Below are 69,744 nucleotides of genomic sequence, written 5' to 3' on the forward strand. Positions count from 1 at the left end.
GTCAGGCACTGAGGTAGACCCTATGGATACATCAGAGATGAAAAAATATACAGGTTCCTCTTTTTCTCCAGGAGTGAATAGTTTAGAAGGGGAGAAATTTATTCCTCATATAAATGTTGTAATTATGACCATGACAAGTGCTCCACTGAAATGGCACATGGGCCCTGGCCGGTTTGGTTCAGCGGTTAGAGCGTCGGCCTGTGGTCCAGAGAGACCCAGGTTCAGTTCCCGCTAAGGGCATGTACCTCAGTTGCAGTTTGTCCCTGGCCCTGGTTGGATCGTGTGGGTGGCAGCCACTCGGTGTGTCCCTTTCACGTAGATGTTTCTCTTTCTCTCTCCCTCCCACTCTATCTGAACAAAAAACAAAAAATGTCCTTGGGTGAGGATAAAAAAAAGAAATGAAATGGCACATGGTACTTGAGCATGTAGTTGTGAGGCTTGGTCCTTTATGAGAAAATAATGATTAAGCTGAGATCTAAAGACTAAAGATGTGTTAAGTAAGAGATGAAAGGAGAGACAAGCGTCCCAGGTAGAAGGACCAGCATGTGCAAAGGCCCTGTGGGAATCAGAGGAAATACATGGGACAGGAAGTCCAATGTGGGTAAGACCACACAGCACACACTTTTTAAAATTGTAAAATAAAATAACACAAAATTCACCAATTGACCTATCTCAAAACATTTTAACTCAGTGGCATTTAGCAACTTCACAATGTTGTGCAACCAGTACCACTCTCTAGTTCCAGAACATTTTATCACCCCGAAAGAAACCCTGTACCCATTAAGCAGTCATTCCCCATTCCTCTCTTTTCCTAGCCCCTGGCAACCACCCTTCTCCTTTCTGTCCCTATGGAATTGCCTACTCTGGACATTTCATATAAATGAAATTACACAACTGTGACCTTTTGTGACTGGCTTGTTTCACACAGTATGATTTTGAGGTGTATCAATGTTATAGCATACATCAGTACTTCTTTTTTGTTGTTGTTATTTTTTTTTCTTATTGATTTTAGAGAAAGGAAGGGAGAGGAAGAGATTTGAAATAGAAACATAGATGAGAGAGAACATCGATTGGCCACTTCCTGCATGCCCCCCACTGGGGATGGGGCCCACAATCTGGGCATGTGTCTGACTGGGAATCAAATCAGTGACCTCTTGGTGCACTGGTCAATGCTCAACCACTGAGCCACACCGGCCGGGCCCAGTACTTCCTTTTTATGGCTGAATCATATTCCATTGTATGGACATACTGCATTTTGTTTATCCATTCATCAGTTGATGGGCCCTTGGGTTGTCTCCACCTTTTGTCTATTGTGAATAGTGCTGCTGTGAACATGTGTGTACAAGTTTTTGTTTGAAAACCTGATTTCCACTCTTTGGATATATACCTAGGAGTAGAATTGCAAGATTGTGTGGTAACTCTGTGTCTCACTTTTTGAGGAATGCACACACTTTTCATTGCACTCATTTGACACAACTTAAATTCAAGCTGCGGTGATAAGACGGGTAAAGATGACATCTGTGAGTAAACACTATTTTCTAAAATTTGCAATTTATTTTCATTTCCTTTCATTCAGGTTGTTTAAATTGGAGGAGACCAGATTGAGAAGGTCATCTAATAAACTGCCCACAGACGAGTAAACTGCCCACCCCGTCAGCCCGCCAGACCAGGGATCTCTGTCAGTTTTGTTCCCTGATGTGTCTGAAGGCCTAGAACAGTACTTGGCACATAGCTGGTGCTCAATAACTATTTGTTGCATGAATAGAAAAATACAATGAACTATTTCAAGTGCCCTAAAATCCCAAAAAAACAAACATTCAGTAGGTAGAACCAGAGAGAAAGGGCCACCATTGCAGAGAGAAGGAAGGTTAGAGAAGGCAAGGATTTCCCTGAGCCACAGGCCCTCAGCCCTTGGGGAGGCCTAGACTCATCGTTTTGAACACTTATCACGTGCAGGTCCTCTTACATTTGTTCACACGGAAGCTTGGAGAACCTGAGAGGCTTTGGATTCCACAGCCAGGCAGCCGAAGAGGTGGCACTGAGGTCTGCCCCCAGCCCTCTGGACATCCAGGTCTTGCTCCCTTGGTGGGCGTAGCAGACCCTCCAACCAAGGCCTGGGGGTGAAGTGAGCCCGAGGGATTCCCAGGGGCCCTCAGAAGTGCTGTGGAGAGTACTTGTTCTCCCTTCCCCCAGCAGAGACTGGAGGGAGGAGGGACGGATGTCAGCAGAGCGTGCAAATTAGAGGCTGATATTAAATTGCAGCAAAAATGAGCAGGGGATCAGGTGCCCCACCTGGACCCACCCCAGAGAATACCAAGGCCTGGGCTGGCTCTTGTGAGAAGCTGGCAGGCCCAGGCCCAGGCGGAATCATGGTCGGATGAGCAGGGGTCATGAGGCAGGTGGCTGGGCCCACAGGCAGGAAAACATCATTGGTTTGACTGAGCTTTGCTTCCTGGGCCCTTCATCCCTGACCTGGACATTCATATTCCACAGAGATCCCGTGGGTTCTGGGGCCAGAGCTGGCCAGATCGAGGGAATCAGAGCCAGGCTGAGACATTGTCCCAGGCCCTGCTTTCAGGGAGAGTGGGTGATAGGAACACACCCAAATACCCAGGATTCTGACTAAGTCAGGGTAGGCTTCCTGGAGGAGGGTGAAAGGTGTGGGCTGGGTTGGGATCCAGGAAGATCTGAGTTTGAATTATGGCTTAAGTACTTCTTAGCTGTTGAACCTTGGGCAAACAGCTCATTCTACAAACATTTTTATTGAGCATTTACTCCATGCCAATCACGCATTAAGTTTTAGGACTACAATGATGAATTCAATCAGTTCCTGTCCTCAGAGCTTAAACAAATCAGCCAGGTGAGCATGATCTGTGCTGTCATGGAGGTGAAGCAGGGTGCTGTGGCATAGAGGGCAGAGGAGGCAGTGGTTAGCTTAATATCCTTTAGCTTCCCTACCCTGATCCATGAAATGGGGTGGTTTTGTACCCACTTTCCCCACAGTTGAGATGACTGGTGGAGAAAAGGAGTGGGAGCCTAGCTCAACGCCTCACACATTGGGCAGGCAGGAAGAGGCATGAGGCTGACGAGGGTGGAGGCCGGGGAGGGTCAGGAGGACTCAAGTGTGGGAGAAAGGTGAGTGAGCATGGGGGCATGGGGACAGGAGGGGTTCTGCACAGAGTCTGAAAGGGTCCTGCAGGCCATCCAGTCTTAGAGGCCACTGATGCTGGAGGCAGGCACTGGGGAGTTAGGGCAGTTCACCTGCAGCTGTTCTGAGTAGGGAGTCAAACAGGTTTGGGTGACCTTTGCGAGCAATGGTGGTGGGGTGCTGTCCACAACCCTTCCAGTTTGTTACCACCCCTTCTCTGGTATGATCTTGGCCTGGCCTGGCCCTGGCATCCACAGCTCCCCTGTCTCCCAAAAGGTGGAGACAGCAGCTCTCCTGGTCAGCTGGCAAATATTTTCCTCTCTGCCCTCCAGCTCTGCTTCCAGGGTGTGTGGAAGCCCAGAGGGCCACCAAGTCGCCCTCAGCTCTTTGGGGCCTCCAGCCTGGACAACCTCCCCATGTGTTGGGGGAGGAAGCCAGGGACTGGAAGGTGCTCGGTTAAGAGAGGAGCAATACGCCCTCCTGCAACCTTCTCCTCCCAGCTGGTCTCCTCTCCTGCTAGACTCCACAATGGCTGCCAGTTGCCCTCCTGTAAGGAGGCTTTATTAACCTGCAGCCTGGGCTTCTCCATGCTGCAGAGCTATATAGGACCCCATTAGTCAGCTTGTCCAACCCTTTCCCTGTGCACAGGCTCCTGCCACAGCTTCTCTCGTGCTTGCACAGCCCTTTTTGGACTCCTCCAAGCAATTGGGGACTCACTACTCACAATGCAGGGTTATTAGAAAGGTGTCCCTGTGCCCACCCCCTTACTCACAATTCTTTTCAAATGAAGACAAACTTGTTCCTGACCCCTCCTTACCCACCAATGCACAAATGCACACTCCCTTTCTCTTCCCAAGCTCTGAGAATCAATTTATCTCCTGCATCAGGTACCTGAGCTATGATGCCATGTGGCTGAAATCTGGAGATTGCAGGGCAGGGTGCAGGTAGGCTTGGGGGGACAAGAGCTGGTGGTTTTGCTCAGTTATTCACTTGACAAACATTTATTGAGCACCTATAATGTGCCAGACCCTATACTAGGCGCTGGGGTGAGGGTGTAATGATGAGTAAACCAGATATGGTCCCTGCCCTCTCTTCACAGTCCAGCAGAGGAGCAAGACACTGAAGAAATCAACACCAGCCTCTGAAGGATACAAAAAGGCAAGGCACACCGTCGGTGATGGGCCTGGGCAAGCACGACGGTGAGGCTACAGGAAGCCCTCTCCAATAAGAAAGAAATTTAAAAAGAAATTGTTTAGTGTCTTAGTCCTTTAGGAGCCATAAGGAGAGAAAGCAATTTTTAAGCCAGGATTGAAAATGGTGTTTTTCAAACTGTGAGTGGCAACCCATTAATGAGTCACGAAATTGATTTAGTAGTGGTGACCTGAATAACTATTTTAGCGAAACAGAATAGAGGAATTTAAAACATCACATTTAGGAAATACTGATTTGTAAAATGTTCATTTTAGTTATATCTCTATCTCTATCTTTCTATCCAGATAATGTTATGAATTAAGATATTAAATGTATTTCCTCTTGTTCGTCTTGATCAGAAAGGTTTGAAAGTCACTGGCCTGGAGTTTGAGGAAGAATTGGTCATGAGAAAATGGTGGTGACACATAAACCAAGCTGAGGGGACAACACATATCAGGGCCCCAGGGAGGAGGGGGAGGAAGGGGGACATGGCAAGCCCAAGTCCTACCTCATCCTGTGGGCAGTGGGGAGCTATGGGAGGTTAGGTGAGCTCCCATCTTCTTCATCCCTGGGCCCGCTCCATGGGTAGGAGAGAGACTGTAAGAAGCTGTCTTTGTGTGCCCTGGAAGCCTGGACCTTCAACTTTCCCTGCCTCCTCCTGGTTCTTCACTGTCAGAACTGCCCGTCCTTTGAGCTGGGGTTTAGAAGGTGAAGTCAGCCAGTCACTGGGGGAAAAGCCTGAATTTCTGGATCGGACAGACCTGTATTCATAGCTTGTCTCTGCTAAACTTTATAACCTCACTGGGCCTCAGTTTCCTTCTCTGTAAAATGGAGCTAAGACAACTCATCCCCAAAAGTCCTTGTGAGGATTTAGTTTGAAGCCCAGATGTCCCCAGGCCTTCAGTCCTCTGGGTTTCTCCTCTGTTTTCACATAGAACAGAGTTGCCAGATTTAGCCATAAAAATACAGGACTCCCAGTTCAATTTCAATTTCAAATATCAGATAACCTTCAGTATAAGTATGTCCCACATTTGCTTGGAATTACTTATGCCAAACATTTTATTATTTACCGGAAATCTAAATTTACCTGGGTATCATGTATTTTATCTGGCCACATAGAAATCCAGTGGCTTGCACTCTGTCCCAGAACTGCGTGGATCTGATACCCTCCAGCACTTCTCGGGCTTCCTGAGGGCCTGAGCCCCCGCCTTCCACCTCGCCCAGCTGCCGCCCAGGTCTGCTCTCTTCGCTCTGTCCCACTTCACCTGACTGTGGATCTGCCCTGTCCCTCCTCCCTCCTTCCCCAATGGTCCAGCCTCCAAGTTGTGGTGCGTGACCCACATTTACAACCTTGTGGGGAGAATGGAGGGCATTTGCAGCGTGGCTCAGAGCAGGAAACACACCTCACATCAGCTGTCAGATAGCACGGGTCCTGAATTCTGTCACTGTGCCCCCACAGGTGGCACACTCACGGGCACAGCTTCCCACAGACACCTCTTTCTGCCTTCACTTTCCAGGGGCTCAGCTCCCTTCTTCAAGACCCCAGCAAACACCACCCAAATTTTTCTGTGGTTTTTAAATTATTATTCAGAGTCTGTTTTCTTCCTTCCTTCCTTCCTTCCTTCCTTTCTTTCTTTCTTTCTTTCTTTCTTTCTTTCTTTCTTTCTTTCTTTCTTTCTTTCTTTCTTTCTTGTTTTTGTTTGTTTTGCTTTCTTGTTAATCCTCTCCCAAGGATATAGATTGGAAGGGAGGGAGGAAGAGAGAGGAAAAAAAAAAAAAACCCAGCAAAGTGTGAGAGACACATTGATTGGCTACCTCCTGCACAGCCGGACCAGGGCTGGGGATTGAACCTGCTACCCAGGTACATGCCCTTGACTGGAATCAAACCCAACACCCTTCAGTCCGTGGGTTGACGCTCTAACCGCTGATCCAAACCGGCCAAGGCCCTTTAGTATTCTTTCTCACTTCTTTCCCATCTTGATTATTTCAAGAGGTGAGGTAGTGATTCGCTTTCATAATCCAAAGCCCTCTTGAAACCTGTCTCCTGAAGTTCTAATTGTGCCTCCCCACTTATAGCAGTGTGACCTCTGGAAAATTACTTCACCTCTCTCTGCCTCATTTTCCTCACCTCTAAAAAAAAGGGGATGTTTAGCTCATAGGACTGCTGTGAAGATTAAGAGATTTAATATGTAGAAATGTCTAGAGCAGTGCATGACAGAATGAGCTCTAAATGCGTGTTTAATATTATAACTGCTATATTTAATCAATTCTAAAATGTACTCATTTTTCTCATTTTAACGTCTCTTACAATCGGGTTGTCTTATAGCAGCTGGGAGTGGCTGTCACTACCTGTGCGTATTTAAACTTGGTCAGGTAAATTCCATGCCTTCTAATTCTTACATCCGTTTGGTTTAATTGCTATTTAAATGTCTTCAAGGAGGTTACATTGTGGTTAAGCAGTTAAACAGAGTTACTGTGTATACACAAAGACAGGAAAACAAAGGAGCACAGCAAGAATTTGTTATTAGTGGAGCAAATAGTTACCACTGAAGAACAATTCTGTATTTTCTTGCAAAACAACAGTCTAGAGTTTTGTGAAACCTAAGAAAGGAAGAGCTTCACAAGTAGATGAAACTGTGGTATGTTTTATTATGGAGAAAAGGGCAATGTGACTGCCGGTCCCATGCAGCAAGAAAACACATGCGATAAAGTTTACAGAAGGAGTGTCCCAGGCTTGGAAAGAAATTCTGGAAAGAGCAGTGAATAGTCTTGTAAGAAATGGCACACAGCTACACTCCTGATGGCACAGAGGGTGACACTGTGTGGGGACTCCGACTCAAAACGGATTTAGGGAAGTTGGACTCTGAATGTGAAGATAACTTAGGGTGGCATTCGACCCTTGAACTACATGAGGATTAGGGTTGCCAATGCCCTGTGCAGTTGAAAATCCACGTATAACTTTTCATCCCCCCAAAACTTAACTACAAATAGCCTACTATTGACCTTACTGATAACATAAACAGTCAAATAATACATGTTATGTATGTTACTTTGTATTTTATACTAACACTAAAGTAAACTAAAGAAAAGAAAATGTTATTGAGAAAATCATAAGGAAGAGAAAATACATTTATAGCATTTATTGAAAAAAACCCACATGTAAGTGGACCCGTGCAGTTCAAACCCGTGTTGTTCAAGGGTAGATTGTATTTTGGCCAATTTATTTTGCCTATAATTTCCTTTTTTACTTCCTATTTTGACTTAAAAACTGATATCTAAATAAATAAAAAAGACTTCTTTCAATAAAAACAAAATAAAAATTGGTTTTAAGAAAGCATTTTCAGGTCGTGTTCCTTTACTTGCTTTTTCAAATTATTTTTAATTGCTACAAAGTATTATCCTAACCATTTTTAAGTGCACTGTTCAATAGTATTAAGTACATTCACACTGTTACACAACCATTACTATCATCCATCTCTAAAAAAGCATTTTTTTCATATTCTAATTAGTAGTGCATCATACAACTGATGGCCCTTTGGACCTCATACAGATGTCACATAATGGTCATTGGAGACAAAATGTTGTCCTCTCATTGGGGGTGCTCCACTGCTTCCCATGAAGCAGGGCTCAAACCCTGTGGCTTTGACAGAAACACTTTCTTTCTCCCTGTCTCAAAGGTAAAGAGTAAGAACCCAGTCATGATTGGCACCCTTCCCTCCTCCCAGACTTGAGCCCAGACAAGGATGTGGGCAAATCACAGTTTTCTTTTCCCTTTGAGTCTCTTCCTGGAGCATTAGGAGTGGCTGAGATTGGAATGGGATGGCTGAGAGCAGAGAACCAGGGTGCCAAGTAAGAGCTGTGCCCTGGGAAAGAAGAGGGGGCCGGCAGGTGGAGGGAGGAGCTTTACCTGGAGTCACTGGAAAACTACTGGGTGCTGGACTGAGTGGGCAGGTGGATGTGAGGAGTGTGGAGTTCATGTCCACCCCAGGCCTCAGTCCATCTGGATTCATCTCAGCCTCTCTCTGCAGGAGGCAAGGGTGGGGGTAGAAGTATCTCCATTCAGGATATAGTTGAGCATCTACCTGCATGTCAGGCACTGTTCTAGGCACTGGACATATACCAGAGAACAAACCCCATGAGAATACCTGATGTTTTGGACCTTCCATGTTGTCTGGGTCATTTTTTCTTTTTTTTATCCTCACCTGAGGACACTTTTGCATTTTTTGTTCAGATAGAGTGGAAAGAAGAGAGAGAGAGAGAGAGAAACATCAACATGAAAGGGACACATCGAGTGGTTGTCACCCACACAACCCATCCAGGGCCGGGGACAAACTGCAACCAAGGTACGCGCCCTTACCGGGAACCAAACCCGGGCCTCTCTGGACCGCAAGCCGACGCTCTAACCGCTGAGCCTAACTGGCCAGGGTTGTCTGGGTCATTTTATTCTCTCTTCTTTTCCCTCTTCCTTTTCTTCCTCTACCTCCTCACTAGCAGGGTTCACTAGACCCAATATATATTTGAATGATGCATTCTCAATTGCAAAATATTACCCATTCATTATCTTGCTCCATCCTCAAAACAACTCTGTGGGGTGGGCATCATTACTCCCATTTTCTAAACAAGGAAACTGAGCCTTGGAGTATGACTTGGCAATGGAGGGTGTGGTAGAATGCTCTCCAGATCAGGTTCTCGTCCCAGCTCAATCACTAACTTGCTGGACCACCTTAGATGAGTCACTTGCCCTCCCTGGACCTCAATGTCCCCCTGAGTTACAGCACAAGGGGCTCCACTCTACCGTTTCCAATCCACCCAGATTTCCATTCCTGGGCCTGTGAGGTGCATGGGGACCTATTGGTCAGGAGGTAGAGCAGGGTCAAAGCTAGTCCTCCTGACCGCACTCAGAGCCTGACCTTGCCTTTGCAACCTCAGGAAAGGAAGTAGGACTGGGGGGATTAGGGAAGAGCAGGGTGTCGGGCCTGGGGACTCTCAGGCCTAAATGCCTCCTAGACCCTGGGCTGGAGCAGCATCAATGGCAGGAAGTGGCATTGCCCAATGCTGGGCTGAGTGGGCACTGAGGCTGGAGAGTCACTTTTCAAGCATTGCAGCCTTTATAAGCCTGCACAGCTCACTGCCTCATAGAAATGCCCCCCGCCAAGTCCTGTGTGGCCCTGAGCTCCAGGGGGGTGCCTAGAGTCTGCAACAGCTTCTGGAACTCTAACGTGAGTTTGGGAAGACTCAATTCTCCTCCTCGAAGTATAAATAATACTATTGATAATATCTGATATTAATCGATGGCTTACCATGGACCAGGCATTGCTTTGAGCACAGTATTATGCTATTTTATTTAATCCAAACCCCAATCCGATAAGGTAGTACCTCCTTTTTACAGAGATGGACAAGAAGGGTTCACAAAGATGGATGAGGATGATGCTGGAATGGAAACCCGCAACTGTCTCAGTCAACCGCAGGTTGACTCCATCACCCAGGGCCAGGGTCCCAATGCCACTGAAACCATCCCCTGCCTCTAGACTATGGGACTGCTATTTGGCTGGGGTTCTAGGGAGGAGGTGAAGCTTAATGACTTATGGGTGATTGACAGTAAGAACGCAAGCACAGAAGAGATACAAAAACCTTTGTGCCTCGAAAGGTTCGAGTCACACGCCCTGGCCGGTTTGGCTCAGCGGTTAGATCATCGACCTGCGGTACAGAGAGACCTGGGTTCGGTTCCCGCTAAGGGCACGTACCTCGGCTGCAGTTTGTCCCTGGCCCTGGTTGGTCGTGTGGGTGGCAGCCACTCGAGGTGTCCCTTCACATCGATGTTTCTCTCTCTCTCTCTCTCTCTCTTTCTTCCTCTCTCTCCCTCCCGCTCTATCTGAACAAAAAATGGAAAAATGTCCTCGGGTGAGGATGAAAAAAAAAAAACAACAACAACAAAAAAAAGAAAGGTTCGAGTCACAGCCAACCAGTTGTTTTCCATCCCCTTCAAGAAGAAATAATTGGCCCGGCTGGTGTGGCTCAATGGTTGAGCATCAACCCATGCACCAAGAGGTCGCCGGTTCAGTTCCAAGTCAGGACACATGCCCAGGTTGTGGGCCTGATCCCCAGTGGGGGGCATGCAGGAGGCGGCCAATCGATGTTCTCTCTCATGGATGTTTCTATCTCTCTCTCCCTCTCCCTTTATCTCTCTCTAAAAATCAATTAAAAAAATAATTAAAAAGAAAAAACCAAGAAGAAATAATTGGAGGTCAGACAGCAGGAAAAACTTCCCAGTCACTAGAAGGGGTAGTGTTGACATCCTCTTCCCTGGTCAGTTTTGGAAGAAGTGTTGCCCCTGCCTTGGCCAACAGTTTAAGTCAGGGAGAGGGGGTTTGGCAAATCTCCTACAGAATCTCCATTTACAGAGCCTATGGGGGCTGGGGGAGCCCCTGGGGCAACAGCCCTGGGGTAACTGAGGGGACAAACACGGAAAACCAGGGGACGTCAGTCCTTATCTGAAGCTCATTAATGGGGAACATTAGTCAGCTGTGAAGGCCAAGATGGGGTGATAGGCATGTGGTAGGCAGGGGTGGGGAGTGGGGGCAGGAGAAAGACATAGGGGAGAGGAGGTGTTGGTTTAAACTCCACCTCCACCCCACGTGTCCAGGATGGAGGGACCCTGTAAATGCCCATGGCCCAGCCTCCCCAGAGATCCTGAGAGAGAAAGAGAGAGAGAGGGAGGCAGCCACAAGCCTCCTGCCCTTGACACAGCTGGGCCAGCCCACAAAAGGCTCCACAGCATGTGGGAACTCCGGTCCATAGCCTTCTCCAGAGCGGTGTTTGCGGAGTTCCTGGCCACACTCATCTTTGTCTTCTTTGGCCTGGGCTCGGCCCTCAACTGGCCGACAGCGCCGCCCTCTGTGCTGCAGATCTCCATGGCCTTCGGCTTGGCTATCGGCACCCTGGTGCAGGCTCTGGGCCACGTCAGTGGGGCCCACATCAACCCAGCCGTGACCGTGGCCTGCCTGGTGGGCTGCCACGTCTCCTTTCTCCGAGCTGCCTTCTACGTGGCTGCCCAGCTGCTGGGAGCCGTGGCAGGAGCTGCTCTGCTCCATGAGATCACACCGACAGCTGTCCGAGGGAACCTGGCTATCAATGCAGTGAGTAGCCTGAACTTCATCTCTTCCGCAAGGGGCAGATGACATGGGAGGGAACAGATCTTGGTGGGTCCAGGGGGGAGAGAGACAGAGGGAGGGAGGCTGTGGGCGGTGGGAGGTGCGGAACCAGCTGCCATAGGAGAACCAGGGTAGAAGGAGCAGCAGTGCAGAGCTGAAGCCGGCAGGTCCCCATGGCTCCCCTGCTACCTTCTGCCCTGAGTCTCGTGGAGGAAGACGCCTGCATTTCAGTCAGGACTGGGCTAGAATTCGGCAGAGGACAGGGTCCTAAAGTAGACGTGTTTCCAAGCTGGGAGAGACCTCCGAGAGTGAGTCCCGAAGGTCTTCTCGAGGGAAGAACCCAAGTTTCCTTCAGCATGTACAGTGTGCAGGCCTCACAGCAGGGGCTCCTCACGAGTCTAGCGCTGACACTTCGCAACAGCCCTGCGAGGTGGGGATGGGTAAATCCTTTCCTAAGAATATGGAAACTGAGCCCTGGCCGGTTTGGCTCAGCGGTTAGAGCGTCTGCCTGCGGTCCGTAGAGACCAGGGTTCGGTTCCCGCTAAGGGCATGTACTTCGGTTGCAGTTTGTCCCCGGCCCTGGTTGGTCGTGCGGGTGGCAGCCACTCGATGTGTCCCTTTCACATCGATGTTTCCCTCTCTCTCTCTTCCTCTCTCCCCCTCCTACTCTGTACAAAAAATGGAAAAATGTCCTCGGATGAGGATTAAAAAAAAAAAGAATATGGAAACTGAGGCTCAGAGAGGGAAAGTGCCAGAACCATTCTTCAAACCCAGGCTTGACTGCAAAACCCATGATCTTTCGACCCGAGCCACCACCTAAGCCTTGTTTTGCAAACTGAGGCTCAGAGAAGGGAAGTACAGGCCAAAAGTTCTACAGTGTGTTAATACCAGAGAAAGAACCAGAACCCAGAGGAAAGCTAAAGGGGTGATGTCTCTCCAGACTCTGGAGCCCATGAGTTAACAGCTGATTTCATGAACAGTGGCTGATTGCGCACTTTGGGTACTTTGGGAACTGAAGGTGATGCCGCAGCCCCCCTCTATGCCCCACCCTCTCCTCTCTTGGTTCTGTGCAAAGCCTGGGCATCTGAGGGCATCGGTGAGGAGGAATGGTCTGTGCCCCCTCAGCAGAACCCTCACTCCACCTCCCACATCCCAAACCCAGACAGCAAGTGCCTCTTTCATGCCTCAGTTCCCTGCATTTCTTGGCCTGTTCTGTCTCTAGGCCACTAGGTAAGAGCTCTGATGTCTCTGAAGAGTCCTGCACAGTCCCTGTGGCCAGCCTGTCCCTGCATGGGTGGCCCTTTCTTATCCAAGGGTCAGAGGTATCCCAATTGGAGGACTTCTCTCTTCTTCCAAATGGAACATGTGATTAGCCTGGGGGCTCAGGGCTGAGAAAAGGGTAGACTGGCCATGGCAGGGCACAGACTGAGGCATGTGACATTTGACAAAGTTAGCTTAGCTGGCGGTATGGCAAGGTTCAGTTCGACTGAAAGAGGAACTTCCTGAGAAAGTCTCCGAATGTGCCTGGGGAATCTCCTCTAATAGCAAGGCAGTGGAACTGCTAAAGGGACATGGGGACTCTCAGTCCTGCTCCTCCTTCATTTCACAGTTGACTGGAGCCCTCGGAATGGAAGGGTCTGGGAAGTTTCTCCCATTATTGCTCAGCATTTACTATCTTGAGAAACTGAGAACCCTGGCTGGCTGGAAGGGGGCCACAGTGGGGCTGAATTACCCTGAAGCTAAAGAAAGTCAGATGACCTTAAGGTTGTCCTAGGTGTCCTCTGGGGTTCCTAAAAAGGCCAACCTGGCCACCAGGAAGTTACCATTGATGTGCACCTGCTCTGTGCCTGGCCAGATATCATCTCATTCTTGGTATAACACTGTAAAGTAAATTCTGTGATCTCTCTACTATGAGTGGTAAATTGAGGCTCAGTATTCAACTGATTCGAGTCACAAAACCAGTAAGTGTCAGCACCTGGACATAGACCCAGAGCCGTCTGACACCAAACTCGCCTCCACACTTTTTTAGAGTAGTCATTTACCAGCGGGAGTGGGGCTAGAGCTCTGCCCTTGTCATTTCCAGTCCTCACACAGTCCTCCAGAATTCTGTCATACTCATTTTACAGAAGGATAAACTGAGGTTGAAGTAAACAGGGGCTCATGGTAAGTCAGAGGCCTCCAAAGTGTCTGCCTTCAAAGCTCTTTTCACCTGTACCCCACTAGAGGCTCTGACACTGGATCACAGGGGATTGGCGTTAGACCCTAGAGAGACCCAATGGCTAGGACCCAGGGTTGTGGGTTCAGGGCCTGAAGAAGGAGCGTGAGAGGTGAGAACTATCAGCTCCACCCAGTTCAGTGCCCAGCCTCAGAGGGCAGGGTGTAGGGTACAGAATGACAAAACCCAGAGAGAAATCAAGTGCTGGGTGTGGTCCAGTTATGAAATTACCTCTCTGCTTGGCCCCAAGTTCTCTCATTATCCAAGGCAGGGTCTGCTGGGACCATGAGTATCCCACATGGGTATGGAGGCATCGCAATGTAGGGCTCCAGCACTCCCACCTCAACCTCCACAGGATGTGCAGGGAACAAATCCACAAGGCAAAACTGAGGCCTGAAACGCAGTGGGAAACAGGCAAAGTCAAGGGGAACAGGCAAAAATTAGAGGAAAGAGTCACATGCTAGACTTGTGGGGGAAGAGGGCACACTAGGACCATCCCCAGACCCAAGTCCCCGTCCCTGGGAGCCCTTAGACCACAAGAAGAAAGACATTGTCCTCTTGTCACACCAGTATCTTATGGCTTAGGGAGAGAGGAAGGACTTTCTGTTACTTGGCCTAAAGCTTTCTGCTGTATTCAAAACCTCTTCTCTTCTTGCTTTTCAAGAAACAGAAATTCTGCACTCGGCATCCTTTTCTGCTCACGTTGTAGGCACACAACTCTAGTCCCAAATCCAATGGGCTATGAAGTCTTTTTTCCTACCTCTGAGTGGGGAACCACAGGGGGTCTTGGGGTTCATCCCTCTACCTTTGGTCCAGGGCCCAGGAAGAAGGCATAAGTAAGGTGGCTGGTGAGCCCAAGCGCTCTGGCTCCTAGCCAGCCCAGAAGCCTCTCTTGACTGCAGGTGGGCAGGAAGATGCAGCCAGTGTGGGGAGTGTGTTCACTGTTTTCCCACCCACTTCCTCTGTCCCCAGCTAAACAACAACACGACCGCTGGCCAGGCCGTTACTGTGGAGCTTTTCCTGACCCTGCAGCTGGTGCTCTGCATCTTTGCCTCAACAGATGAGCGTCGTGGAGACAACCTGGGCACCCCTGCCCTATCCATTGGCTTTTCTGTGGCCCTGGGCCACCTCCTTGGGGTAGGTCATGGCCACTGGTTCCAGCCTCCCTGGACACACAGACTTTCCCCCAAACAGACCCACAGACCACTCTAGAGACAAATACACAGAATCCCCCAAAATGGCAGACACAAAGACCCCCGGAGGAACAGATACAGACTCCCAGAACCAACAGACACACCCCAGAGGGTTTGACTGCCACATACCCCCAAAGGACAAATGTCACTCTTCTTCCCTCCCCTCCTTTCTCTCTCCCTGATCCCTGCTTTCCGTTATAGATCCACTATACTGGCTGCTCCATGAATCCTGCCCGCTCACTGGCTCCAGCTGTTGTCACCGGCACATTTGATAATCACTGGGTAATGACTGAAACCTCCCTCCCTGACTTTCCTCCCCTGCCCCAGAAACCCATCTCAGCAAGGGCTGGACTAGAGTGTGGTGGGGGCTCAGCAAACCCTCCACACTCTTCCTTCTGGGTCCCACCTTCCGGGTCTGATGCTGAAAGACTCCGTTTCCACATCTGTCAGTGAGGACAGTCGTGGTTCTGGCCGCACACTGGCTTTGCGGAGGAATGAGGTCACTGGTGTAAAACAGCTCACTCAGTGCTTGGAACTCGAGAAACTGTAATATTTGTTAGCGAATACTTACATATTTTTATTTAGCACTTATGTAGTGCTTAGTACGTGCCAAGCCTTATTTCAAGTGCTTTGCAAATATTAACTCATTTCGTTGTCAAAACCCTAGGCCGTAAGTATTATTACGAAAAGAAAATGAGGCACAGAGAGGGTAAATAAGGTGTCTAAGTTCACTCGGGCCGTCCGCTTGGGAAGTCGCACCCTTAACCCCCAACTCATAAGTCTTCCCAACAGCCCGCGTTGTCATTTCTACTTCCATCACATGCATTTTATAACCGTGCGAGGCCCCGTCCCCACGCGAGGTCGGGAGGCGAGCAGGTCCCCAGGCCCGACGCTGGCGGGGAGCCGGGCACCGCCGCGCTGTCCTCCGCGGGGCCACCCCCGCCGCTGCGCCCCGCGCGGTGCCAGCCGCCCTCCCGCTCCCCGCAGGTCTTCTGGATCGGACCCCTGGTCGGCGCCATCTTGGGCTCCCTCCTCTACAACTACGTCCTGTTCCCGTCCTCCAAGAGCCTGTCGGATCGCCTGGCCGTGCTGAAGGGGCTGGAGCCGGACACCGACTGGGAGGAGCGCGAGGTGCGGCGGCGGCAGTCGGTGGAGCTGCACTCGCCGCAGAGCCTCCCGCGCGGCAGCAAGGCCTAAGCGCCCTCGGCGCGGCCCCGACGCCGGCCCCAGGCTCGCGGGGCTCGGAGCGGCCGCCTGCGGGCCCAGGCGCTGGGGGCACCCGCCACCCCTTGCCGGCCCTGGCCCGAGACGGAAGGGCCCACCTGCCCCTCCTGTTCCCGGGTCCGAAGTTGGCCCCCAGGGCAGAGTAGCTGCTTCCAGGATATGCACGGCCTGGCCAGGGAGACGGGGTAGTGGTGAGCCTGGCAGACCCCTGTCTAGAGGCTGCAGGCTGGAGAGCAATCAATCCTCTGGCCCCTTGCAGGGAGCCAGGGGATTCGGGAGGCTGAGCTGGGAAAGGAGGACGGGTGAGCGGGCAGAGAAAGATTCTGGAAAACCTGTCTTCAGTAGTAGGTGTGGGGGGGGGAGGGTATACAGACCCCGCCTTATGGGGGACCTGGGAATGGGGTTTTGCTAACGTGAAAGTGTATGTTCATTCCCCAATGCTCTGTCCCCAAGTGCAAGGTCGTGCACGCCCCTGAATGTGAGCAGGTGTGCCTCTGGTGGTGCAAGTGCACTGGCTGGCGACCTCTCACTTTCCCCTTGACCCCGTCCTCCCCCGCTGCAGTAAATCCACTTCCTCCGCAGTGGATGAGTCCTTGCTAGTGATCAACCCCAGAAGCTCTAAGAGTGTGCTCCCCTGGAGAAGGGGAGGGCCTGGAGGCCACTTTGAGAGGGCTGAAGGCAAGGACCTGATATTCCTACCCTACCCCTCCTGGAAAATACCTTCAAGCTGCAGCGCTGGGCCACAAGATGTGTCAGGACCCATTGCTAGAGGCAGAGAGATGTCAACCAGAGAATGGCTCCCCCAGAAGTGGCCTCTGGAAAAAAAGAAAAATTGGGTGGCCAAGGACCTCCTTTCTGTCCTGAGGGAAGATCTCTCCAAAGGAGGAAAGCAGGTATGTGTGTGTGCCTAACATGTATGCCTGCAACACCCACCTCCAGGCCTAGAGATTAACCTCCCACTGTGACAGAGAAAACAAACGCTCTTTGTGGGCCCCTGGCTTTTGTCTTGGGAGAGGGGGAAATTTGCAACTAGACACTTCTTGAAAGGAGACACTCCATTTCATTTCGCAAGTGAGCACTCTCACCCAGCACATACCTATGGCTGGCTGGGCAAGGCACTTGGGCACGAAACCACAGGCACCAGGCAACATCCTTCCATCTCCCATCCCACCACAGGACCTCCTCCCCAGGCAGCAGCTCTTCTCCCCCTCCATCCATCCATTCTTCCTCCTCAGCCCACTGCTCCCTCCCTCCAGCCCCAACCACAGGACTGTTATTGTGGAGAGAGCAGCCTACCACTCTCAGAAACAGAGAATGGAAATAACTTGTCCAGGCAGAGACAGGTCTGTGTCAAGAGCCTGGGCTTCTAAATTTCCAGGCCAGTGCATTGCTTCTCAAATGAGATTAACTGAGATTAAGTGAGATGGTGCATGTAAAGATGCTGTGTGAGCTGTAATTCCTCATACCATTATCACTCATTATTGAAATCATTTCATTATTTCTGCTTCCAAGGGCTATAATGAAGTATGAGTCTGGCCTCCCCGCCCCCCCTTTTACTTCCTTTAGTTGGTAGTCAGAGCAAAGGAGAGCCCTGTGAACCCCAAGGTTAAGGCAGAAGGAGGTAGGCTTGGGTCTGGCCACTTCCTGGTCCAGCCTCTTAACCCCTCCTGACCTGAGTGCACCCTGGCTGTTCTGTCCTTTCTTTCTTCCCACCACCCAGACCATCCATTCTCTCCTCCCTCGCCAGCCTGCTGCATAGCTAACCTAAGAATCACACCTTGAGCCCCCTTCTGCATGCTCTTTGTTGCCTTCATGCTTTCAAGGCTTTTGTCTGTATCTGCCCCATACTGCACCAAGCACCCACTGTGCACTGGAGCCTCCAGCCCCTTCCTGCCCTCCTCTCCCTTCGGAGAAGGACTGAGTATGAGAAACATTTCTATAACTGTGCCCATCTCTGCATCTGTCTTTTTGTCTTCCTTGACCAAAGATCCCTTTGGGGTCAGAAAAAGGCTGCCCTGGGTCATAGGTGCTATGGAAACAATAGCAAACCCCAAATCCCAATCCCCCTGGAAAGCTGGTGACAGCCACCTGGCCTCACTACTGGGGGAGGGGTTGAGTCAAAGACCAAAGTGACTTCCAAGGCAGTACTCCTGGTAGCTGAGTGTCCTTGGGCTGGAATTTCAAAGACAGCAGGGCACTGAGCTGTGAGCCAAGCCTGGATGTGTCTGAAGAACCTCACCCCCACCCCACCTCACCTCACCTGAACATATCCCTTTAGAAGTTGCCAAGAATTTCTCTCTCTGTCTGTTCCACTTCCTGGATTTCATCTCCCCCAGAACTAGATGTGAGATCCCCACCACTTCTAGCCCTGCTTGCCCATATTGGGGTTACTAAGATCAGAGGTCAAAGCAGAATTCAAAGCGATGGGGGTGGAGAAGAACTGACACCTATTGAGCATCTCTTATGTCCCCGCCTCTGTGCTGGGTGCTTTACATGCATTATCTCACTTAATCCTCCTAAAACTTCAGGCAGGGAAGGACAATGGCCCCCAGCCATGCAGGATTTTATTTCCAACAGTATTCCCTTATCCCCACCTTGTGAGACAGAGCAAATACAGTCTTGTGCCTCATAATGACAATTCACCACATTTGCAATGAATTATAATGGAGCTGAAAATGGTTGTAACATTGTCCCTGGCCAGTTTGGCTCAGCGATCAGAGCTTCAGCCCACAGACCAAGGAGTCGAGTGTTGGAGATTCCTTGCATGTACAATCGATGTATCATGGTGGTGTTTCTCTTTCTCTCTTTCTCTACCCCTCCCTCCCACTCTCTCTGAAAATAAATGGAAAAAATATTCTCAGGTGAGGATTTTATTTTTTAATTTTTAATTTTTTTTCCTTATTGATTTTAGAGAGAGGGAGAGATAGAAACATAGATGAGAGAGAACATCAATTGGCTGTCTCCTGCGTGCCCCCCATCCCCTGCAACCTGGGGATTTAGCCAACAACCTGGGCATGTACCCTGACTGGGAATAGAAGCAGGGACCTCTTGGTGCACGGGTCGATGCTCAACCACTGGGCCACACCGGCAGAGCTCGGGTGAGGATTTTAAAATAAAAAATTTTTTGTAACATCATAGCACAACACATTACTCACTTGTTTGTGGTGATGCTGGTGTAAAGAAACCTACTGTGCTGCCAGTCCTATAAGTGTGTAGTGCATACAATTACTGGGTTTATACCATCTGGGTTTGTGTAAGCTTACTCTATGATGTTTGCACAATGACCGAATTGCCTAACGATTCATTTCTCAGAACATATCCCCATCATTAAGTGGCACATGATTGTACTGTTCTTCCTCCTTTATAAATTAATAAACTGAAGCTAAGAAACTGGTCTGAAGTCACACAGCTCTATGTAGTGGAAACAAGACTTGACCTGAGGCCTTTTATTCAAAACCCCATGATCTTTCCATTCAGAAGTCAAAGGAGACTAGGTCTGATCTGAGGCAAGTCCTAGGCCCCTTTTGGTAGCCTCTGGCAGACACCAGAGCACACAACTGAGCCTGTTCAGCCCAGCCCACTGACTTGTGGTGGACACAGGGCCTTGGAGAGAGCCGGGGCAGGGCAGGAATAAAATGACAACATAGGGATGGTTTCTGCCCTTGAAAAGCATCCAGTCAGTGTAGAGGAGGGTAGAAGTCAGACACACGTCAAACCAGACAGAAGCCAGGCAGCATAGAGGTAGGTGGATTTGTCTCCAAGCTGGGGACAGAGAGGCTCTGAGCTGAGGGGAGGAGGTAGCTGACACTGGGCCCCAGCAGCATCCATTCCCATAGTCCCGCTTTGTGCCAGATAAAGACTTTGTGCCTGCAAATGTTGTTTGGATGTTGTTTTGTGTCTGTAAGCTGTGATTCTGTATATATGCAGTACCTCCCAGCTAGACTGTAAACCTTTGGGGGCAAGGCTCCCTCCAGTTCTTAGATGGCGTGCTCCTGTCTATCTTCCCTAATCTGTCTCGGCTGGCACAGTGTTCTGCATATAGTAAGCTCAATAAATGTTTATTTGCAAATAAGTGCTATTTCTTCTACAACTTAGAAATGGTCAGTACAGGCCAAAGTGCCAGAAGACAGACTGAGGTCTCTGGCATGTCCTGAGCTCCCAGCAGTGTGGTTAGGAATGGTGCAGAGGAGATTGCAATGTTCAACTAATTGGTGGCAAATTTCCATTGCCAACCTGGCCAGATGGATATCCTGGGCTTTGTGACCCAGGTGGTACCATGGAGAGGGCACCAAGACATGGGTAGGCTGTGTGGCCTGCAGGCAGAGCAAAGAACAGTCCCTTTTGGTCCCCTCATGCTGGCTATAGCACTGTGTTGGGAAATCAGGGCAGGGACTCCAGCATCTGGGACAACACCTAATACTCAACATGTCCCAAACTGACCACCTGCTCTTTTTTCCAAACCTGTTCTTCCCACAGTCCATTCATCTCCATTGATAACAACTCCATTTGTCCAGCTGCTCAAGCCAAAAGCCTCATTATCCTTGACTCCTTGCTCTCACAGGCCACATGAGCCCCATCAGAGAATCCTGTCAGTTCTACCTTCACAGGGGATCCAGAATCCAATCACCCTCACCTCAGGTCCAGCCCACCATCATCTCTCCCTGAGTAGGTTCCTACCAGTTTCCCTGCGTCCATCCCTGCCTCTCCAGTCTCTTCTCAACACTGCAGCAGAGGGGTCGTGTTGTCAGACCGCGCCAGTCCTCGACTCCGTGACTTCCTTGGTCTCTCAAGTGAAGTCTGCAGTCTTTTTGATCATGCACAGGTCTGTCCACCTCCACCACCTCTGTCTGTTCTCACCCCCTTAAGCTCTCCCTAGCTTCCTCTGCCTGGAATGTTCTTCCCTCAGATATATGCATGGTTCTCTCCCTCTCTTCTTTCAGGTCTTTGTTCAAATGTCTCCTTCTCGGTAAGACCTACACTGACCTAAAGAAACTCCACTCCTACCCCAGGACATATCCTATTTTTCCATAGCACTTACCAGATTCTATTGTACTATATAATCTTCATCTGTCCATTATCTATTGACTGTCTCCTTTTAGTAGAATATTAGCTCCACAAGGCAGAGATGTTGTCTGCTCACTTATGCCCAGTGCCTAGAACATAGTAAGTGCTCAATAACTCTTTGTGGAATGAATGGATGATTATTCCCCAACAGTGGGTATATGTGGAACCCCAGGGCATCACCTCCTGCCAATTACCCTAACATTTCTACTCCAGCCCTCCCAGAGAATACAGGGGTTCCTATGTCAGGTAAGGAGGGAAGATTCTAACTCTCCCTGCCATAAATGGGGTGACCCATCTCTCAGCCCAGAAAGGTCCCAGGGAAGCAGTCCTCTGGGGCTGGCAGGGCAGGGTCCAGTTGCTCAGAGAAAAGACAATTCCAGGACATAGGTGCTCCAATAGTTTTTTTGTGACAACCTGGGGACAGAGTGACCTTGATAGAGAGTTGAAAGAGATGGAAGGATTTCAAGCACAGGCCTAGGAAACATAACCAGCTGCCCCATCTGAACAATCTTGACAGATAGGGTCTCCTTCTTCAGCCACACCAGGCCCATTCCTGGTGATACTGTGGGTCCTATCTCAGGTCACTGTGTGACTCTGGACCTCTGAGTCCAGGTTTCCTCACACAGTGGAGGAGGTCAAACCTCACAGTGGAGACCTTGGTTAGATGTCAAGGATTGGGGCCAAACCCTCAAGTGGAGCTACCCCTGGTGGCCCAGCCTCCCATGAGCACTGCCAAGTCCTTCCCACTCCAAGATGATGGAGTTTGAGACCTGTGGATTCATGAAGACAGTGCCCAGAGAGAGAAGATAAGAAAGAAGGTGGAAGGGTGCAGACTGGAGGCAAGTTCAACAGCCAAGGGGTCTGGTCCTCAAAGCCTGTGGGGTTATCAAGGTCCTTGTTCCAGTCTGGGCCAGGCCCACAAGCCCTGAGCCCCAAGGCCAGATGAAAATCCTGTATACAGCTGCCATACACTGCCAGGAGCAGGGCCCCAGGACCTATGGCAAAAAGGACAGACAGACCTCCTGCCTTAAGAGTTGTGAGGAAGGAGCTGCCCCAGCAGGAAGCACTGAACAGAGGACAAACAATGGCAGGGTTTCTTTGGTCCCTGTTTTCTTTGGCCCCTTAGTTGCCACGGAGCCCACAGCCCCAACCTCTAGGCCCTTGGCTTTCCTCCCGGTCCCTCCCCTTAGCTCCTGCCTAACAGACTGGTAGAGGAGCACCCGTTCTTTCCCTCTGCTGCACCCTACACCTTAGCTCCACACAGAGCCTTCAGGGGGCTTTCAAAATTCTAATTGCAAAAAAAAAAAAATGTAATCATCAAAAGTCAGTGCCTTGAGCCCTGGCCAGTTTGGCTCAGCGGTTAGAGCGTCGGCCTGCGGTCCGGAGAGACCGGGGTTCGGTTCCCGCTAAGGGCACGTACTTCGGTTGCAGTTTGTCCCCGGCCCTGGTTGGTCGCGCGGGTGGCAGCCACTCGATGTGTCCCTTCACATCGATGTTTCTCTCTCTCTCTCCCGTCCTCTCTCTCCTTCCCACTCTATCTGTACAAAAAATGGAAACATATCCTCGGGTGAGGATAAAAAAAAAAAAAAAAAAAAAAAAAAAAAAAAGTCAGTGCCTTGATTTCAGGGTTGGCTAAAAATAAATAGGTTTTTAATGTCAAAAATAAATAAATAAAATAAAATTCTAATTGCAATATGAGGAAACTTTAGTTAGCTTTACTCTGTGCCAGGCACTGTGCTAAGTGCTTCCCAAGGACACACAATGGGGGTGTGTGTGTGTGTGTGTGTGTGTGTGTTGGGCGGGAGGTCTTGCCTGCAGTTCCTCTCCTGGGATCCTGAGGGTAATTCCCTACCCCTCCTCCAAGCCCTGGAGGGCACTCCAGCCTCATTCCCCACATGCCTAACGTGGAGACAGGAAAAGGGAGAGGTGGAGGAACGTGTGTAGCTCCTGGGAGCTCAGAGAGAGAGGGCAAAGACAGGAGGAGGGGTGGTGGGAACTGCAAGAAAGTGTCACCCAGTTCAGGAGTGGGAGAACCTGACTTTGAGGGCACTGGAAAAAGACCACATGTAAGAAAGAGAGACATGGGAATGAGATAGAGACAGACAGAAACCAAAAAATTAAGAAACAAAAAAATCATAGAAATGAAGAGGCAGGGCAATGGTGAAATAGAGAGGATAGAGAGACTGAGACAGAGAGACTAAGGCTAAGACTAAAAGGAAGGGGGGAACAGAAATGGAAAGGAGAGAGAGAGACTGAAGGGAGACTGCAAAGAAAGATAAAAAGTCTGAAAAAGACAGAGATTGGAGAAACAGACTAAAGGAGAAAGAGGAGAGGCAGATTGCAAGAGGGAGAGAAATCTTGAAGGACAAGGAGACTAAAGAGACTGGGAGGAGGAGGGCAGCAGAAGGTGGAGAAGAGGGAAAACCTGAGATCTAGGTGGGGGGCTTCGGAAAGGAAAGTGGGAGAGGCGAAGACGGCCTGGGAGGTCAGTGGTGCCCCGCAGCACCCCCCAACTCTGACCCCCAACCCAAGTCCCAGAGCCTCTTCCCTGACTTAAAACCGAACCCAGCCATGCCCCCTACCATCCCATGTACAAAGTGAACCCCTGGCCCCCACCTCCTTCGGAGACTCGCTGAGATCCCCAAGAGGGCTGTGCACGAGGGGTTGGGGTGGTTGCCTGGCAAAGGGCGCCTCCCAAGATCCACCGCCTCCTTCCAGGCGGCTGCCCTGAGGCTGCGGGGGGTCCCGGACGGCCAGGCGCGGGACAGGCCTTCACGGTGCCCGCTTTTCCCGAAACGCCCCCGCTCCAACCCCGGAGGCCCGCCTGGCCGGGGCCAGGGAGAAGCCCACGACAGCGGGACCGCCCGGCCCGGCCCGGCCCGGCCGCCCGCCCCGCCCCCGCCCCCGCCACCGGGCGGCCGGGAGCTGAGTGGCGCTGTCCTCAGGGGATCGCATCACTCCAGCTCCGTGGGGGTGAGTCTGGATAAGGATGCCTGGGTCGCAGGAGGAAAAGGAGGGGCTGGACCTGGGGCCCAAAGAGGAGAAATGAGGAAGACCACGGCCGGGAATAAAAGCCCGGCGGAGGCAGCCAGCCGGAGGTCGGAAGGACAGGGCGCCCGACAGAAGCCAAGTGTCCGCGGGAACCCGGACAAACCGCGCAGAGTTGAGCGTGGGAGCCGCCCGAGTGCACCATGCACGGGTCCCCCGACGCGGGGCCGGTGTACCACCCGGCCTGGGTCACGTGGCCCGGACAGGGCGCTTGCTGTCGGGGCGGGAGAACTCACGGGGCCCGGGGCAGTGGCGAGCCCGGGGCGGCCTCAAAGTTCCCTCCCTGCCAGCAGTGCTGGCTCCCGGGCGCGGGCGCCGCCCCCTGCCCCCCCGCTCCGGCCCAGCCCGGGGGCGCCCGCCCTCTATATAGCGCAGCCCGAAGGGGCCCGCGCCAGGCCAGCCGCGCAGAGGTCCCGGGACAGCGGGCCCCGCCTGGGAGCCAGCCCCCCGCCGCCGCCGCCCCGCAGGGCTGCCCCCGCTGCCTCACGGCCCCCACAGCCACCATGAAGAAGGAGGTGTGCTCCGTGGCCTTCATCAAGGCTGTGTTCGCCGAATTCCTGGCCACCCTCATCTTCGTCTTCTTCGGCCTCAGCTCGGCCCTTGAGTGGTCAGAGAAGCCCAGCATCCTCCAGATCGCGCTGGCCTTTGGCCTGGCCATAGGCACCCTGGCCCAGGCCCTGGGGCCCGTGAGCGGCGGCCACATCAACCCTGCCATCACACTAGCCCTCTTGGTGGGCAACCAGATCTCCCTGCTCCGGGCTGTCTTCTACGTGGTGGCCCAGCTGGTGGGCGCCATTGCTGGGGCAGGCATCGTCCGTGGGCTGGCACCAGACAAAGTCCGAGGCTTTCTGGCTGTCAACGAGGTGAGTGCCCACCGGACTGGGGGTGGGGCAGGGACCCTGGGGTGGACTAGAGACCAAGCCCCATACCCCATCTTAAGAAGATGCCACTGCCCTGGCCGGTTTGGCTCAGCGGTTAGAGCCTCGGCCATGGACCAAACAGTGGTGGGTTCCATTCCCGTCCTCAGGGGCACGTACCTCGTTGTGGTTCTTCCCTGCCCGGTTGGGGTTGTGGGGGTGGCAACCACTCTATGTGTCTCTCTCACACCGATGTTTCTCTCTCTTCCCCGTCCTCCCCCCCCCCCCATCTGAAGAGAAATAGAAAAACATCCTACGGTTAGGATTAAAAAAAAAAACGATGCCACTGAGTGGGCCACTACACACCCTTGCAGGGAAGGTGACAGCCTCCCAAGGCCAGGAAGATGAATCCCCAGGCTGGTGTGTGTCCCTGCTCAGCCTCCTGGTTCATACCCACCTCCTCTGCCAGCTCCCCTCCTGCTGCCCCTTCCTGGCTTCTCTCCTGGTGCCTATTGCCTCTCCTTTCTTACCAGAAACTTCAACCTCTTCTCCTGTCTCGCCCCTGAATTTTGCCTTTCTCTTGCACCCCTCAGAGCTCCTGTCTGTTCCTCAGCAGACTGGTTTTTGTTTTTTTTTGCCACGAGGTGTGTTTTATTTTCATTAATCATACAAATAATTTTCTACAGTATCCCAGGGCAAAAGGGAGAATTTGGCAGTCCGATTGGGGGTGAATGGGAGGGGTCCCCTCAGAGACCCACAGGCCGATGGCATGGGCGCAGAGTATCCGGGTTCACAGTGCAGTTTGTCACTCGTGTCCATCTTGCAAGTGGGGTGCCTTTTTCTCCACTCACGACTGGGATCTCAAAGATGACGGGGGTGGGGGATCCTCCAGGTTCTTAGGTCAGCAGACTGGTTTTGTGGAACCATCAGGGAGATGGGTTGCAGTCTTGGCTTCTGCTGACCCTGGCCGCTCTGGGTCTCATTTTTCTCAGCCATTACAGGGGATGGCCATCACCTACCACAGCGGGTGTCAAGGGATCCCATTTAGAGACCATACATGTGAACCCCTAATTATGTTCCAATGTGAAGTTCTTTGTTGAGTATTTGGTTCCTGTTCCTGTCTCTCTGCTGCCTCCCCCTTCCAAAGCCCCAAATTCAGCCCCCATGTCCCATGCAAACTGGGTTCATTAATCAAACACAGAGGAGGATTTTCTCGGCCATTGTCAAGCCGTGAGTCAGCCACACTGGAGAGACGGGTTTGAGGTTGGCATTGGCAGTGGATCAGGCGCAGGCAGGAGGTGGGCTGGGGGTGTGTAGACAAACTGGGCAGCTGCCCACAGGAGGGAGGGTAAATGCCAGCTTGTGGGGGTTGGAGACTGGGCAGAACCGTTGACAGGACTGTGTCCAGGAAAAGTTCCCCTCATACCACCCTTTGGACACAGGTCTGTGCTCCAAGCTTTGCATACACTGTGAAGTATGTAGTCTCTTTGGCAGATGACTTCCCTGACTTGACATGCACTGGGCTGTAGGTGTCCTTGGAGACCCTAAACCCATCTCCTCAAGCCCCTGGCTGTACAGCCAGAAGAAGGAGGGTCCTAACTCACCCACCCTCCTCTTGCAGCTCAAAAACGACACAACATCAGGCCAGGCCGTGGGGGTGGAGCTGATTCTGACCTTCCAGCTGGCACTCTGCATCTTCTCCTCTACCGACCCCCGTCGCACCAGCCCTGTGGGCTCCCCGGCCCTGTCCATTGGCCTGTCTGTCACACTGGGCCACCTTGTAGGGGTGAGTGGAGCTGCCATGTGGCTGGGGTTGTGGGGAGTCCCTTGAGGTAAATAATGGGGCCCTAGAGTAGTACCTCTCTGGACCAATGAGGCCAGCAGTTTGGGCCTGGAGTGGGGCTACTGTACTCTGTCCCAGACTTGAGCCCTGCAAACCTCCTGTAGCCTGAGGGAAGATGGGAATAAGTGGGAGTTGGGGTGGGGGCAGGAAACCAAGCCCGAGCTCAGGACAGAGAAGAGAGGAGTGCATAGGGACCTGTGGAGGGAGATCTTCCGTTGGAGATCAGTTTGAGCCCCTAGACTGCTGGGTGACCCTGGGAGATTGGGGGCCCTGGGGGAGTAGACATGCACTTTGCCCTCCTCACCGCCTCCCTCTCTCTGTCCAGATCTATTTCACCGGCTGCTCCATGAACCCAGCCCGCTCTTTCGGCCCCGCAGTGGTCATGAATAAGTACAGCCCTGCACACTGGGTGAGTCTGGGCCTCCCTAGATCCCTGGCAATGAGGACCTGGACGCCCAGCTGCAGCTATCTGGACTTTCTGGGTGCTGTGGCCCAGAGTTTTGGGGTGGGCCTGGGGAGCAGTGGCTGGAGAGAGGACACAGTAGGGAATAGGATGTAGTCAGAACATTGGCAGGGATAGATTTATATGGACAAAGAGACCCTTGTTGGGGGGTGGGAGGGACTATGCTTGTCTGTTCCTTTAGGAAGGGAGGGGATCTCCACCTCTAGGTTGATCTCTGAGGATTTTGTCTGTTCCTCTGAAAGTCTGTGTGTCTGTCTTCTCTGATGTTTTATTTGTCTGTCCCTGTTGAGGATTTGGGACAGTTTTCCTTCCTGTGAGTCTGTCCCTCTGGACAATCTGAAACCTCCTTTGAGAGTTCATGGTCTCCCTCCAGAGTCAGTCTCTATCCCCATGTAGAAGGGAGAGGAGTTCTCTTCATCTCTCTGAGGATCTATATGTCTGTTCCCTCTGAAGATTCATTTATCTCTCTTTAGAGTAGGGTTGGAGGGGTGCTGGCCATTGAGGGATCTGTCTGTCTGCTTTGGGGATGTGGGTGTCTGTGGTCGTCCCTATCACTGGGGAGAGGGGTGTCAGTATATCTGTCCCTGAGGTGGGAGGAAGCCTTTCCTTCTGGAAGTCTGTCTGTCTGTCTCCTCTGAGGGTCCATGAGTCTGTCCTCTGGAGCAGGTGTGGGGGATAGTTGTTGGTCTCTGAGGCTTGGGGCTCAGCCCCCTGAAGCTGTCCTGTCTCCACCAGGTATTCTGGGTGGGACCCATCGTGGGGGCTGCCCTGGCTGCCATCCTCTACTTCTACCTGCTCTTCCCCAATTCCCTGAGCCTGCGTGAGCGTGTGGCTGTCGTCAAGGGCACGCACGAGCCTGAAGAGGACTGGGAGGAGCAGAGGGAGGAGCAGAAGAAGACCATGGAGCTGACTGCCCACTGACCAGCGTCAGGGGCCAGGCCCTCGCCTATGAACTGCAGGGGAGGGGGGGGGGACTACACACACACACACACACACACACACAGCAAAGCTTCCTTCCCCCACAGCTGGGTCCTCTGGGCTGGGGAGGAGGTATTGGCTCCCCAGGCTGCAGTTAGAATTGGAGCGGGAACCCATGATAGGACTCTTGGGGTGGGGGTCAGGAGCTGGGGTCTGATAGGAGGGAGGTGTCTCACTGAGACAGGACAGGCTGCTGCCATGAGTTCAGACCTCAGAGATTGGGAACACAGCACCAAGCTCTCAGGCTGCCCCAGGGGGAGGCCAGGAAGCGATGGCCTGCATTCTTCACCCCCCACTCTCCCAGCCCCTCCTCAAGAGCCAGAGGGAGACAGCTCCTTAGGAGGGAGGCAGTCGGGTTCATTTAATGCTGCCTTATTTATTTCTGCTTATGGATGTGTGGGCTGCTTGGAGTGGGGGCTTCCCAGTAAACCACTGACATTCATATTCTGCCTCATCTCCCCCTAGAAGCCTCTCCTTGGACACTTAGGCCCATCAACTCTCCTCTTTGTCACCCTACACCTTCCCCCAATGGCTCCACAGTCCTCTATGGAAAGACAGGGAAGCTGAGGCCAGGGGAGGCCTAGAGTCAGATATGGGGGTGGGAAGAGCAAGAGAGGGGTTGGGGAGAGGGAGAGGGACCAAATATAGAAAGAGTTAGAGGTCAGGAAAAGGCAGTGGGAGAGAGAAGGAGGCATCCTCTTCACTCAGTCTCCCGCCTGCACACCCCTCCCACCTCAGCTATGTCCAGTCCCTGCCACTTGAGGAGGGTATGACAGGCAGGGTGGAGGAGAAGTGAACCAGCCTGCAGCCCCGTCAGATGCCAAGGGGGTGACCAGCCAGGTCTGTCATCAGGAAGGAGGCACAGGCCTGGACTCCCCTCTTTACACCTCAGTGTTCCAAAGAGGAGCTATGCTGGGAGCCTGTGCTCAGAGACAGCAGCAGCACCCCTGCCCCCACCACACACACACACACACACACACACACACACACACCCAGAAGCTGCACCTGGCCTACCTCTTTTCTGGCCTCTTCCCAGTCTCTGCAGGCCAGTGTCCCTACCATCTTCCCTCTAGGCCCACAGCTCTGCCCTCACCGGCTCTTGTCTCCTTGCCACTGACCCACTGACATTCCTTAGGAAACTGCCTTAATTCACCAAACCTCCATCTATTAAGCTATAAAATGAGGATTAAAACTGCTTCCTTCAGAGTGTTGTGGGGATCAGATGAGATGAGAGAGTGAGATTCCTAGGACCCGTCTGCTGTCTGTGGGGAAAGGGTGGAATGCTGATGAGCAGCTCAGGACACTGCATCATAGTTAAGGAGCCTGACCTGGGGTCCAAGTGCTGATGCACAACTTTGGGTAACATAAACTCTCTGAGTTCTAATGACCTCATCTGTAAAATGGGGCCACTTGTACTCATGGGTGGTTGTGAGGACAAAATGAGACAATGGTTGGAAATAAAACCTTTGTGCAAACAGGGCCGGGCTCTTCAGAGTGAGTGCTCAATAAGTGTGAAAAGAAGCTGGTGTGGCCCTGGCCGGTTTGGCTCAGCAGTTAGAGCATCGGCCTGTGGTCCGGAGAGACCCGGGTTCGGTTCCCGCTAAGGGCACGTACCTCGGTTGCAGTTTGTCCCCTGCCCTGGTTGGTCATGCGGGTGGCAGCCACTCGATGTGTCCCTTTCATGTCGATGTTTCTCTCTCTCTCTCTTCCTCTCTCTCCCTCCCACTCTATCTGAACAAAAAATGGAAAAAATGTCCTCGGGTGAGGATTAAAAAAAAAAAGAAGAAGAAGCTGGTGTGTACACACCTGAAACGCTGGCCACACCCCAGTTCTGGGGCCTCGGCTCTCCAGAAAGTGTTTGAACCTGAACTCTGGCTTTTCTCTTGTGTAAGAACCTTGCTCCAAAGTCTTCAGTTTTGCCGTAGAAGTGGAGGGGCCAGGAGGACTAGGAGGTGAACAGAGAAGAGGTGGGAGAGTCTGTACACCCTGCTGGCGAGGGTCAGCCCCAGGGTCTGGGGGTGAGGTTGGCAGTCTCCAGCCCTCCTCCACACTTGAGTCTAGTATCTGTGAGTGGGAGCGGCAACCATGATGCCCTGCCCTGTCTGCCTCACCAGCATGCAGTTAACAACAAAAGGCAGTATTCCGGTGAAAACCTGTGGAAAGGAGCAGCCCCCACCCTCTAGCTCCGGCCCCCAGCCAGTCCTGGCCGCAAGTGCCAGCTCCGACCAGCAGGGGGAGACCTCGTCCACCGAATACACGACTGCTGCGCTTCTCTTCACGAATCCTGGGTCTGGGCTCCAGCCGGATGGAGCATGGGGGATAGAGAACACGGGGAGTCTCTCAGGCCTGGGTTCCCTGGGGCCACCCGGAAGCAGCTACTCGCAGTCCACCCACACCCCACTATCCGAGACAGGGTGCAGAAGAGAAGGAGTCCCTTTCCCTCTCAGTCTCCACAAGACTCAGGAGCAGGCACAGCCATGACTGGAAGGCTGACCTCTCCTCCAGCCCAGCAACTTGCATTTCGTTCTCTGACAGGTGGGCCTCTGGGTGAGTGAGCTACCCAGTCCGAGGGAGTTCCGGGCCCTGCCAAAGGGCGAGGGTCCACCTAGGGCTTTGGACCGACAAGTAGCGGCAGTCGGGCTTTGTGGCCAGCAGAGGGCGCTGTACTCCGTGGTGGATGATCCTCCACGTGCTGCTAGGTCCGGGCTCAGAGACCTGCGCACAGAGACATGCACGCCCAACCCCGCTTATCCACATTGGCATTTAGCTGGGCCGAGGGGCTGCGTCTTCTCGACTTGGGCTGCTCTTTCTATGCGTGCGATGGCCACGTCAGCCCTCCCCATTTGTGTTCTGGCTCCATGTGTTCTCCCAGAGGCACACGTGTGTGTCACACCCAAGCACACATGCCCAGTCACCTCTCTGACCTGCTCCACCTGAAGATGGAACCCAGAAAGAGCCTTGGTTCTCCCCTAAGAGGCTTCCTCCTCCTCCCACTCCCCCTCTTCCCGAAGGGGCTCCCAATTTTCACCGGGTAGGAAGGTAGACATGGTGACATGATGGAGAGATGGAGGAGGACTGGGGGTGACGGCAGAGAATGGACGGAGGTTGGCTGTCTAGATGGATGGACAGGAGGGGCTGCAAAAAGGTCAGCTCTCTCAGCCCCTCTCTAAGTATCAGTTTCTTCCCGTCTGATGAGGATGAGATCAGACTTCCTTCCCTGTCACATTTTGTGGGGATTGGTGAGATGATATGAGGGAAGCTACCTTGAATTCTTCCCTTTCTGTCATGTGTTTAATGTCCCTCCTCTTCTTTCCTGATACCTTCATCCTTCTTGTTCCATCATCTCCCCCAAGCCCCGGTCCTCTGTCAGAGCTCACAGTGCCCCTTGTGCGCGCACGCACATACACACACACACACACACACACACACCCCTTTCCACGGAGATATCCACCCCAGCGTCTGGGGAGCCCAGAGACAGGCCTCCGGGAGCTCACAGCACACAGCCACCTGACAGGCAGCTGTAGGTTGCTAGGTGTGGGGCCTTGGCAAAAGGCCTCTGAGCATGTGACCTCCAAGAGTGGCACTGGAGCCCAGGACTGGCTGGGCCTGGCAAGGTGCTGACTGGAACTGGAGCAAGCCCTGGTCAATGGCTGGCTGGCCTCAGGGGGTGAAGGACCTTGTCCCAGGCCAAGTAGGACCCCAGGAGGCTCTGTTCTAGGCCAGCCAGAAACAGGGCTACCACTGTACTTAATGCTCTCAGTCTCCAGGGTCCAGAGCAGGGACCGCAGGTGCTGCTCATCCTGGAGCTGCCGCAGCAGCAAGGACCCTTCCCACCCCAGCCATCCTCACAGCTGTCTCACTGGAGAGGGGAGAGGAGTGGCAATTCTAATAACCAACATTTTCTGACTCAGAGACACTCCCCTAGGTATTGGCGCATTCATTCCTAGCGGCATGTGGGGAAGTGGGCATTTTAATCTCCATTTTATAAGGGGGAAAACTGAAGTGCCAGAAGTTAAGCATTGGCCAGGGGCACGGTGTGCATGGCAATGTTCACATGCGTTCACTTATCAAAGTTCTCAGCAGATAGGCTTTCCTGTTGTTTGGTATACAGGGACAGAAACGGAGGCTGGGTGTGATATAGGGACTGGTGTCTGTTCCCAATCCCTACATGGCCCTGTCTGAGGGGAGGGAAGAAGAGAGATGCCCTTGAGTTTCTTTGGGACAGCCCCTAGGCAGAGAACCCACGGTGCCAGGGAGAATGCCACCCACACTGCCTATTCCTTCATCCCTTGAGTATTTTTTTTAAACTTTTTTTCTTTATTGATTTTAGAGACAGAAGAAGGGAGAGGAGAGGGAGATAGAAACATCAATGAGAACATTGATTGGCCTCCTCCTGCATGCCCAGGGGTTTGGCCCACAACCTGGGCATGTGCCCTAACTTGGAATCAAACCGGCAACCTCTTGGTGCATAGGTCAATGCTCAACCACTGAGCCACACCAGCCGGGCATCCCTTGAGTATTTATTGAAAGAATCCTCTAAGCCAGGAAAGAACAGGAGTCTGCACTGGAACAGTGGAGGCCATGAGGAGGCTGAAGCCAGAAGTAGCTGCTGGCTTTGCTCAAGCCCAGCTTCTCCATGTGGCTCACCTTGATTCTGCTGGAAAGGAAAATTGGGGCAGGCTTCATGGAGGAATTAGACTTGAACAAAGTCTTAAAACAGAGACAAAGAGGAAAGGCCTTCCAAATTCATGGTCTCTCCAATATTTTGAGATTACCAGGCATGATATAAAAAAAGCCAGGAGAGGGAGAAGTGCAAACCACAGATGAGACTGGGAATGGCTGAGAGATGGTTCCATTGCTCAGAGTCGAGAACACCGGGACATGAGGAAGGGCGGCCTCCTCTGCAGGGGCACAGGGGAGCTGGTGAGGGCATGGGGCAGCCACCAGTGAGTTTGTGGCTGGAAAGGAAGGGCGGAAAGAAGTATTGCCTGCTAGCTTGGATTTCTGGTGGGACAGAAGGCAAGTTGATCTGCTGGAAGAAAGCCAGAGAGAGTGGGGTACTTGAAGACAGTGGGGACATTTAGAGTAGGCCTTAGAAGAATGGGGAGAGAGCCATGAGGGATGGTGTAAGGATTGCTGAATAGAGCTGCGACCCCTAGAGGCCAGAGAGATGGCCTTGTCATGGCGGAGGTCTGCATGGCTGGGCGAGTGTCTCCAGCAGGCTCAGCAGTGCAGACGGTAGGCAGGGGGGTATGAGAATGAGAATGGAGAGATGGGGATAGAGAGAAAAGGAAGCTAGGACAGTGGGGCACTAAGGTGAGTTGCCAGGGCATCTGGCTGGAGAAGGTAGGGTGAAGTCAGGTTGGCTGGGAGACCAGGAGGGGGTTAAGGGAGGGATTTACTGTGACTGAGATGAGGGAGGGAGGGTGGACAGAGCCTGTGATCAGAGCTGGGATGTTTCACTGGAGACTTCAGCGGGCTCAGCCCAGGTAAGAGTGGGTATAAGACCAAAGGAATGGCCAGCTGAACAGAAGCATATGTGAAAGTCACCTGCCTCCAGGTCAAGAAATCAGTGAAGCAGGGGCCTGCCCACTCCTCCTGCTTTATCCCTCTCAAGTAGCCAATAAAAGCACAGACTTAGCTAAAAAGAAGAAAAAAAAACTTTTATTCACTCATTCGTTCAACAATTATTTATTGAGCACCTACTATGACCAATCCCTGTGCAAAACACTACATGTAGGAATGAGCAAAACTTGGCTCTTGCCCCCTCAGGGGCTCCCTGTCTCCCTGGGAGACACGTTATCACCATGGCAACACCTTGTGACAACTAGTACACAGAAATGCCCTGGTGTGGTGGGAGCACACATAGGGGCCTCGCCCAGGAAAGGAGGAGGTGACATCAAAGCTGAGCCTTAGGGTTGGGTTAGGGTTACCCAAGCGAAGGAAGCTGGAAGGGCTCTCCGAGAAGAGAGAGCATCCTCCAAGGAGAGACCAGCTTGGAGTGCCCCAGAACTACTAGCCATTTGGTGAAGCCAGAAGGTAAAGAGCGAGGCACGGAGTGGGGAGAGGTGAGCAGGACCCCAGAGGGCCTCACAGAGGGGACAGGGGCTTTAACAGAGGAACAGCAGGATCAGATTTGCATTTTAGACAGATCACTTGGCAGCAGGGTGGATAATTGGTTGGAGCAGAGAAGGAGCAGACAGAAAGAATGTTAAAGGCTGCGGGGCAACAGGGGTGGCACGAAGAGAGAACATTCAAGAAACTTTCAGGACTCAAAAATCAGCAGGACTAGATGCCTCTAGTGGATGAGGCAGGAGGGAAGAAGGGTCAAGGATGCTTCCCAGGTGCCTCCAACCAGCTGGAGAAAACAGGAGGAGTGCATTTGGAGGAACAGGAGAGGATCTCATTTTGAGACAGGTTCTGTTTGATGGGCCTGAGGACAACCAGGGGACATCCACTGGGCAGGTAGCTATGCCCAGAGGCGAGGTCCTGGCACCCAGATGTGGTTAAGAGGTGAAGACTGTGTTATTGTAACAGCTCAGCAGATTCTTCTTAGGGAGGGAATACCTTTGTTTGAGTAAGTGCCTTGATACACTGCTAAGAATAAAAGGGCAGAGCCTAGGGCATGAGTGACCTTAAGGCCAGAATAGCCGCAAAAATGACTCAGCTGCTCTGAGTGAGATGTTAAGAAGTATTGTTTTGGCCCCTGAGAAAGGGAGCAGAGAATGTAGGGGTGGGGCTGAGGAGGGAGAGGGAGTGAGGGAAACAGGGACAGAGAAGGGGTGCGTGACCAGTGGAAATTTCCCAGGCGTGCAGCAGAGGCACCCACTGCCCTGTGTGTCTCTGATTAGCTGTGGAACAAACCTGTCTTCCGTCTGTCCCTCTGTCCCCACAGGCCCACGTCCATTCACATCTGCTTTCTGAGAGTGGGGTTTAGGTGGGACCGGAGGAGAGAACTTCATTTTACATCTGGATTTGTGGGTTACAGATAGTGTGAGCCCATCTGGAGGCAGAGCCTACAGGCAGAGGGACCAGGAGAACAGGAACCCCCCCCTTCCCCCACCCCCGGATGCACAGGACCCTCTGAAGCAGGCCTTGGGGTCGGGAACCAGTGGTCTTGCTCTGTCTAAGCTGACACCAGGGATGTGAGCACCCTGGAATCCCGGGCACCTACTGCCCTCAGGCTGGGCCTCTGCCCGCAGCAGAGTTGGGCCTGTCCAGCTTGGAAACCTCCCTGGAGGTTCCAGGTCAGCACCCTGGGACCATGCCCCCCGCCCCCCCCCCCCCCCCGGCTGTCAGGTGAGCTGAGTGGAACAGGCATGTGAGCACCACCCCCACGCCTCCCACCCCCCGACACACATAACCCCGCCAGCACAGCCTTGCCAGCCTGACAGCACAGTCCTGGGCAGCAGTGCCAAGGCGGAGCTGCAGGTGGCGGCCAGTGAAGCCTCCACACAGGGAGACGCCAGAGACAAGAGACCAGAGGAGACGAGGAGACAGAGGCAAGGGAAACCGACAGAGGCCCTGGGAGCAGGAGGTGGCAGCCAGCACTCCAGGACCTACACGCAGTGGAGCCAGGAGGGTACAGCGCGCAGGATGCTGGGGTGCCGGCTCTGGATGTCCATCAGCAAGGCGCTGTTCGCCGAGTTCCTGGCCACAGGGCTGTACGTGTTCTTCGGTGTGGGTTCGGCTATGCGCTGGCCCGCAGCGCTTCCCTCTGTGCTGCAGGTCGCCATCACCTTCAACCTGGTCACCGCCATGGTTGTGCAGGTCACCTGGAAGGCCAGTGGGGCCCACGTCAACCCCGCGGTGACGCTGGCCTTCCTCTTGGGCTCCAAGATCTCCCTGCCCTGCGCTGTGGCCTATGTGGCTGCCCAACTGGTGGGAGCCATTGTGGGGGCTGCTCTGCTTTACAGGGTCACACCAGGGGACATCCGAGAGACCCTCGGGGTCAATGTGGTAAGTGCAGGGAGGGGCACCTGGTGGGGTCAGGAGGGAGGTGACTAAACAGGTGGTAAGGGTGAAGGGTCAGCGAAGAAAGGGGTCGTGAGGTAACCACTCGGGCACCTGCTTCACACCTGCTCTGTGCAGGGTGTGACCCAGGGGTCAGACTGTGGCTTCAGTGACGGCAGAGCGGGAATGGCATTGAGTGTGAGGGACAGGTGGGAGAGACCACACTAAGGGGCAGGAGTCTGAGGACCAGGCATTTAAGGGCTGGGGGAGCCAGGGAGGGCTGGGGCTGGGGGTGGCAGGGACCCTGCATACACCTCATCTCCCCGCCACAGCCCCCATGTTCCCCGCTCCTCTGCTTTCCCAGTTCCCTCCCTCCCCAGCACCCTAAGGCCTGTTTCACTGCCCCCCCTCCAGATTCCCCTCATCATCTCTGTTCCACCTACTTTCCCAAATCTCCTCCTTCCATTCCCACCCAAGTGTCCTCCCAATCAGCTTGCAAACATGCACCCCAGCTTGTCTGTGCCTCCCCTTTCCCACCGGCCCTGAGCCCCTGCCACCCCCTACATCACTGGCCCCAGCCAGCCTTTGGGGTGGGAGGGGCGACCCCGCTGCAGGGAGTGGGTGGCCACTGCGCAGTTCTCCCTAAGTCCTGGAACTGGCCGTGGTGAGATGTCACCCCTTACAGAGAGGAAATGAGGTGGGGGGTCACCAGCGCCTGGCAGAGCCCCTGTGGATCCAGGGTAACCCTCTCACCCAGGTGCAAAGCAGTGTCTCAACTGGCCAGGCAGTGACGGTGGAGCTGGTTCTGACCCTGCAGCTGGTGCTCTGTGTCTTTGCTTCCACTGACCACCGGCAGGCCTCGGCTTCCCCGGCCACCATGATTGGGATCTCTGTGGCACTGGGCCACCTCATTGGGGTAAGGGGCAAACGGGACACCATGCATGTGCACACATTGCTCCCTCCTGGGGGGCGGCTGCAGGGGCCCTGAAGGCCATAAATGTCCCTCCCTTAGCCCCTCATGCCTCGGGGCCAAGGCTGTGCCCCACTCTCCAGACCCAGGGTATGATGCTGGAGAGGCCAAGGCAGGAGCTGGGTCTGAACCAAGGCAGAGAGGACTGTCCCCTCCCAGGCCTGCCTTAAGCCTCTTCACACCCCAAACCCACACTCACTCCCCAGATCTACTTCACTGGCTGTTCCATGAACCCAGCCCGCTCCTTTGGTCCTGCTGTCATCGTTGGGAAGTTCGAAGTCCACTGGGTAAGACCCTCTGCTGGCAGCCATGGCGGGGTGAGGGGCAGGTAGGGGCAATAGGGACTGTGGCTTCACCAGCAGCAGGCAGGCAAGTCTCCCTGCCACAGACCAACTTGACCCCCCGAGAGAGGTTTCCCTGGGCTCAGAAGACCAGGGCGAGCATCCTGGCTTGTACTTCCTTCCCTTCTAGCTTCAGTAGCCCAGGGTACCCAGTGGCTGGCAAGAAATTGGCCAGGGCAGGAACCACAGCCCTGGGCCTCAAGTCCTGGCTGTTTCCTTATTCACTTTCTCCAGCTGGACCAATTTCCAAACTTGGATAAAGAAAAAGACAAACAGAAATAGACACTCACATCAGCAAAGATAGGAACACTGGCCAGCGCTCCTGGCTGGTACAGGGAGGTGAGAGGAGGGAGAAAGGAGTGGTGAGGAGACTGGCCCCGTGGGCGAAAAGATCCCCTCTCCTGCAGGGACTTGTTTGGGGTGGGGGCGGGATTCGTGCTTCTCAAATTTGCCACAAATTTTAGACAGCTCAGGGGTTCCTGGGAGACCAGTCAACACTGGGGAAGCAGGCATGGGTCTCAAAGCCACCCTATGATCCCGAGAGCTCCTAACAGGTGCCCACTTCTCTGCTTCCTCAGATCTTCTGGTTAGGACCCCTGACCGGGGCTATCCTGGCTTCACTGATCTACAACTTTATCCTGTTTCCTGACACCAAGACCCTGGCCCAGCGGCTGGCCATCTTCATAGGCACTGTGAAGATAGAGAAGGTGGAAGAGGTGGAGCCCCAGTCCAGTCCAGGGGACACCCAAATGGAGAATGTGTGTCAAATAGCATAGAACTTGGCCCCTGCCCTCAGGCTTCTGAGAGGAGCCCCATACGTTGGCATCATGCCCTGTACAACCAGATTTCAGGTTTTCTGAGGGAACAGGCGTTTTAAGGGTATGTAGGGAGGCTTGGCCTCTTGCCCTAACAGGTTGGGCAGGGGATGCCAATCCCTCTCCTAGGCATTACATTCCTACATAGAATGTGGGGAGCAAATCTGTTCAGTCTCCTCCTTGTCCATCCCCTAATGGGACAGAGCAGAGTGAGGCAGGGAAACTGACGATTGCCCTCCCCTTCTCTCCATCTGGACTCCAGATCCCCATGTCTTGGAAAGGAGTTAGAGCCCAGCTAGCCAGTATGCTTAGAGACTGAGGGCTAAAGGACTCTCAGGGACCCGCAACTCTTCACCCCACCCTTGGGGAGGAAGGGGCCAGAAGACTTGGGGCTCCCCACAGGGATGTCTCTGCTCTTGGGTACAGTTTGAAGGGCTATGGCTCCCCCCCTCAGACTGGGGGCTTCCAGAGGAGAAAGATTGCCCTCCCGATAGATCTTCATTCCTCACTACCCAAAGGCTCAGGAGAGGACCCCACCCTCGGGAAGAGCTGACAGAGAGGAGGTTTTTCTGGGGCTAGCAGAGGAACAGGCTATGTGCAGGGAGGTTTGAGCCAGACTGCCAATTCCGTGCCCGTGCACTGGGTGCCCTCAGCCAGGTTTGGTTTTTCCAGGGCAAGCTCTTTAGGATGTTTGCCCATCTTCCACCCACAGTCCTGTTCACAAGAACAATTCTGAGAGGGGAGGGCCCCAGCCCCCAGCCCAGCCCTCGGTCCACATCCTGGGCCACAGAAGCTGTCTCCAGCCTCATCCTCAGGTCTGCCGGGACACCCCAAAAACTGTTGAATAAGCCGCAAGGATGGTAGGAGTGACCCAGAAAACAGTTTCAGTTCAGGCCTCTGAAGGACCACGGCAGTCTCAACTGGTTTGTTAGTATTTACAAGCTGCTGCAAGTCGACTATGTCCATGACTTGGGACTCTATCTTGATCTCAGCTTCCTCAGATATTAAATGGGCACAAGCCTCCCCCAGAGACTGCTGTGAAAATGAACAAGAAATTGGAAAATGTTTTTGGAAGTTAAAATGTTAGAAAAACAAAGCCAATAAATGATGATTATTGCTGCTATTACTGTAATTATTGGGTTTGAATACAATTGCTGTTGATAATGAGAGGGAAATAGATGATTGAGAAGAGAATAAGTTTCTCATTTTATCTGCTTCAATTGTGGGGGCCCTGCCTCCTCCTCTCTGCTGGGTCTACTGACCTGGGACTTTGTGAGTATGTGTGGGGTGAGTGTGTGTGGAGCTTTGTGAGGGGGTGGGGTGTTGGGGGAGGGACCCTGGAATGAAGAGACAAACCAATAAAAGTCAGTTCTCATCTCTATGGTGCCCATCACCATGGTATTCTGAGATGCAGCAATCAAATCCATAAAATAGATAGGTCCTTTTCCATGATGTCTCCAAAGGGGCTGGGGTGGGGAGGGGCTGCCACAGTCTTCCAAGGGCTGGGTGACAGGCCCAGGCTGTGACCAGTGCAGGTAACTGAGTCCTGGCACTGGTGGCCAGCAGCCATGCTGTGTTCCGTAATACTGTCAGTGTGGAGTACTGTTCACATCTTTCCAAGCTGGGCCATTCTCATCCATCTCACAATCTGTCAGAGCCCAGGGCTTCTTGTGCCCTTTTATGAACAGGGACAGCTGGGCTCGTGTGTGTGCGCACGTGCGCGCGCACTCGTAGGATGTGACTGAGTTGCTAAAGGTCACCCAGCTCAGTACCACAGTCCCCGAAGTTCTCCCCAGCTCCCAGCTTAGAATTTTCCGAAATAGCGCTCCAGGGGGGCTATACACGCTGCAGCCAGAGGATGGAAGCAGGAACTGCAAGTGGAGGGCAGGCGTGGAGCTCCTGCAGCAGACCCTTAGGCTCCGAGACAAATTACCTCCACATCCCTGGAGCCCAGCACACACTGGGTGCTCAATAAGTCTAATGAATGACGAGGCTGGGCGACTGGGGGGGAGGGGAGGTAGTAATCGATCAAGAGGAGAATTTAGGAGTCACAGCTCCAAAGGAGCCAGATGACTGCAGCTTCAGAGCCTGTGCTTGAGGTAGGGGGAGCTGGGGAGAGGGTACAGTCACTGAGTCCCCACCCTCACTCAGCCAACTGTGTGACCTCTGTCCCAGGAACTTCAGGCTAAAGGGTAAGGGTGATTGCCTGTGGGGAAAGCTGGGGGCTACTTTCACAAATAGTTCTTTGAAGCGGTGCTGTCGGAATAGACTAGAGCAAAGAGACAAGGAGAGTGAGGAATTAGGTTATAATCTGAGGAGCATCCAAAGTTAGAAGGGAGTGAGTAACCAGAGGTGAGCCTCTCCTTCTCGGCAGCCCTTTAGTAGGACACCAGCCATCTGTTCGAATGAGGAAGGGCTGGCCTTCAGGAGCCAAATCTCAGCAGTGCCAGCCGGGGGCAGCGGGCTTCCTAGTCACAGCCCCTGGCTTTGGGTGGGAGGTGGGAAGCACAGGGAGGGCAGAGACCCAACCAGGCAGACCCTCAGTGTGCACTCTCTTTCTCCTGTTTGTCAGGGGAAGTTTTTAATTAATGGTGTGTAATCTGATCTGGCCCTTCTCCCTGCTGAGCCCTGCTTTCAATCAGCAGAGCCATCTGCAATTGCAATTCATAATTCTCCCCAAAGGGAGGGGACTCCGGACGGGCGCCTTGGTGATTAATACAATTAGCCTTTTATGTTGATGATTGTCTTAGCAGGAGCAGATGAGGCACACAGAGCCTGGGCTATCGCTTCCCCATTGGTTAGCAGGAAGCCCCTCTCCACTTCCCACCCCCACTGCTACCATGGGTGTGAAGAGGACAGGTCTAAGCTGGGACCACGCTGTGAAGGGGGAAAGCCCATGAAGGGGCCAGGTTCTGGGACACATTTGGGCTCCTTGGACTGAGAGGAGAGGAGGAGAAAGATGATCCAGACTTTCCAAAGAAAATCCTTTGACCTCAAGGGTCCTGTAAACCAAGGTTAAAAGAAAAATACTATATAAAGGTAGGCTAGGAGTTGAAAGAGTTTAAATACAAACTCAGGCACTTATAGCTGGGTGCACTTGAGCAAGTTATTTAAGGATCCTGAGCCTCATGTTCCTCATCTGGAAAATGAAATCTATTCCTAAGGGGGCTGGAAGAACCGCGTGGGCTCCCGCACCGCACCTGGCACAGGGTCAGATCGCAGTCAGAGGTAACGGGTTTTACCCATAGCAGTGGACTGCCATTCCTTCTGCCAATGGTCTGGCTATTTCTTCTGTGGTTTCTAATGCAGCCCAGCTATTAGTAAAGAAAGGATCGCTTCCTCCCCATAACCCAGGCTGAGCAAAGGCGAGAGTATGTGAGTAAGAGTGTGTTGGGGAAATAGGACCCAGAGGAAAGAGCAGTCGAGAATCAAACCTGAGGAGGAGAAGTAAGGACCTCCTCAGAACAGAGAAGTGGAGCGGTACAGTGAGGCCGCTAGGAGCTGGTTTGGGGGATTCAGGGAATAGGGGTAAGGAGGCTAGGGGTATAAAGGGGTAAAAAGAAGCAGAGCTTGGAGCATCTGGAATTTCATGTGGCAACTAAGTAAACAAAAAGGAGCAGTCATCAGAGCTGAGGGTTTAAGAAGCAACACAGATCAAAATCTGTGATCTCTGATCTGTAATGAGGTCAAGTGATCTGGAACAAACTGGTGTTGTGTGTGTGTGTGTGATTTAGAGAATAGTTTATTAATTTTTAGAGAGAGAGGAAGGGAGAGGGAGAGAGCAATATCAATGTGAGAACATAACATCAATCGGCTGTCTCCTGCACGCCCCCTACCAGGGATCCAGCCTGCAACCCATGCATGTGCCCCGACAGACCAGGAATCGAACCAGCAACCTTTCAGTGCATGGGACATCGACACCCAACCTACTTAGCCACACTGGCCAGGGCCTGACTGGAATTTTGATGGGAGACTCCACTGGGTCAGGAGAGGGGACCACCTCAGGTCCCTGGGCCCCAGTGCTGTTCTCCACGATCTGCGGCAGCGTGAGAAGAGTGCTCCTCACCACAGGAGATGTTAACCTGCAGCCCGTGCCAGGCCTGGCAATGTCAGGGGAAGATGGAGAGGGAAGACGGGAGGAAGGTGTGAAGGGCTAATCAAGATGAAGCATCAGCCAAGCTGTGGCCACTCGGGCAGCTGGGGCAGGGGGTCCACACAGCCACAATCTGTAATCACCTCTCAGGAAGGGGTAGCTACCCTGAGGAGCAGTCACATATTTAGCAAAAGCTGCAGAAGGGAAGCATAGTTCGTAAGAGGAATTGAGGGTGGGGAGCCCAACGGCATAAATTAATAGGCAGCAGTTAATGGGTAGAAAAGGGGGAAATGAAGAACTGTTTCAGAGCTCTGATTAAGTCAGATAAAGGGACAGTTGTTGCCAGAGCTGATGGTAGAGGAGGCCAGAGACAGGCAGAGACCAACAACTCTACCCCTCACCCCCACCGTAGACAGATAAAACAAGGCCCAGCCAAGCCAGGGCCAGCCCGCAGTCAGAGAAGCCAGAGGAGGGGCCAGGACAGAGTCAGGGTGTCCAGTTATGGAACGGCAGGCTGGAGGTCCTTCCTTAGCCTGGAATATGCTCCTGGGCTCTGGCTTTCTCACTCTGCCCGTTCATCCTGAGATCCAGCTTCAAAGCCATCACCTTCCAGGCTCTCTTAACCTCTAGCTTCCTCCCTCCTCTGAGCTCCCACAGCACTCAGCACCCACCTCCATCCTGGCACTGAACACTGTGCTTCAGGTATTTGAAGCCCTCTCTACTGAACAGGAAGACCTTCTTAATCAAAATTACATTTTTAGTCTATTTCGCATCTCGGGGCAACAGTTTCCTTAACTTCCATCCTTGTCTTGGCCCCAAAACCATGGCCTTCCAGTTTCAAGGGAGGAAAAGTCCTCCTCTGGTATGGATCTGGTGAGCAAATTGAACAAAGGATTGCAAATAAACACTCCCAACTCCCTGCTCAGAGTATCTAACAGCTCTAATCTCTTTTGTGTTCAAGCACCCTGAATGTTTCAGTCCTACACTATGACTTCAGAACTCCACCAAGATGTACTTTTATTTTGGTCTTGGCCCCCCTGATTCACAGTGGCTTTTCCTCCCCATACCCTGACTCAGGGGTCACAGGTAATGGCTCTAGGGGGTCATAACTGGGACAGATGTTGATCCTATCCTACACATGCTTGATGCCAGATGTCCTGGAGTTAAGCCTTGCTTTTCCTATACCTCAGCTCGCTTCACACATGAAGAAATTCTGTTCTAATCTCTCCACAGCTAAGTAGCAGGTTCCCTGGCCTCTATACCTGGTCTAGACAACAGCCTACCTCCTACAAATAGCTAACACTTCCAACCCAAATGACACTGATAATAAGATGCACCACCATCTTATGAGACACTAAGAAAGAAAAATTACTGCATTATATTTGTAAGATGCCATGATAATAAGATAGCCCAATTCTCAGAGATACTAAAATATATATTTTAAGTACATCTTATGACTAAGACAATGATTATTTCTCTCTCAAATATTGGCTCGGTAAGTCAGATTTTAAAGAAAAGGGCCACTATTTACAATTGCTAAGATCTGGAAACAGCCCAAGTGTTCATCAATAGATGAGTGGATAAAAAAGCTGTGGTACATATACATAATGGAACACTATGCAGCTGTAAGAGAAAGAGAGCTTTTATCCTTTGAGATGACATGGAGGGACCTGGAGAGCATTATGCTAAGTGAAATAAGCCAGTCGAAAAAAGACAAATATCATATGGTCTCACTTATTTGTGGAATATACTGAACAAAATAAGCTGATGAACAAAATAGACCCAGAGACATAGAAAGGAGTACGGTTCAGACTGACAAACCTCAGAGGAGGGGGCACAAAGGGGAGGGATGAGATAAACCAAAGAACTTATATGCATATATGCATAACCAATGGACATAGACAACAATCCTATGTGTATGTGTGGGGGCGGGATTGGGAGAAGGGCATCTAGGGGGGGAAAAAGGGGGAAACATCTGTAACAAAAAATAAATTAATAAAAATAATTTTTTTTTTAAAAAAAAAGGACCAGCCTGGCTGGTGTGGCTCAGTGGTTGAGCATCCATCCATGCACCAAGAGGTCGCCGGTTCAATTGCTGGTCAGGACACATGCCCAGGTTGTGGGCCCGATCCCCAGTGGGGCATGTAGGAGGCAGCCAATCGATGTTCCCTCTCATCGATGTTTCTACCTCTCTCACCCTCTCCCTTCCTTTCTCTCTAAAATCAATAAAGGAAAAAAAATTTTTTTTAAATAAAAAAAGGACCAAAGAGGGACACACTGGAGGGTCTCAAGTCTTCTTCCGCTAAGGCAGGAGTAGGAAACCTTTTTTCCGCCAAGGGCCATTTGGATATTTATAACATCATTCTCTGGCCATACAAAATTATCAACTTAAAAATTAGCCTGCTGGCCCTGGCTGGTCTGGCTCAGCGGTTGGAGCGTTGACCTGTGGACCAGAGTCCCGGGTTCAGTTCCTGATAGGGGCACGTACCAAAAAAAAAAAAAAAAAAAAAATTAGCCTGCTATATTTGGTCAGGCTAATTTGGTGAGGGTGTGATGTCAGCTGGTATTGATTTCAGGGGCCTTACACGGCCCGCAGACCATACGTTCCCCACCCCTGCTCTAAGGGGATGGATACCACTTCCCTCGTATGGTCTCAATTCAACTGCACATCTGTTGCTAGCCCAGCTTGTAAAGACCCAGGCACCCCTCACTGTGAACATCTCTCCCTCAGTGCTAGGGAATCTGCTAAAGAGAACCGCACTTTTCTCATGGAAACAAAACAAAGCACAAGCCATGCCAAGCTAGGACCACCATTTTTGAGGAGATAATCGCCTGGCACTCCAACACCATTTGTCCAACCACTTCTTACCCCACCAGGTTATCTGCCCCAGATTCTCCAGGCCAGTGCCATGAGAAGATGCAGAGATTAGTCATTTCCTCCTAATCAGGCTGAGACAGCCCCGTTAAGATGCCGACTGCAGGCAGTTCCCGTTAAAGCAAAGCAGCTGGAAAGGGGCTTAGCCCTTTAATGCCAGCAGCTGTATCTCCACAGTGCGGCTGCTCTGCCGAGGGACTGGACTCTGTCCAGAAGCATCAGGCATTTAGCCCCAGTCAATGTATATTAACCTAGGAGGAGAGAACAGCCAGCTCTCTGGGAGGAGGGAAGGTGGTTCATTCATTTAAGCACCTCCACCCCAATGCTTTGCTTTCCAGTGAGGAAGAAAAATTTCAGCCCCTTCATCTCCCTCGCTCTACTAAAATCTGGACAAACTATATCATCTTAAAGGCAGAAAGAGCTTTCTCTGTGGCAGCAGCAACTCCGTTTTAAAAACTCACCTAAGAACAGATTCACTTGTTAGTTTTGACAACATAAGACTTTAGGTCATTAACTACACAGACTCGTTCTCCTTTAAGCTGATTTTTTTTTCCCTCTGAGGTCTTAAATATTCTTTTGATCTCAGGTATGCATACTTGGACACAACAGACAGACTTCTTCTTGGAGAGCACAGGGCCCTGGAGTTGATGAGAGAGAAAGCTGAACAGCCCTCAGAAAACCCTGGCACAGAGCAGGCTGCTGAAGAGAGATCACTCAAAGACTTCTTACTCAAAGCCAGATGGTGAACATGAGACGGGGTGAGAACTAATGCCACTCAGGGGAAAAGCCAATAAGCTAATCCGCTGACACGTTTCTAGAAGCAGGCTGATGGCTTTGGTTCAGAGACTCGCCTGTTCTTGGCTGAGCTTCAAAGCACACAAGATGCACATGGGTGGCCTGAGAACAGACTCCCACCAGGAGCAACCTCAGGCACCCACACCAGCTCTTCCTCCTTGCACACAGAAAACAGCCCCAGATCACCAAGCACAGGTCTCTCATTTTACCAGACAATAACCCCAACCATGAAGACATTCCCAAATGATTTTCCCAGAGGTCTGGGCCTCCCTCTTTCTGAGTCATCTGTTGAGAGCACATAAGCAGATCCACATCCAGCCCTGAGTGGAACCATTTGTGTACCTAATAACATTAACAAGCCCATGATGTTGAGGAAGTCTGAAATAGCAAGTGCCACAGCTGACCTCCAGAGTGGGGCTGCAATCCCCAGGTTCTAATCCCAGCCCCACTGTAGTTTGTGGGAATTTGAGCCAAATCACTTCTCTGCATTTGTCAGTTGGGATGACATCACCAATCCTGCCCACAGCACGTAGGTGTGGTGAGATCAAGTAAGATGATAAATGAAAGCACTCTGCACATTGAACATCACCACCTTACTTTTCCTAGAGGCTTTGTGGGGAATCAGTTCCTAAGTCCATCTTCACTGATGACCAGAGAAGATATGAACTGGCAAGTGCTTTATTAGAAGTCTTAACTATCCATTTACATATGTCTGAACCTACCACACAGATGTTATCCAACTGTGTGAGATGTGAGAGTAATGATATATAAAAACAATGCAACTTGCCCAGCTGGTATGGTTCAGTGGTTGAGCGTCAACCCATGCACTAAGGGTTTGTCAGTTTGATTCCCGGTCAGGGCACATGCCCAGGTTGTGGGCCCGATCCCCAGTGGAGGGCCTGCAGTGGGCAGCCAGTTGATGTTCTCTCTCTCTCTCCCCCTCTCCCTTCCTCTCTCTAAAATCAAAACAGAAAAATAAATAAATAAAAACAACGCAACAAAATGCAGCCGGGCAAGAGTTATAAGAGAAGGTAGACAAACAGGAAAAGTCCTGCTTCCAATCCTGAGTCCTGGCAAGTGTCCTCCTTTGCCATCACACATGACTGCAGAGGAGAAAGCTCCCACAAACTACAAGGTTATTCCTGGTGATTTCAACTGTCTTTCACCTGACTTCATGAATAGAAACAATCAACAAATACAAACTCAGAACCAGAGTCCAATAAATTATACAAGAACCTCCTAGACTAGGGCCTTCACGTATTTACAAAATATACCAGCTACAGGGAGATTTTTTAAAACCATTATATTCATAGGTTAAGTGGCCATTCTCCATACCCTGTTTATACTAAAAGCATAATGACTAACATGCTCCGACCCTGCACACTTAAAAAGCTTTTTGCATCAGTGGCTTCAATTTCAACTCGAGTCATGACCAAGACTATCATCAAAGCACATTGATCAAGAACCTACTGTGTGAGCTGTGGCAACTTGAACACTGAACTCTGCAACCTTTGCTTCTCAGACTGGAACTGCACAACAGCTCTCTCCCTGCTCAAGTTGATTCTAAGAAAAGGTGATACATGATTATGCAAACTGCTTGGTATACCACGCACAGCAGTGGGTCTCCCAAATGCTTTTCTGATAGGAAATCATATGCCATATACAAGTGCATATGTACACGCCTGTCTAGCTGAAGCTTAAGGAGGGTAGGGAGGCCCTACTGTAACAAAAAAACCCCAGCAAGCCTGGTATCTATGCTTCTTGCACTCACTCAGCACTACTTTCACTCTGTGATATCCAATAATTTAACCATGAACATAAGAACTCAAGATCCCTTCAATGCCACAGGTTCAGTTCATAGCCACAGTAAGTCAAGTGAGTACCTTACAGTCTCCAATCCAAACCCAGATGCCTTCTTGCCTTCTATTTCTGCAAGCAATGCATTCACCTTAAGGAAGGAGAAGTCATTAAACATCCAGATATAAATGCAAATCGTTGCTGCTGAATCAAACCATGTAATGCTTGCCCAGTTAAATAAACATCAAACTTAGGAGTCTTACATACATTGATGGAGAACAGATGTAAAGATTCTGGTTACTTGCAAGTGGGATGGTCAGTTCAACTGCATTAAAGGAGCAAGAGGCAGACAGAAAGTGTTGGGAGTAGGAGACAGAGGTAACAGCCTCTCCAAAGCACTGAACCCTTTCCCTAGATCTCACACAAAGAAGAATAATTTAATTAAGAAAGTCCTTGAAAGCAGAAAGCTGAGCTGCTCAACATGAAGTGCTGTTAAAAGAGTTAAAGGTGGGTACATACTTCCCCTTGCTAATACCAGAATTATTTTCATGGCTAAAGTCTCCTGCCCTAGCCCAAAACTAAGCAACTGGCTGCCAACATTTGACACACAGGACCATTTTCTTTTCATTAATGGGCCATCAGTTCCTGCATAGGGAAGCCTTGCCTTCACTAACATTACACAATCCACTTACTTCCTCTACATTAGTGACTTAAAATGCACCTTGGGGAGATTCTACAGAATAGCAAATATGGAGCCAGGCCAACACTAGGTTTGCAGAGATGTAAGAAAAGGGATGGCCCATAGGACAAAGTTTAAAACAACAAAACCTACCAGGCATGTGTGTGTAAAGAGGGGACAGGGAGAAGGGACCCATCCTCTGTCAATTAGCGGAGGCAGACGGGCCCTGCTGTGAGAGCTGCCACCTCCTGGGAAAAAAGCCAGTAGGTTGCCTCCTCTCTCCACAGTTACATATTAAGCCTGCAACTGTTTACGTTCAGTCTGATACATTCTGTTCACCAGCTTCAGAGTTCCAAGCACAGGTGCCCTCAGTTAATCATCCCAGCTCACTCCAGAGTCACTTCCCGCAGTGAAAGATGTTCCTTCTAGGCAGTCAGCCAGCCAGAGTCATTTTTTTAAAATCTGCACCATTCTGGTCCCTAAAGATTTATTTAAAAGTTTGTTTTTCATTTAGAGTAGTTTCTTCAAATTAGAGGTAACAGTCAGTCATAGGGACAGATCTAGGACTTCAATTTGGACAACAAAAGAGACAATGAGAAACAAAGAAACAAACTCCTGCTAGTGGTAAAGTTTGGGTTGGGGAGGGAATGGAGATGAATAGATTCAAAACACTTTGAGGAAAAATTATTTTCTTAAGAAAGGTGTTACCTTCCAAGGACAAGAAAACCAACCTCACATTCACTGTGAAAAAACTATTTACTTTTTTCCAAATATTATTCCAAATATGTGTTTTACAGACAAGGGTCTATATGGGTCATAAACGTTCTACAGAAGAAAGCATTTTTATAGACATTGGAAATAATTTTAATAAAAGAAAACACTCATATTTATCTAGATGTGGCTATGTTACACAGGAAGATTTAAGCATCCAAAAGTGCAAAGACAAAATGACTGTGGCTTTTCTTGCCATACAAAATAATGCCAATCTCCCCTGTAGCCTACTCTTAATTGTTAGTTGAGGTGCCAAACAGACAGCATACTGACCTCTACGGCTCCAATGGACAGGCGGGGCTCAAGTGTCAGAATGAATTCAACTTATGAGCTGGCCTTGACCCCAACCAAACCCAAAGTCCAGCCAGAGGCCCATTAGAGATAAATACAATTGTAGTGTCACTTTTACAATGGCGTACCACTTACTATTAAACCTAATCAATCCAAATTAAAGGTGAGCATATACCCATCACTAGTTCTGTCCTCACCCCATCCCATTTTTATGAAGGTTCCATGTTATTGCTCCAGTTCATCACAGGGGCAGGGAAACATCCAAGTTCTCAGGAGCTATCCTAAATCCTCTGTCCAAACCAGTCTTTACCCTGCCCTCCCACCTCCCACCCTGAGACAACTCAATCTTACTAAAGAGGTAGGGCTGCTGTCATTGTCTCATGAAAATAAGTTCTACATAACACCAGAGAAAGGTCACTCCATAAGCAGGATTTAACTTTAAGCCAAAAGGACGAGCCCCCCTTGGCCCCCCAAATCACAATGAATTCCATACTCTCCTCTACCCCTGTAAAAAGCTCCCATCTAAAAGCTCCCAATGACAGCACAAGGTGTTGATATTACATTACTTGAGGAGAAGGAGGAAGATATATATAGTTTTAATAAAACCCCCATGCACAATTAAACTTGATTAAAAGCTTGGAGAATGCTAAAAGTAGTAACGAGTACAGGAGGCTGCAGAGAGTACAGGTGCGCCCTTCCTAGCAGTCAGTAAATGCTGGAAGTAACAGGAGACGTGACTTCACTTGAGCATTGGAGAGGCAAAAAAGTTGCCTTGTCGTCCTAGGTTGGTGGCAGACTTGCTTTTGCTCCCAAATCTAAAGAAAAAGAGAACAAACTGAAAAAAGTATTTTATAAAATATGGTAAAATATGGCTGGTTTAGCTCAGCGGTTAGATCCTTGGCCCATGGACCAAAGTCACACATTCAATTCCCGTCAAGGGCACGTACCTCAGTTGCAGTTCTGTCCCCAGCCCTGGTAGAGGTCATGTAGGAGGCAACCAATCAATGCCTCTCCCACATCTATGTTTCTCTCTCTCTCTCCCTTTCCCCCTCCCACTCTATCTGAAGATAAATGGAAAAATATCCTCGGGTGCCCTGGCCGGTTTGGCTCAGCGGTTAGAGCATCGGCCCGTGGTCTAGAAAGACCCGGGTTCGGATCCCACTAAGGGCACGTACCTCGGTCGCAGTTTGTCCCCAGCCCTGGTTGGGTTGTGTGGGTGGTAGCCACTCGATGTGTCCCTTTCACATCAATGTTTTCCCCCTCTCTCCCTCCTAATTTATCTGAACAAAAAAATGGAAAAATGTCCTCAGCTGAGGATAAATATATATATATGTATATTCGGTGAGGATTTTTAAAAAAATAAAAATAAAAAGGGGATCCTTAAGGCTCCAGGTTTCCTTTTAAAGTCTAGTCACCAGCTAACAGCTAATTCAATCTTTCTATTAGCTTCAGTATGATGGGAAAGAAATCTAAGGGAACAGAAACGTATTTTCCTAAGCAGGCCAAATCTGCATACCTGGGTGTGTTCCTGGTGAGGGTGGAGCGGACTCTCTGTGACAGGGAGCTGGATGAAGGAGTCTTGAGAAGCTGATGCTCAGGAGTGGTCACAGGCCCCAGTAAACTCACTTCAATCAAAGTTAAGACATATTTTTAAAGGAGAGGAGAAAAAGAAAGCGCCCTTGTAGGTGGCCAGTTTTAAGCTGAAATCTCTGTAAAACACTTAAGAGCTAAGGCTAAAGACCTAGAGATCATTTCTGCCATCATGTGACATACCCGTGTATCTCTGAGCTATGCAGGCAACTGCACAATGAATTGCTGACATTCACTTCCTGATTTAGGCCATTCTCAAACTCCAAGCTTCACATATCTACCTATACTAGAAAAAAATAGTATGCTCCCTTAAGATGAAAGAACAGGTCTCCAGTGCCAGTAAGGATGGAATGAAACCAGCCTCATACATTTCTGATGCAAAACAAACAGGCAAAGCTTTTAAAAAATCAAGGGGGTAAAACATATCAGAAAACATAATAAGAATAAATTACATATGCATTAATATTATATCTATATACTTTTTAATTTCCATGAGTAAAGAACATAAAAAAGTGGTGGTGGGGGGGACAGGATAGAACTGTATAAATTCTTTAATGTTAGAATTCTCAGAATGAATTTTTATTGAAGAATATGAATTTCAAACAACTCTAGTTCAGACAGGGAGAGAGCATATGACCAAAACCGGAGAGGGAAGTCAGGTCCTTTAAAAAGCACAACTTAGGCCTTACCTTTAATATCTGGTGTCTGTGGTGTTGAAAAGGCATTTGAGTTTTCAATGACATGCACTGGATCAATGTTCTCCTGTTCCACCATCATGAACTGACTCCAGTATTCCAGGGGCAGTGAAAGCAAGCGTTCTACCACCTAAAAGCCACCAAATATCTTAGCAAACTTCCAAATCTCAGGGCTTATCTCTCACCAGTCTCATGTTATCATGTCACACAAGTTATACAGACTTGCCTACCTTGGGTTGACGCTTGATGTCCTGTAACATTGTCACTGGATCTGGATTGGGCACAGCATGGGCAACTATTGTAGGGCCAAAGACTTTAGCCAGATTGGCAACATCCATTTTAGTGTTTGGGCTCTGAGCCACTCTAAGCAAAAAAGCATTAAATTAGAAGAGCTGCTCCTCCACTTAAACAAACACAGGCCAAAATATAATTTCTATAAGAAAACAATTTACCTCCTTAACACACAACCCACGTTATCTTCCCTTGGAAAATTCCCTAACTCCCAGAAACAACTTTTTGCTGTACTCACCTCTGCAAGTGAATCATGAGAAAAGCTAATGTGTCTCTGTTGGCCTGGGGCAGTTCACCAACAGCCTGGTACATGGCAGCTATGCTGTTGTCCTCATCTGTGATTTCTGTAAATGAAAAGAAAGCACCAAGAGGCCTAAGACTTCTTTCCCTTGACAGCGGGCTTCCAAGTTATCGACCACAAAGTCTCTTCTATACAGTAAGCTTCCGAAACTTCTGATTAGGTTCATGACTACATCAGACTCAAGATTCATTAACAAGCAGGATACTTGACCAACAGCTCAATATTAGAAATCAGAAATTTTAAAAAAACAGCTCTTGCAGTTAGGGAAAGCAGCTAGCAACCCATGTGCCAGGAAGACAGACATACAACTGCTATGACTACAATTCTCAAGAAGGTATTTGTTCATAAAACATGTTTATGGGCCTACTATGTGCCAGGTACTATTGGAGAAATTAGTCACAAAGCAAATATCTACCAGGAAGTACTACATGTAATAAAATAAGGCAGGCAAGAAGTTAAAAAGAAATGGGCTGTTATTTTAGACAAGGTGGTCAGGAAATGTTTCTGTGAACAAGATATCCAAAAAGAAATCTGAAAGAAATAAAGCAAATCATGCAAATGTCATTTCAGGCTGAGACAACTAATGTGAAGGCCTCAGGGAGGGTTGGTACGTTCTAAGAATTGCAAGAATCCCACTGTAACTGGGGAGGAAAGAAAGAAGGGAAGTGTATAAAAGGAAATGATGTTGGAGACATAACCAGGAGCCAAATCATGTAGGGTTCTGCTAAGGGCTATGCTAAAGACTGGATTTTATTCTGCGAATGAAGGGAAGCCATTGGAAGACACTGAGGACAGAAGGGACATCATGTAATTTAACTGTTAAATGAACCACTCTAGCTACTCTATGAGGATCATACCACAGAGGGTAAGAGCAGAAACAGGAAAATCAGGAGGTTCTTTTTTCTTTTTTTAATATGTTTTTATAGATTTTTTTTAGAGAGGAAAGGAGAGAGATAGAAACATCGATGGGAGAGACATACATTGGTCGGCTGCCTCCTGCACAACCCCTACTGGGGATCAAGCCCACAACCTAGGCATGTGTCCTGACCGGGAATCGAACTGGGACCTCTCAGTCCATGGGACGACGCTTAATCCACTGAGCAAATCAGGAGGGTCTTACATCAGTCCAGGATGAGAGATGTTAAAAACAGCAATAGTAGTGCCCAGCTGGTGGGGCTCAGTAGTTGAGCAGAGGGAATGTGTTGTGATGTAAGAGCTATGTAAACATCTTTGGCATAAGACTCTAGAAATGCCCAGCTGGTGTGGCTCAGTGGTTGAGCATCGACCCATGCACCAAGAGGTCACCGGTTCATTCCCGGTCAGGGTACATGCCCAGGTTGTGAGCCCAATCCTTGGGGTGGGGGGGTATGCAGGAGGCGGCCAATTGTTCTCTCATCAATGTTTCTATCTCTCTCTCCCTCCCTCTTCCCCTCTAAAATCAATAAAAATAAAATATTTTTTAAAAAACAAAACTGTATTTTACAAGACCTGGGTGGACAAGATTTGCCAATGGATTATATATGGCGTGTGAGCAAAAGGAATTAAAGATGGTTCCAAGTTCAAAAGGCCAATCTAAAACTTGACCAAATAACAACAAAAAAAACCCTGTTAGAGCCCTATACAGTTTAGACAGGAAGAGAACAGGCATGGGCAACACAGATACAGCTATTTATCCATCAAAGTATTTGAGTATCTACTATGTTTTGGACACTTTGCTAGGTGGGGATAAAACTGCAAACAAGAGTCAAAAGTTCCCACCCGTCATGGGATTCACACTCAAGTATTAAGACCTGCCCTTACCTGCTGCTTCCATAAAGGTCTTGTTCAGCCGAAAGGTCAGAAGAGGTTCTTTAAGATTTCGAAGGAAGTCTTTCAGGAAGCTACAGATAGCATGGATGTCATCCACTTTGCTGAGGAGGGGTACAGTTTTCGCTCTGAGAAATTTCTCTTTCAGTTCTTTCACTGTCCGGTCGCAGCCTGATACCCGATACACGCCTGTCTATTATCAAGATCACACTTTCAGTTAAAAAGCTCCTAACTATTAACACAAGTAATAAATCCACCCTCTCCTATATTCACGCTTACCTCAGTCAGCCCTCTCTGCTCAATCTCATTTACACAGTGGACAATAATGGAGGGAATCATTGGAGAAGTCTGGGACACATAATCTGCCAATATTCCCTGAAAAGGGAAAATTTTAAGTTATCATTTTTACCACTTAAACCAGCATATCTAGACCAGTGGGCAAAACCATCTCCAGATTAATACTCAGGCTGGGACATCAAGTCTACTTTTAAATTCCTATTTCCAACGCATATATTAGAACAGACACACTCAATTATTTTTCCTGCCTCCACACCAGGACTGATTTATGCTCACAGATACCACACTCTTCATGAACAAGTAATAAAACCACTAGTTACAACTGCGACCTTGCTTCTCTTCTACTCAAGGGCATCAGAAAACAAGCAAGGAGGTTACAGGTATGGCCTTTAATATAAACTAATTTGTTACTTTATAAAAGAAAACCTTTAAATACTTTCAACAATAAAAAAAAAGACATCTGTAATACTTCAACAATAAAAAATAAAACTTTCAAATTATTCTTAGTAAGGAAAATTAATACAAGTCAATAGCTTGTGACACAAACCTACATATAGGAGAGAACTCCATTGTACTATATCAGAGTACAGAAAAAATGTTTAAAAAAAATCTTTGCACAGGTAAGAATTCTTAAGATTAAGGAAAAATAACATTTGATTTACTGGGGCCTGGGTAGTAGCTTAGTCATTTTGCTTTGATTCTTGCTAATGTTGATGGTACAATACCTTCTTAATGAATTGAATCAATTTTTAGAAATAAGCAACCTAATCTTAAAAGCCTTGTATGGAATATCTCCAACGTAAAAGAAAGAATATTCATAGATGAAATTATATGTTGGCTGGAATTTGATTCAAAATAATTTACTGGACAGGGCCAGGAGGAAGAGATGGAAATATTGATAAATCAAGACTGGACATGACGACCTGCAGTTCAGAGAGGCCTGGGTTCAGTTCCCGCTAAGGGCATGTACCTCGGTTGCAGTTTGTCCCTGGCCCTGGTTTGGTCGTGTGGGTGGCAGCCACTCGATGTGTCCCTTTCACATCAATGTCTCTCTCTCTCTCTCCCCCTCCCGCTCTGCCGGAACAAAAAATGGAAAAATGTCCTCAGGTGAGGATTAAAAAAAAAAAAAGTGGACATGAATTAGCAACTGTGGAACTGGAATGACAGAAACCAGGGATTGGTTACACTAATCTCTCTACTTTTGTATATGTTTCAAATTTTACAAAATAGGATAGGATGGGGAGGGGAGGGGTGGGGAGAGGAAGAAAGAAGAGAAAAGGTAGGGGAAGGAGAGAATGGAAAGAAGGGAGAGAGGGAGGAAGTAGAGAAGGAGAGAGAAAGGGAAAAGGACGACAGGTAAAAGAAGAGGAGTTTGGTCTAGAAAGGTTATGAAACAGACAAATCCAAACAGGACTTGGCTGCAAGTTAGCACTTTATCATTTCTATTCATTATTCATGGAAGAAAACACACGTAGCATCACTAATTTTAGAACAAAAACTGACATTCAGCTTTGGAAAAGCCAAGAAGCCATAACACAATGACGCTTCCCATAGACTGTACCTCTCCGATCTTAACAGGTGTTCCTATCAGGGTAGGAATGCAGGGAAGGGGACAGCGGTCCCGACATTCTGTATGAGAGACGACACGACAGTCTCGACACTTCAGAGACAGCTTGCCAAATTTTATCCGCTTTCCACATGGAACACAAGATTCAGGTTTAATAACCTGAGGATGAAATAGGGCAGAGGAACAGAATGGTATGAATTAGAAAATTATCAACATCATCAACCAACATTAAGCACTTAGCATGTGCTGATTAACTTTCTAATCCTTTTATATGTTTGCTTATGTAATTCCCAATAATCCTATAAAATAGGTTTTGTTTTGTTTAAGAAAAAAGAGGCTAAGTAATTTGCATAAGGGCATCAGCTAGAAGGGAACAGTGAGTATACAGTAGTGGAAAGAACTTGTTGACAAGGAGTCAGAAAACCTCCATAATATCTATGCCACTTACTGTCATGTGGCTCAAATGAATCAGTTAACTCCTCAGAGCCTGAGTTTGTTTGGATTTATTTATTTTATTTATTTATTTTTAGAGAGAGAGGAAGGGAGAGGGAAAGAGAGATAGAAACATCAATGAGAGAGAGCATCAATTGGTCACTGCCTGCATGCCCCCTACTGGGAGTTTGGCCCACAACCTGGACATGTGCCCTGACCAGGAATTGAACCGGCGACCTCCCGGTGCATGGGTCAACGCTCAACCACTGGCCTGGCTGTTTGGGTTTTTATAAGGAAATCAAATGGGACAAAGTTAAAATGTGCTATTATTTAATAAGCATAAAGCATAAATATGTATCACTAAGAAGTACAAACTGCTTCTGAAAAATTGCTGTTTTTGAATTTAGTATTACTCCCAGAATGGAAAGCTACACACTTTCTGTAATTCAGTAGTGACCCCTACAGAGTGGGATTGAAAAAAAGAAGGAAATTCGACATTTAACTTTATAACACTAAAGTATTAAAATTTGTTCCTGGTATATATCACTCTCACAATTAAAAAATGAAAGGTGCCCAAAAGAAGGAGGAGCAATCACAGATTTACCGTTTTAGAGACAAAGTCATGGAGACGCATCCCCCCATTACTCTGCGGAGTGCCGGAACTGTCTGTCTCAGTTCTTGGCTCCAGCTGTCTGCTGCTCAAGGTGGAATCACTATTCCAAGGCTGTAAAACACCTAGAAAACAAGCAACTTTAACCTTAAGTCTTAAGTATTTTGTTCCTTCTGAATTTTAACCCAAATTTTAATATAATCGGTAAATAACCAGTAATCTGTAACCATAATCAGGAGTGAATATAATGGCCACACACACACACACACACACACACACAAAGATCAAGAATAACAAGTTATGCACTAGTGGCACAGGTCAGGCTAACAATCTAGGACAGAGCTTTACAGTGTTCTGGCCATCAGCAAACAGCAGTAAGCAACTACCCAATACATTCATCCCCCACCAGTTGTTTACACAGGCAATTCAGCCATAACCCAGTGGACCTGTTTTCCTTCGGCTTCTCGTCCAATATGGAATAGTTTCAATAGTGGAAGTAGCTTCAATGGGCCCGCCATCATTGGGAACAGTCACTGTAGTTTTTGCAACTATAGATTCATTCCCCTGAAACAAAAGTTATAATGAGGGAAGGACGAACATCTGAATCTAATTTCCCCTCCACTATAGGGTTTTGGAGCACTTGAAAAATTCCTGGGTCTTTGTCAGGACTTAAGGCCCCAGCCCAAATCACTTATTAAGTCAAAATCTTATACTTTAGAACAGAAATACAGGCCCCAGGGGTATACATTTAAGTTTCCTAAACAAGCAACTAAGAATCAAGCACAAAACTGACAGTTTACTTAATCAGACTAATTCTATTCATATGGATGATAAGAATCCTGTTACATAAAAAACTCTCACCAACATCTCTCTCAAAATAATACTGCAATGTTGACTCAAATTTTTTAAATACATTTTTAATAATGTTTTTATTGATTTTTTTAGAGAGAGTGGAAGGGACAGAAAGAAGCAGCGATGTGAGAGAGATACATCAATCGACTGCCTCCTTCATGTCCCACACTGGGGATCGAGGTACAACCCAGGCATGTGTCCTGACCAGGAATCAAACTAGGACCTCTCAGTCCATGGGATGACACTCAATCCACTGAGCCACACCAGCCGGGCTTAACTCAGAATTTTTAATGCTTGGGGCCACTAATCTTTGTTCAAGACCACAGTTCTCTTGACCTGACTGTTCTTACCTGGTCTGCTGTGGAGCCAATAGAACGAGTTTTCTTTATAGGTCCAGGGGGACCATCAATGAACTGCCGGCTATTGGAGCGCTAGAGAGGGGGCAAACACCAACAACTTTAGTGCCAAGCGGATCTGAAGCACAGAATATAAACTAATTCCATTAGACAACTTAGACCCAAGTCTTAGGTTACAGGGCTGTGTAAATAATAAACAATATGCTCTTTCTCATTGTCTATTTCCACACAAAGCTTAAGTTGTACTAACACAAAAATGCCTTCAATTCCCTTGAAGAAACAAGCAAGCTTTGGAAAAATTGAGATGACAGCACCAGAGAAAGTAAAGCTGTAATCCTATCTAAGGACATGAAGTCTTTGGAAACATATTAAGTGTCCTAAACAAGAACACACAGATAGATCTCTGCATATCCCATTATACACACATTTCATATGAAGCTTGTATTAGAGCACAGGAAGTCCTGCATAAAAATTCATATGACAACTCAAAACAAACTTAGGTATATCCATTCCTACATGATGAATGAAGTGTGAGCAGCCCAGAACAGTAAAATGGGATAGGATTCTGTCTGGAGTTACTACTTCAAGGAACATCAATACTACCCCCAGTATGGATTCATTTGGAACGTGTTTAACAATGCCTTGAGTAACATGTAAGAAATGCAATATTGTGGCAGAATTTCCTGAGAAAACTCTCTTACTGTTACTTTATTTTTTAAAAAAAACATACAGCCCTGGCCGGTTTGGCTCAACGGTTAGAGCGTCGGCCTGCGGTTCCCAGAGACCCGGGTTCGGTTCCTGCTAAGGGCACGTACCTCGGTTGCAGTTTGTCCCCGGCCCTGGTTGGGTTGTGTGGGTGGCAACTACTCGACGTGTCCCTTTCACATCGCTGTTTCTCTCTCACTCTCTCCCTTCCACTCTATCTGAACAAAATATCAAAAAATGCCCTTGGGTGAGGATAAAAAAAAAAACATACATACCCTCTTTTCTCTCTTCTTCAGTTTGAATGTTTTTACCAGAGAAGAATCCCAATCCTGTTGACAATTACATTGTATTAATTTATTTCTTTGGTTAGGCCTCCCTAAACCCTGTGCAAATTAACTTACAGAGAACTTTAAAGGCTTCTTGAGTCAGACTCCCTAACTTACAATCTGAGGAGAGGAAGAAGGTGGGGAGGGGTAGCTCAGGTATTGTAGCCTGAGCTGTAGTAAGTTAACATGTTTTCTTTCCAAAATTGAAGCTATTATAATAGAATCAGGAATCAATACCACAGAGGCAAGAAAAGGTTAAAGAATCAACTTCTGTCATGATTATCTCCAGTGCCTGGTCCTTTGTTTCTGATTATTTTTGTAATTGGTTTTAGAACTTAGAGAATGTTAGGCACTATACTGATTGTGTTGGATGTGATTCTTCCTCTTAAGGGATTGCTATTGTCTAATGAGATGTTCTGTACAATATAGCCACTTAGAAAGTCCTAGTTTAGGTTTTATTTCTCTCAATCATCTCTCTACCTTGGGTCCAAAAAGACATTCACCACTGAATAATTATCTTTTACTGTGGTCTAGCTTCCCTTCACTTATTTTAAGCATTTTTAGTAGCTACCTGTGACTTCCTTACTCCTGATAATCCTTGAAAACACAAAATCCAGAAACAATTGTATATAGCAAACTGTAGCTTAGCTAACTAAATTTAATATCTCCAATTCATGGTCAAATAATTTAGCTACTGGATGTTTGATTCAGCTTCAGTTACAACAGGTATCATAGCATAGGTCTAGCTCCAAAATCAGCTAATAGTATGTTTTAGTTTTATTATATATCCCAGACCTATTCTATATCATTCCTTATTTCAAAAAGGTGATACCAAATATTTATATTTATAAAAGGGCAATTATTTCCCTAATCAAACACTGAATTTGGACAGAAAACTCCTAGCCCATGTAACAAGTAGTTGTCACTTGTTTGGCTATCATTAGAAAACCAACCTCCAATAACCTCCTGATTTGTTTATTTGCTAGCTTCAGGAAAACCAATAAACTACCAGTTTCCTGAACATCAAAGATTGAAATATCAGATGACCTTTCACACAGAAACACCATCAGAAGTTAAGAGAAGGGTGCTGCCCTACAAAAAGCAGGGTAACAAAGAGTTTAGATTTTCATCAGGCTTCTAGCTGAGGCTCCAGAGCACTGGTTTTTCCCTCTGATTCCAAAGTATAACTAAGTTTCCCTTAAGAACCAAACTAATTCAGAAATAAGGCACAAGTCTATTCTCCCCAAGAGCAATGAATAAGCCCTGCCTAAATAGAGTCTTGCTAATTTTTTTATTAAAGCTGGGGCTTTAGCCTGACCAGTGTGGCTCAGTGGTTGAGCATCGACCTATGCACCAAGAGGTGGCTGGTTTGATTCCCAGTCAGGGCACATGCCCAGGTTGTGGGCCTGATCTTCATTGGGGGGGTATGGAGGAAGCAGCCAATCAATGTTCTCTTTCATCAATGTTTCTATCTCTCTCTTCCTCTCCCTTCCTCTCTCTCTAAAATCAATAAAGAAAAAAAAAATTTTTTTAAAGGTGGAGCTTTAATAAGTCAAGATATAATCAATTAGTATATGCAGCTCACAAATCCATTAAACAAATTTAACCTCGTGCCAAATCCTGAATTCTATAGTCTCACTTCCAGAAACTAAAAATATATGTAAGTCGGTCTCTTATAGTTTGTGTGCATTTATATTTTAAAATGCTAGCTCAGTATCTATAACCCGTCAATTAATAACACAGTAATAAAGGAATTCCTGAAAGACAGCAGAGATATTCCTGAGGGGGCAGAAATATAAATAATCCTCAGAGAGTAAATATTCATTACCAGTGATTCATCAGTCTTGTCAAAGCTGATATCTGATAAAATGGAACCAGATTCATCAATGGTTGACAGTCTATTGAGTGAAACAACACAAAGTTAGACACAGAACACAAAGTTAGACACAGAACACAAAGTTAGACACAGAAAGTAAAATCCACCAACACCCAGAACAAGTTACCTAACAGGTCAGGTATGTCAGCAATTTCACAGAAATGCCTTCCCTCTGGAGATAACTCCAAACTCAGACCCTGGCCGTGGTGGGTTGCTTTTTATGGTTTCATGCACTAGTCCACATGCAACAAGGTTGCTTTTTCAGCAAAGGCCTTATAACTACAGCTGAAAATTACAGTCAGGGGTATGGGTTCTATTCCCTACTGAGTTTGTACTAAAGGCTACTAAAAATTCACAAGGCAGAAGAATGAAGTTTAATTTGATCCCAATTGTGGTTGCTTTCTACAAGAGAGAGGTATTACCAAACATAAGCTTTTTAAGAAATTAAGCCTGTACATCTTCTTAGTTATAAAGATTCCCCATAAAACAAACAAGCAACAAAATAAATAGCTCTAAGAGTGCTGACCTTTCCCTACATATTGTATTGGGGGTGTTAAATTCAAAGCTTGGTTGGGACTATTTTAAAGAGAGATGCAGTAGAAACAAAATCATTGCCTGGTCTTGGCTCACAGAAGGCCTTTCTAAACCAGAAGAGCTACAAGAGCTCTCTGGAGAGTAAACACTGAAAGTATTGCTGAACTGCCACTTTCACCTTTACGGTTCTTAGCAATCTGCAGGATTGGTTATTGATGTGCAATTTAGCACCAACATAAAAATTTTACCCATGGTGAAACAACACCCTATAAATAAATAAATAAATAAATAAATAAATAAATAAACAAACAAACAAACAGGGAGGCCTCTGTGCCTTTATTTCCCACCCTCCCTTCCTCCCAAAGTTGTTTCTGCTTTATTCAGCACACATTCCAGAATCAGTTTATTTAAGAGTTCAGATAACAAGAACTTCTGACAGCTGTGTTGCTCATGATCAGATAACAACAGATGCAGTTCCCCTACCTTTTGTTCCCAGCATTGCCGATGGATGGTTGGCCTCTGTTGAGAAAAGCCAGAGCTGATTTTTGCTCCTCGCTTAGTTGAATGCTGCCAGATGTGTCACACATGAGCACCTCTCGGATCAGCTGAATCTGTCTTTCCTACAGACCAAAGCAGAGTAAAACATCCTAACTAACCAGGGGAGAAAGCTTCACCTCAAATTTATGGGATGGGCAGACCAGAAGACATTAAAATATGGCAGTATGCAAATGAGCCTTAAGGAAGGTTGCTACACCAATAGCATATTAATTTACATCAAGCCCAGATTGTGTTTCTGATTTCTGACTGGCAAAATGAGCTCCATCTAGAACAGTGAGGTTTCTGCTACAAGACTTTTGGATCAAACTGCTAATCCAAGAGGACAGAGCATTGCAAAATGAGAGTGCCAAAATAGATTTTGCATAGCAAAAGCACTTTAGTATCATTTTATCAGGACAATTATTGGCTGCTTCTACATATCAAAGCAACTACCCATCTTTCTAAATGGTAGAGCAAAATGTATTAAAATGGATACAAAGCTGTGATGCACTAGAACCTGACAATATGAGCTTACTGAGGCATCTAACACTGTACCAAGGTAGATTAGTGCCTCTTTTTTTCTTTTTATCCTCACCTGAGGACATTTTTCCATTTTTTGTTCAGATAGAGTGGGAGGGAGAAAGAGGAAGAGAGAGAGAAAAACATCAATGTGAAAGGGACACATGGAGTGGCTGCCACCCACACAACCCAACCAGGACTGGGGACAAACTGCAACCGAGGTATGCGCCCTTAGCGGGAACTGAACCCATGTCTCTCTTGACCGCGGGCCGTTACTCTAACCGCTGAGCAAAACTGGCCAGGGCAGATTGGTGCTTCTTAGTAAAGGCTTTCCTTTGTACCATGACCCACCTTGGTACATCAAAATGAAAGTGTTCTGTTAGCCACATTGCTCAACTTGTTGAATATATCTAGTCCCTTACCTTGAATCAGAGCAATGGTGAAGGAAAGACAGAGTTGTCTTACCTGCATTAATAACAAAGTGCCTAGCTATTGAGATAAGGATGAGGATATTCTGGGTGGCATTAGAGATGGCCAAATGTCTTGTGACAGACCAAGTATGTTAGGATTCCCTGCCCTTCCCCCTAATTTAATTCTTTAAATTCTCACTTGAAATCTATTAAGTGGTAGTTTCAAGTATAAGAAAGGAAAAAATTTTAATTTCAACCTATGGAGAACAGGATTCCTAAGCTGCAATTTCAGCTCCAATCACAGACAATTTGTAACTGGACAGGTTGCTCTTAGTTCTTTAATATGGAATAAGAAGCTGAGTATATCTGACAAGTGGAAACATGAAACATCAGGCCCTTGCTGGGTAGCTCAGATGGTTAGAACATTGTCCCAATACACCAAAGTTGTACATTCGATTGACGGTCAGGGCACACATAAGAATCAACCAATGAGCCCTGGCCAGTTTGGTTCAGTAGTTAGAGCATCGGCCCTCAGACCAATGAGTCACAGGTTTGATTCTAGTCAAGGGCATGTACCTTGGTTGTGGTTCGTCATGGTTCATCACCAGCCTTGGTCAGGGTCGTGTGAGAGGCAACCAATTGATGTGTCTCTCTCACATCTCTCTCTCTCTCTCTGAAATGAAATGAAAAAGTATCCTCGAGTGAGGATTTAAAAAAAAAAAGAATCAACCAATGAATGCACAATTGGGTGAAAAAAATCAATGTTTCTTTCTCTTTCTCCTTTCCCCCACCCCCAACTTCTCTCTCTCTAAAATAGCAATTAAAAACAGCCCTGGCCGGTTTGGCTCAGCGGTTAGAGCGTCAGCCTGCGGTCCCGAGACCCGGGTTCGGTTCCCGCTAAGGGCACGTACCTCGGTTGCAGTTTGTCCCCGGCCCTGGTTGGTCGTGTGGGTGGCAGCCACTCGATGTGTCCCTTCACGTCGATGTTTCTCTCTCTCTCTCTTCCTCTCTCTCCCTCCCTCTCTATCTGAACAAAAAATGTCCTCGGGTGAGGATAAAAAAATAAAAACAAACAAAAAAACACACACACTATGACCCTGGCCAGTGTGGCTCAGTTGGTTGAGCATAGTCCCATGCTCCAAAGGGTCACCAGTTCAATTCCTGATCAGGGCACATGCCTGAGTTGTAGGCTCGATCCCCTGTGTGGGGGCAGCTGATCAATGTTTCCCTCACATCAATGTTTTCTCTCTTTCTCTCCCTTCCTCTCTCTCTAAAATCAATAAAAAATAAATTAAAAATATTATGCTGTGGCTGGTTGCTCAGTGGTTAGAGCATCAGCTCATGCACCAAAGGGTCTCAGGCTGGATTCCCAGTCGATGGCACATGCCTGGGTTGCAGGTTTGATCCCCAGCCCAAGACAGGGCACATGCAGGAGGCAACTAATTGACGTGTCTCTATCACATCGATGTCTGTGTTCCCCGCCCCCCCCATCCCTCCCTCCCTTCCACATTCTCTTTTTAAAAATCAATGGAAAAAATATCCTTGGGCAAGGATTAACAAATAAAAATAAGAACAACGTTATTAACAATGCTTTCCCCTCCCCAATCAGCACAGCTCTAGCATAGAAAACAATACACACCAGCTTTTCACAGTTGGCCTCAGCTCGCTGTCTCCGTTTGATCTCCACGTCCACCTGATTGCGTGCATGCTTCAGCTTAACATCCAAAGCACTACGCTCAGTCTCTGCTTTCATCAAAAGATCCTTGTATTTCCCCAGCTCGTGGTCTGTTCTCTGCCACTTTTTACGGAAATCCTCAAAGTCCTTTGCCAACTGGATGAATTCTAAAGAAAGGGGGGGAAACTTTAATAATTCAAGCACCAAGCAAAGTATATATGACTCCTCTGGTTACTTTTACTCCAAATACATAATTAAGGGACCAGCTAAACTATGGGCAAATCCAGCTATAAACAACCAAGAGCAGATCCTGGATATACATTCATCACTCTAGATGAGAGCTTTGTGGGGAGCATTCCTGTTTCAATAGGCCACTTACTTTAGCTTAGCCAGTGGCATCTGCCATGGAATAAGTAACTCATTAGTCACCTGGCTCCAGATGTAACACCAACACTAAAAGCTCCTGAACAGAAGGCAATCAAAAGGGGATACCTTTGGGGCAGCTGTCACGCACCAGGACAGTTATAGCTATAAAACAAAAGCAGCCTCCTTCAGAGTCACACATTGTTTTGCCAGAGACTGCCAGAGACATTAAACAGCAAATTCAAATGTAACTATTGTAGTATGCTCCAGTAGATGTAGATTAATATTACAGATGTCTAGGCTTGTAATTCCATTCAGTTATATAATATTGGTTTGAAAGTAAAGAGCTAATTTGCTGTTTAACACTGCCCTGAAGGGTAAATAAACATTCCAGTTAGAAAGACAGAGGAAGAGAAGATCATACTAGCTTTGGGTGAGTCACAGATAGAAGAATATGAACTCTCTTCAAATGTCAGCAAAGACAGCATCACTTCCAAGGCAACACCTAAAAGCGTGAAAACCCTAGTGGCATTCATTCTTACCATCTGCTATCAGCAGACTTTTCTTCTACAACGCCTTACTATTTTCTAGTTAACCTCAATCTATCTCTAAGCATCACTTTTCACTGGTATCATGGAGGAAGTGTCAAAGGTGTACATCTGCTGTTGGTCAAACTAACCCAGTTTATAGCTGAAACTAGGCCAAATTCACACAAGGCTAGCAGATTCTTAGGTAGTAAGGGCACATTTCCTATTTGAATTTAACCTTAGAGCACAGAACCAGTATAGTTCCCTTTTAAAACAATTTTAATAATTTGACTAAATTTCAAACTTACAAATTAAAATGAGGGTACCAATTCAATCTACAAAAACCAAGTCTTACACATAAGAAAACTTCAGTTTTTAGCAAACAAAATATTTTAGCAAGTAAGATATTATGACCTTGTTATCTTAGACAACGTAAATATCAAGGATCAAAAATATTTATACATATATTATTATGATTCAAATAGTTTTAAATGATACACTGGTTTAGTTAACAATTTGGAACACATTACTAAGGATTTTTATCTTCCTTAATTTAAAGGAAAAAAAAAACCCACAACATATCCTTTTGTAAATTTAACAATTTCAACACTATAGATTCACAAGGAAGAAAATTAAAAACCAAAGCTGGTTCTTAGCCATGATCACTCTGGCGATTCCTCAAGTAGTACACTTACGATTTGCATTTTCCTGATGTATGTCATACTTCAATTTCAAAAAATAAAGAACAAGAAACACACTTTTCTTTCTTTCTTTCTTTCTTTCTTTCTTTCTTTCTTTCTTTCTTTTTAAGGTGTATGAACAGCATAGGGCTTCTTTTTTTTTTTTTTAATCCTCACCCAAGGACATTTTTGCATTTATATTCAGATAGAGTGGGAGGGAGAGAGGGAGGAAAAGAGAGAGAGAAACATCAAACATCAATGTGAGAGAGACATATCAACTGGTCGCCACCCACACAACCCCAACCGGGGCTGGGGACAAACTGCAATCGAGGTACGTGCCCCTAGTGGGAACCGAACCCAGGTCTCTCTGGACCTCAGGCCAACACTCTAACTGCTGAGCCAAACTGGCCAGGGCAAACCATCACCTTTTAAGAGCGCAGGACGATGCTCAACCAACTGAGCCACTCTGGCTAGTCTAAGTTATTAATGTTTACATACAATTCTGTTATGAACTAAGTTTGGTATGAAAGGTCAAAAAGGCCCTTTAGACCACAGATCAGGAAAATTTCTGATATTGGAGATCAACAAACATGGCCTTTATTTTGCCAGTCTGTAAATCACAATTCTACTTGGTACTAGCCCCTATCATGAAGTACACATTCAAAAGATTTATTAAATTCAAACTAGCTTCTTAAAAAAGTATGTGCATATTAAATTATAAAATGCAATTTTAAAAAAGGAGAAGGGAAATTTCCTTAAATCAAATTGAGGATAATCTTTGATTCATTTTTTTTTAAAAATCAGGATTTGGTACATAATTCAGCAGATTAAAGCAATTCAGAAATCTTGTTTTCTCAGTTCATTCCTCCTGAAGCCTTTGTTCCTGGGCCCTTTATCTTCCCTACTACCCTCTAAGCTTCTTAAGGGCAATGACCTTGGGTCTCTTTTGCTCTTTTATCACCAGTGCCTTGCACTCTACCTAGCACATAGTAGACATTTAAATATTCATTGAAAAAATGAATGAAGAATTGCTGTTCAGATCAAATTTAAATTCCAGGGATCCAAGCCCACCTTCCTAATCTAATCCAATATACCTCCCAGCAATACAACACCCTCTTTCTAGCTAACCCAGCTTGTCCCTAGAACAGACCCATGCTCATTTCTGCCTTATCACCTGTGATCAAGCTATGTACTCCAAATGAAATGCCCTACCTATTCTTCATGTACCCTTTTTTCTAGTTCCAGCTGCTCTATGAATCCTTTCCTAATTTTTTTGCTCCACATTAAATTTTTCTCTACTTCCCACAAGCATATATTTTGATACTTCTATTATCTTGTTTCATGAGAAAGAATCCTGTCTTTGAAACTTAAATACCATAATCTTCTTGAAGATAGGCACCATACCACATACACTTCAGTATTGCCTACTGTATAGCATAGCAAAAACCTAGCATGGTGTTGGCATACAATAGGCACCTGATAAATACTGTTACATTTATTCCTAATTTACACACCAATAACATCCAAACAGGCAGCTCATAATAAAATAAAGATAAAAATCATGTAGACTGGTGGAAAGAAAGAAAACAAAATACCTAGGCTATTAAAGTCATTTTATTTGAATATTAACCTCTACTCTGGCCCCGGACAATTTGTCTCCGTGGCTAGAGCATCAAACTGTAGACAGAGGGTCGTGGGTTCGATTCCTGGTCAAGGGCATGTACCTAAGTTGCAGGTTCCACCCCAACCCTGATTGGGGTCATGGGGGAGGCAACCAATTGATGTGTCTCTCTCACATCAATGTTTCTTCCCCCTGCCCCCTGCACTCTCTCTAAATATCAATGGGAAAATATCCTCTAATAAGGATTGACAACAAATTAACCTTCATCTGATCTTTTAGTAACCTTGAACTTGGCTTGAAAAAAGATTATACAAAAAGGAGAAAGAAGAATGAAGTTATAATGAAACTCAAGAGTAAGGAGTCTGGATACCTGGGCATAGAAATAATTCCGAGGGTCAAAGAAAAGGACAGAGACTGGGGTGGTTGCAGAAAGAAGATTCTAGAGTCTAGAAAACATTGAGTCTCTTTAGTTCCTCAAAAACCAACATTCCAAGTTAGGGATTTATGAGGGAGACAAAACATACCTCTATTTTATAAAATAAATCAATGGGAAGATATAGATTTACATGTAAAATAAGGTTATCTTTAAAAATAAATATCTTGTATATTTTTTGGTATAATTACTTCCAAAGTATTTTCACTACCAGTATCTCATTGTATCCCCAATCCTCACAGCACTCCCATAAAAAAGATAAAGACATTTAAATTCCTGTTTTGCAGATAGATACAGTCACTGAAATAACCATTAAAAGTCAGCACTAGCTATTGAGACGTCAAAACTCAGATTCTGCTCGCTGCCTCCACCTAGAAATCTTTTTCTCACAATCTCTTCTATCGGTTTCCCCTTATTTCCATCTTCACAACCACTATCCCAGGTAGGACTCCTATTGCCTCTTTCCTGAGCACTGGCAATCATGTCCTAATCAGTCTCCCAGCCTCCACCTTTAATACAACCTCCACCTCTGCCATGGTAACCTTCCAAAAGCACAGTTCTGAGTATGTCACTCCTCCTTACTCCTATTTCCTCAAACCCACACACTCTTTTTTTTTTTTTATCCTCACCTGCAGACATTTTTCCATTTTTTTTATTCAGATAGAGAGGGAGGGAGAGAGAGGAAGAGAAAGAGAGAAACATCAACATGAAAGGGACACATCAAGTGGCCACCACCCGCACGACCCAACCAGGGCCAGGGACAAACTGCAGCCAAGGTACATGCCCTTAGCGGGAACCGAACCTCGGTCTCTGTGGACCACAGGCTGACGCTCTAACCGCTGAGCCAAACCGGCCAGGGCTCAAACCCACACACTCTTGTCTCCACCAGGCTGTTCTGCTCTCTCTAAATGCCCTCTTTTATCTCTGTGTTGGGATTCTATCCTATATCTAAGACTCAACTAAAATCCTCCTTTTCTCCATGAAGC

At 48.3% G+C, this 69,744-nt stretch overlaps 4 protein-coding genes across 11 annotated transcripts in view; 3 read left to right on the plus strand and 1 right to left on the minus strand.

The window, feature by feature from the left end:
• Positions 1-11,048: 11,048 nt before the first annotated feature.
• AQP2 (aquaporin 2) lies at positions 11,049-16,107 on the plus strand. Its single transcript, XM_036252312.1, has 4 exons — positions 11,049-11,475; positions 14,678-14,842; positions 15,100-15,180; positions 15,886-16,107. The coding sequence occupies exons 1-4, from the start codon at positions 11,116-11,118 to the stop codon at positions 16,093-16,095; spliced, it is 816 nt and encodes a 271-aa protein (XP_036108205.1). The 5' UTR covers positions 11,049-11,115; the 3' UTR covers positions 16,096-16,107.
• An 8,536-nt stretch (positions 16,108-24,643) lies between these two features.
• Positions 24,644-29,854, plus strand: AQP5 (aquaporin 5). Its single transcript, XM_036253000.1, has 4 exons — positions 24,644-25,097; positions 26,713-26,877; positions 27,260-27,343; positions 28,133-29,854. The coding sequence occupies exons 1-4, from the start codon at positions 24,738-24,740 to the stop codon at positions 28,316-28,318; spliced, it is 795 nt and encodes a 264-aa protein (XP_036108893.1). The 5' UTR covers positions 24,644-24,737; the 3' UTR covers positions 28,319-29,854.
• Positions 29,855-30,460: 606 nt separating this feature from the next.
• Positions 30,461-38,431, plus strand: AQP6 (aquaporin 6). Its single transcript, XM_036251521.1, is given in 6 exon segments — positions 30,461-30,587; positions 35,945-35,963; positions 35,965-36,334; positions 37,086-37,244; positions 37,505-37,585; positions 38,218-38,431. Coding segments are annotated over 6 exon segments (954 nt in total). The 3' UTR covers positions 38,416-38,431.
• A 10,999-nt stretch (positions 38,432-49,430) lies between these two features.
• The window catches only part of RACGAP1 (Rac GTPase activating protein 1), a 23,367-nt gene continuing 3,053 nt past the window's right edge, over positions 49,431-69,744 (minus strand). For 6 of the 8 annotated variants that reach the window (XM_036252114.1, XM_036252116.1, XM_036252113.1 and 3 more), the window contains 15 exons: positions 65,099-65,301; positions 62,477-62,613; positions 61,412-61,481; positions 59,533-59,586; positions 58,547-58,627; positions 57,791-57,908; positions 57,339-57,469; positions 56,297-56,461; positions 54,718-54,813; positions 54,433-54,631; positions 52,570-52,675; positions 52,271-52,403; positions 52,035-52,170; positions 51,272-51,380; positions 49,431-50,570 (listed from right to left, as the gene is read on the minus strand). In XM_036252114.1, the coding sequence (XP_036108007.1) occupies positions 50,495-50,570; positions 51,272-51,380; positions 52,035-52,170; positions 52,271-52,403; positions 52,570-52,675; positions 54,433-54,631; positions 54,718-54,813; positions 56,297-56,461; positions 57,339-57,469; positions 57,791-57,908; positions 58,547-58,627; positions 59,533-59,586; positions 61,412-61,481; positions 62,477-62,613; positions 65,099-65,301 (1,814 nt within the window). In that variant the 3' untranslated portion in view covers positions 49,431-50,494. Of the gene's footprint in view, positions 50,571-51,271; positions 51,381-52,034; positions 52,171-52,270; positions 52,404-52,569; positions 52,676-54,432; positions 54,632-54,717; positions 54,814-56,296; positions 56,462-57,338; positions 57,470-57,790; positions 57,909-58,546; positions 58,628-59,532; positions 59,587-61,411; positions 61,482-62,476; positions 62,614-65,098; positions 65,302-69,744 lie in introns of those variants that run through there. The other 2 variants (XR_004958337.1, XR_004958338.1) reach the window with 2 other exon arrangements.

Source organism: Molossus molossus, unplaced genomic scaffold (genome assembly GCF_014108415.1).
Source record: "Molossus molossus isolate mMolMol1 unplaced genomic scaffold, mMolMol1.p scaffold_m16_p_10, whole genome shotgun sequence".
Classification (NCBI taxonomy): domain Eukaryota; kingdom Metazoa; phylum Chordata; class Mammalia; order Chiroptera; family Molossidae; genus Molossus; species Molossus molossus.

Excerpts from the sequence above, each read along its gene's own strand:
- AQP2 (XM_036252312.1), top strand. The coding sequence starts at position 11,116 with ATGTGGGAACTCCGGTCCATAGCCTTCTCCAGAGCGGTGTTTGCGGAG. Across the intron at positions 11,476-14,677 it reads GGAACCTGGCTATCAATGCA|CTAAACAACAACACGACCGC; the intron begins GTGAGTAGCCTG and ends CTCTGTCCCCAG. Across the intron at positions 14,843-15,099 it reads CCCTGGGCCACCTCCTTGGG|ATCCACTATACTGGCTGCTC; the intron begins GTAGGTCATGGC and ends TTTCCGTTATAG.
- AQP5 (XM_036253000.1), top strand. The coding sequence starts at position 24,738 with ATGAAGAAGGAGGTGTGCTCCGTGGCCTTCATCAAGGCTGTGTTCGCC. Across the intron at positions 25,098-26,712 it reads GCTTTCTGGCTGTCAACGAG|CTCAAAAACGACACAACATC; the intron begins GTGAGTGCCCAC and ends CTCCTCTTGCAG. Across the intron at positions 26,878-27,259 it reads CACTGGGCCACCTTGTAGGG|ATCTATTTCACCGGCTGCTC; the intron begins GTGAGTGGAGCT and ends CTCTCTGTCCAG.